Below are 71,130 nucleotides of genomic sequence, written 5' to 3'. Positions count from 1 at the left end.
GTGGGAGAATCAGTACCTCCAAGAAGTTAATAAAACATAGTTTAGAAGGAGAATTCCTTATTAAGTTAATGAGTATCCGGATTATATGCAGTAAAAGACATTAGAAGCTCCTAGAAAAACAGTAGAACCCATGGACTCCAAAAGGCCCTTTCGTGTTTTGAACTAAGCATGGAAAATTCACGTGGCTTGGTTTGTGGGACTGAGGATGTCGCCGACTCCTAGACAAGTCGGCAATTTTGTTGGGTTAGTGCGGCCTCACGAAGAGAAGAATGCTAATCGAGACAAAAACAAAGTAGAAACCTAGACAAGTCGGGTAATTTTATTGGGTTAGGGACTCAGGAAGATAAGAATGCCTATGGAGACAAAAAAAAAAAAAAAGTTGAAATCCCACGGCAAGCTTCTCCATCTTTTTGGATTTGATTTTCGATTACCCCTATCTTTTTTATTTTACTGCTTGCAGTTGCAGGGTCATAGGTAGGCCCGACCTCAAACCACAATCAGTCCAATGACCGTACCGAGACTTTCACGTGTGCACCACAATCCATATTTTCGAAAGAGATCTGCTGCAATAAAGCTTTTTTGAGTTCTCTACGTTGCAGGTGATGATCTTTAGGGTGTACTCTGTCCGAGCACTCTAGCCTGCCAGATGAATCCGCACATTAATTATTATATCATGTTTTTTCTTACCTTCTTTATTCTTTATTTTAAAAATAAAGTAAAATCTGAGAAGAGCGGTCAACATATATTACCCGCTCTTTTAGCAGTCGAGCAGTCGAGAGCTTTCCTGAATGTTAGTTTACTCTGTGAGAGGTGTCCATTTCCAGGCACAGTTGGGTCTGTGATTGGTGTTTGGTTTTTGAGTCGGAAAAAAAAAAAAAATCATGTTCGTTCGTCCTCTGTTCGAGGATGAAAAGACTTTCTACTCTCAACAAACGTACTTAATTATTTGGAGGTTCCTTTCCTGACGGACAATGGAAGTTCCCCAGTTTAACACCATCAAAGTTTAATGAACGATTGAGGGCCGCGTTATCTCTTTCACTGTTGATTAAATTGGCGGAAAACGAGATTTTAGAGTTGAATGACTTGGTCTTAAACTCTAACCAGAACAAGTAATTATAGAGGCGTAGTTGACATTGATCGGTTACCTAAGTCGCCAAAGCAACAGCATCAAATGTTTCAAAAAACCTGTTTTTCACGATATATACATATATGCATATTATTTTTAATTAAAATGAGAATCTTACCAAAGTAGTCAATGTTCATTATTTTTAAGGAAAACTGGGTTATAGACTTTACAGATCAAAACTGGGTTATAGACTTCACAGATCATGATTTTAACATGTTCTAACATTACTATATATTATAGTACAAGACTAAGCATATTGCTTTGGTGTGTTAGAATATAAAGTATATAATTGAAGTTCTCTCTCCCTATCAACTTAAGAAAATTGATGATTTAACATGATACAATAATTATATCAATAACTTATTCTCGTGACTATTACTTGACATGGAATTTAACCACTCGTATGTCTCAGAATAGACGTAAAAGTTGAGGATAATTTATTTTAAGATGATAAAGTTGGTTCAGTAGTCCTTTCTTGTGGCAGACTGCCAGACACTTTCAAAGCACATCAAAAGTGACAGTAACCCTACATATAACATGAAGGATATCCACAGATGATCTGTTGGATTTGTTGTTAGCGGTTACTACTTCAGGATGTTGTGCTGGAGTCTAGTAGACTTTGCCCAGTTGGTCTTAGATTTTAACTCATTATGTTCATAAATAATTGTGCTTTATTGCCGTATATATATTTTATTTCTCAATTAAAAGGGAAAGTGATTTAAAGTTTTACCTCTCTCGGATGAACACATGATTTGAACTTGGCTGGCCCATATATCTGTTTCACCCTTAATAATGATGAAGATTCACACAATAATTTGGGAGAATCTTTTAATGCCCTGGATGGATATATATAGCCGGCCGTAGTTACCATTACCAACTACGGTTTTTAACCCTTCTCAATACTCAGTTTTCATTGTTTTCTACCAGAAAATTGATGGACACATCTGCATGCTGGCTAGATTCGCCTAGATGATCATAAATCTTTCATATCTTTCCACTGTCCCTAATATCCCCCCATTTCCTCCTAACGTTACTATGATATTTATAATATATATGTGCCAGCTATAAAGTAAAGTTCTTGTTCTAGCAATTTGTTATGCCTAGTTGATACTATGACTCAAATGCAATACTGCATAGGGTTTTGTCAACACATGAGGCATTAATGCTGTCTAGTTCATAACTGTGTGCTTAATATGCTAGAAGGCTGATCTCCACATATTTGGAGATTTGGTTTCTAGAAGTAGCTAGGTTTGAGGTGAGCATATTAATATTCCGTAATATGCTCAGCTGGGGGAGTATATCAATGGAGAGAATGACGCAATTTCTCGGGTGAGACTAAATATCTGTTTGGAATAAAAAACTATATCTTGGAAAGCATGATATGAAGGAGCCTGGCGGTGATACCGTGGCTTTAAGCTGCAAGTGGGTATATGGTAGCCCCAACCTACGAGGCTATGTTGGCTAAAATCTTGCAAGTAGACTTCAGTTTTGTCTATTCAATCTGGAATATATAACACTCAATCCCCCGATATTGGAATGTAAGTAGCTAGCTAGGATTAGAATGTCTGAAACAGCAAACTTCAGTAGCAGGAAATGCATGGTATATGATTCCTTGAGATCTTGATAATATCGTACGTAGTAATAAAGTTTAATTGAAAATACTCATTCATGCACTAAAACTGTCTAGACACGTCTAAGCCTTGAGGAATAAATTCCACATTATAGGTAGACAAGGGATTTTGGGTATGTCTATAAGTAATAAGCATCTCTCTTATTAGATAAATTAGGACATAAATTTCTTTATTAGAATGATCTAGATATTATTTTTTTCAAAACAAGTAGTAAATATCACTAGGTATAGTGTGTGCAATAGTATTTGCATATATTCCTAGTGATACCTTCTCCGTTTATTCTATCATTAAAAGTTAAAAGGGTGAGCCGTGACACACATTGCTGCCGTCCACAGATTTTCATGTCATGTCGACAACTATATCGAACTTTGGGACTTCTTTAGCAAATAATGTTTCTAGTGATAAGTTATTCTTGATTAATTATACTATAGAAGGTCTGCAAACATGATTTATAGCCAAAGTGGCCCCCGGTTATCAAGTTGTCTCTAGGAGTCATGGTCATGAGATTCTGGCCACACACGCTAGTGGGGCTAGCACTGATCATTAGTTGAAAACTACTCGAGCAATTTTCCACGAATCTGTACGAAAAAATACAAAGAAAAGGAAAAAAGTGATGCTTTGAGATACACCCTCCTACCAATTTTTGGAATCCTTATCACCCAGTCTATCTCCAATAGAAAGTAATATCTATGGAATCCTCCACTCTCAGGACTTTTCTTCCACTGCTGGTCCTTCCATACTAGTGGGAGAAATCGAGTCACGTACTTGGACTACTCTTGATAGTCGGCCAAGAGTGTACGTGGTTCTGCTAATAAATCGTTTAGCTAGTTTCAAAGAGTATTATACATATTTTATCTTATTTTTGTTTTTAATCCAGATTAAACCTTTTTACCTGTTACTGACTAGGGACCTAGAATCTCCAACTTAATGGCCGGTGAGGGGAAAAGGTCCTCTAAGACTTGGCCGATTGGTCCTACATTGGCCGCAAAAGCATCATGCATGTTTACCTTTTTTGATGGAATCTTTGAACAAAGATCAGGGGGAACTTTGGAATTTTAATAGGGAGATTTAGGTGTTAGGAGGGGAAGGAACTTTAAACCAATGTCACTAGGGGAATATGCACATGGGAATTCCAATCTAGTGAGCGAAAACCACCTTTTACAAGGTCGGTAACCATTTGTTTGCATGCGCATCTGGATACGTTTCTTTAACATATATATGATTCTAAATGAAAGGGTTCAAACCATATAGAAGGCCTTCTAAGTTGATAATAAGTCTGTGGTCTACATAGGTTGGATAAGATATGAAGATATGATGCACTCATACGACAGGAACCATGCAAAATTTGGCAAAAAAAAAAAAGAAAAAAATAAATCGCAGATAAACATTTCATAGATTATCACCAATCATCAATATTCCACGTACATTTATAAGGCACCAATGATGTCCTTTTGTCTCACTATCGAAAAGATCATGAATTGGAACTATTAGGAAAGAACTTGGCTTGGGTTTGAGAAAGGAGAACTTCATTTCCAATAATTGAATTAGAATTTTGCCTGCACTCATTACTCACTCGTACAGTGATTATTGTGTTATGAGGATTCAGTTGGAACAGGCTAAGATATTGTGGGACATATATTCTCGTATCCTCACACTGATCGTGTCTTGTCATTCTCCTGAAAGGGCATTTCAAAGCACGTTACTTGTCTTTTTTTCTCCTTTGTGATTTGCTTGCGGTATAGTATCGTTAGCTAGACTCGTCTATCCGAGTCTTGGTTTCTGATGATTAGCCTAAGCAGGAGCACGGATCCATTGAACGTCCTTTTTCAAGTGGATGACCAGTAGCTAATTGCTACTTGCATGCGAAAACCTTCACATCGTAGACGTTGATTTCCTTTGGATCTACTTTTAGTAATAACAGCACTTGATTTTTGCGTGCCTAGCAATCCTTTTGATATACTTCTGGCAATGATTCATGGTCGTTTTTCTTTGTGGCACATCTTACAATTGCATACCTTCTTACCAGCGGCGGAACCAGTAATTTCTTTCGAGCCGAGAGGTCAAATAAAGTTAAAATTATAATAAGATATTTTTTATTTTATTTCTATATAATTTTTTCTACAATATAGAACAATCAAATAGTAAGATTTAAAATAAAAATAAAATATATTTAATTCAATCTATGTCTTAAAAAAGTATATTATGTATTGAGAATAATATATCATTAAAACAATACAAAGATACTTATACAAATATATCAAACAAAATAAATACATTGTCTACAATTATAACTTACATTCTTTTAAATAAACAAAATCTTCGAGTATTGAATTTAAATCAAAATTCTTAACTATTTATCATTTTATATAAACAACTAAATTATTTGCCAGAAACTCATCTTCAATTTTATAAAGGGAGGCCAAGACAATTTTTTAGAGAGTGAACCAACACAAGATGAGATTAATATCATCCTATTAAATCATAAAAAAATAATATAATATATAAACTTTTTTTGGGGGGGGGGGGGGGGGGGCATGGCCCTTCATAGTCCCTCCACTGCTTCTTAGAGTGGCATACATAATCAAGTTAAGTGGATTGTACTTGGGTGTGATTTGGATATTAAAATGAAATGAAATGATTTTAAATAAAAGTTGAAAATTAAATAAAATATTGTTATAATATTATTTATTATTATTATTATTTTGAGATTCGAAATGGTTAATTATTTATTATATTTTATGTAAAAATTTAAAAAAATTATAATAATAAGATAAAATAAAATATTTTTACTATCTAAACAGAACCTTAATTTCATTTTTTTGTGCACTAGAAAAGTTTTATGTCCAAGAAAAAATCTCATCTTGTTTCATGGCCATCTTAGGCCGACAGAGCAATTAAAAAAAAACACACACACACACACACATATATATATATATATATATATATATATATATATATATATATATATATATTCAAGTGTCCGTGCTAAAAATGCAGTGGTCATTTTGCTCATCACCACAGCAATAACTTTTAGGAAAATAAGCAATGACCATAGAAGCAATTGGTACCAGTTGCAGCCAAGCGACCTGCCGCCCTACAATGCCAGTCATGTCAAGTCTAAGCAAGATCCTTGTGTTCTTGGACTTGTTATCCGGGAGAACCTAGCCTTTGGGCAGTAGGTGTGTTACAATCATAGGGGGTTTTGGACAGTAGCCGTGTTGGATTTAGACGGATCACATAGCAAGAATCTTTTTCTACGTGTCAAAATTCATAATCATCAACTCTTTAGACTCTTGCGACATGTCCTGTTTCTTGATTTGGATGTCAAATGTTTGTCCCTTCGGAGTTAAAAATAATTTACGAAGAATACAAGCCGACTCGAGCTAGAAATGTGATCATATATAAACCACAACTTTAGGCCTAGATAAACAATGTCGATTCAATAGGTTGAAGATAGCCCAATGATAGCCGAATGGGCCTAAGTTTACATGAAATAAGTTGTTGAATTCGGGATTGGGTCCAAATTCAAGCTTGGGAGCTGTACCCTAGGTCCAGACTGAGCCCGTTGAAAATACGTAAAGTGAAGCTTGTAGGCCAGTTAACTAGGCAAGGACGTGCCCGCTCTAAGATTCCATCGTTTTAGAGAAATTTTAGTGGCCCAATTCCCAATTTGCTCAAACTGCGTCCCCATGGTTCGAAGTTTTACCAAAAAGTATGGGAATCTTACGAGAGAGTGCGGTCCAGTCCGGTCTAATATAGTCGTTTTGTGGATCGGACAGAACTTATTTGATTTAGGATTTTTCTATCTTGAACTGGATCGAGCCGGTCTAGTCGGTCCGTTCAATTCACCCTGGACTATTTTTTATTTATTTATTTTTTAAATCCAATGACATATTGTTTAATACTTATATATTTAATACTATTAATCTATTAATATTAATATAACTATTAATACTATTAATCCGTTAATACTATTAATCTATTAATATATAGTAAATTAGTAATAGTTATTAACTTATTTACTATAACTAATAATACACTAGTACTAATACTATAACTAATAACTATATGTAATAATAGTAATACATGTGTAATATATTAGTATTACGATATCTCTTCAAACCACACACATTTATTAATACTCCATTTAATACTATATTAAATAATAGTAATACTCTTATTACTAATACTCTATATAGTTATATTAAATACTATATTATTAATATTCTATGTAGTTATACTGATTTAATAGTAACATATTACATATTAAGTTAACTATACTAATATTATTATAAATTTATACATATATGATATATTATAATTTATACTGTAACTCTTATAATATATTAATATATACTAGTACTATATATTATAGTTAATAGTTATACATTAAAGAATATAATAATACATTAATAATAAATATATAGTTATAAACTTATAATGATTTAGTTTTTATGAATTTATGATTAGTATAACTATATAATAGTATTAGTAATTTAGTATAGTTAATATTATATTAGTAATATTAGTTATGTTGAATTAGTCAATTAGTATAACTATATTCTACATTATTATTATTAATATAAATATTAGTATTGGTTATAACTATATAGCCTATATTAGAATTGAGTCTTACTATATAATAGACTAATAGTATTAGTAATACTGTATAAGTATATTGTATAGCTATTTATTAGTATTAATTATAGTGATTAGTATAACTATATAATAGTATTAATAGTAGACTAATAGTATAGTTATATATTAGTATTAGTTATACTGTTATAGTGATTTAGTATATTATAATTTATACCATAACTCTTATAATATGTTAATATATTAATATATACTAGTACTATATATTATAGTTATATATTAAATAATATAATAATACATTCATACTAAATATATATAGTTATACTTATAGTGATTTAGTTATTGACTTATTATGATTAATATAACTATATAACTTATAGTATAGTGATGATTGTATTAATTAAATATAAGTATAGTGATAATTAAATAATATTAATTATGGTGATAAGTATACTGTATAGCTATACGTATACATAGTATTAATTATAATGATTAGGATAACTTTATAAATTATATAATAGTATATTAGTATTAATAGTAGACTATTAGTATAGTTATATATTAGTATTAGTTATAGTGATTTAGTATAACTATATTAGTATAAATATAACTATAGTCTATATTAGAATATTATTATTTTTTATATCAAATATAATTATATAATTAATAATATACAACTATTATATAAATAATATTTTTTTAAAAAAATTCATTCAGTTTGGCCAATTCCGGGGTAAAATCGGTCATTTGAAAATTGAAATAGCCTATCTGGTTGATTTTTCCGATCCGGACTAGCCGATTCTCAGTCCTAGTGGGGATACACACTTTTAAGAACAGTAAAAGGATTAAGCCTCATCATGCAATGTAACGTTAATGGGCGGGACACTTTTAAGCAGCTTTTGGTTTTTCACATGGGCTTTTTGTTAACGGGTGGGACTTGAGTTCCAAATCATTTTGACCTGCTAATATTTTTGGTTACAACAAGTGTTATAATAAGTGGATTGGGCGTAATATTTTTAAGTGGGGTCAGTTTTAATTCATAATAGTTTAGAAACTTTATTTTTACAGAAAGTATTTAAGGGATTTAAATTATGTTATTAGTATTAATTTTTACAATTTAATTTCAGAAGTAAATACTAACTTGAACGCTTTAAATCTGATCAAGTCTATTTTTATTAAATGAGATTTTGTTGTTTACTTTAATAGATTTTGATATAATTATGTTAATAAAATATTAAGCTGGAAATGTATTTTACATGCGCTTAGTTTTAATTGAGTAAATATGTTAGCTATAAACTTTGTTTTATATAAATAATTTAGAGTTTAATAGTCAAGAAATTAAGTGGTCAATTAATTTGAAAAGTAATGATATTTAGGGTTACGAGAATCTTAAGAGTTTTAGAAAAAATAGGTTACTTTAGTATTTCAAGTTTAAATATCAAAATATCTGGTTAATTAGAAATTTAAATAAGTTACATATCTATTTAATAGATGACGATTGGTATTCATTTGGCACAATTGTGAAAAAATTTAGAAGAGTTAAAATTTAAATAAGCGAGATTCATATGCTATACTTTGCATAAAAAGAAAATAAACTGATGTTGATTTTATAAAAATATGCATGCTATGTTTTGAAAATAAATGTAAAAACAGTCTTAGTTACATATTCTGCATTACTCATGAAAGTTGTATTCCAAACTATGCAAAAAAGCGACTATGAAATCTAAGAATTGTGTATGTTATATAAAGATGCTATAAATCTGTTTTGATTATGTGAAAATGATATGAATCTATTCAATACTCAGTTTTGATATGATGTGGCATATGAAAATTTATTGACATGACACTAGGATTTTGTTTCTGATATAATGATTCTGATTCTGTTATATGGTCGATGCAAACATCTCTAATATGAGTGTATCCACTTTGAAAACAAAGTGGTTTTCCTGATCATTCATGTATGCATATTGTTGAATCCAAGATTTCAAGTTTTGTGTAATTATATATTTACACATGGATTTTGATGATAACAAATGAATTCAAAGAATGAAGAAGTCTCAAGCTCAAGTTATCTACACAATGGAGTCAAGCACATCAAAGAAACAAGCATGAGTAAGAAGGAAACAAGTTCACATTAAAATTATAGAGTAATGTTGTAAATCTCTTCAAAATTTGAAATTAGGATTAATGCTCAAAATTAATATTTTATCATAAAGCATTAAAATACATTTTCCACATGTGCATGAATATTTTTTGAAAATTAAATTTGAAAATTTTGAAAGATGATTGATTGTCATCTTTTGCATGTGCATGCCTTGATTAAAGGGTTGAACTTTGAAAATATTAAAGATGATTGATTGTCATCTTTCACATGTGCATGTTTTATTTGAATATTTTCAAAAGTGATTGATGCTTTTTTAGACTTATACAAAAGGTAGATGATTTTGTTTGAAAATTTTGAAAAGTAAAGTGTGCTCATTTTGTCATATACAAAAAGTAAAAGATTAGGTTTGAATTTTTTGAAAAGGAAAGTGTGCTCATTTTGTCATATGCCAAAAGTAAAAGATTAGGTTTAATTTTTTTGAAAAAGTGAATAATGTTGTCTTTGACAATTGAAAAAGAAGAACCTTTTATTTGAATTTTTTGAAAAAGTGAATGATATTGTCTTTGACATGTGAATCTTTTTTTGAATATGAAGTCTCATATGCCTATAAATAGATCATTTGAGAGTTTCACATTCACAACACCAAGAGCATACAACATTCATTCAAAACTTTATTTCTCTCTTCTCTAAGCATTGAGCCTTAATCCTTGTTCATTTTGAGAGATATAGTTTGCGCTGTATTGTTCTTATTTCACTCATTGAGGAGTATTTTCTGATAACCTACCCACTATCAGCTTTTGTATCAGAAAAAGGGTATGTATAACCCTTGTGCGTGTAGAAAGTATTCTACACGGGGAATAGTTGAATCACCACGTGTAAGGTGATTACAAGTGTAGAGGGTGTTCTACATGGATCATTTGTAGCGGTATTGTTCAAAGGTGTAATAGGTTTCTATCTCCACCTGAAAGAGGTTGAATAGTAAATTTGGGAATTCTCAAGGGGTAGCTTGAGGCGAGGACGTAGGCAGTGGGGCCGAACCTCGTTAACATACTGAGTTTGCTTCTCTCTTACCCTTACTCTTTATATTTATTGTTATTTCATATTTTGTTTATATTTTATATTATATATTTGATTTATAATTGTTATTTTATATTATATATTTGATTTATGACGGGAGACAAGATTAAGTTCTTTGATCTTAGATTTAAATAAGAATGACACGTGACATTTGGAGACAACTTAAAATGGAAGATCGTGGGAATATGTAAAATTGGTAATGAATCTTCTCTCATAATTGAAGATGTTCTACTTGTTGAAAGTCTAAAACATAATCTTTTGAGTATAAGTCAATTATGTGATAAAGGATTTACAGTTACTTTCAAAATGGATAAATGCATTATTTTGAATGATCATGATTGTAATATTTATTTTACTGTTTTTAGAAGTAACAATGTTTATACAATCAATTTTGAAGAAATTACCCCATAAGATGCAATTTGTTTTTCAGCTCAAAATGAAACTAGTTGGTTATGGCATAGAAGACTAGGTCATGCCAATATGGAACTTATTTCCAAACTTTCTAAAAATGATCTTGTGAGAGGTTTACCAAAAACATATTTTCTTAAAGACAAAATTTGTGATGCATGTCAATTTGGTAAACAAACAAAAACTTCTTTTAAAACTAAGAAACATATTTTCACTACTAGACCATTGCAACTGATACACATGGATCTTTTTGGACCAAATAGAGTTGCAAGTCTAGGAGGAAAATATTATGCATTTGTTATTGTTGATGATTTCTCTAGATATACTTGGATCATCTTTCTTGCTTATAAAGATGAGGCACATAATGCATTTACCAAGTTATGCAAGAGAATTCAAAATGAAAAGGGCTATACTATTTCAAGTATTCGAAGTGATAGGGGAAAAGAGTTTGTTAATAAAAATATTGAAACATTTTGTGATGAAAACGGTTTTGTGCATAATTTTTCTGCTCCTCGAACTCCTCAGCAAAATGGGGTAGTAGAGAGGAAAAATAGATCTCTTCAAGAGATGGCAAGAACAATGCTCAATGAGAACAACTTGCCTAGTTATTTTTGGGCCGAAGCGGTAAGTACTGCATGTTATGTTATAAATAGAGTTATGCTAAGGTCTAAGTTAGATAAAACCCCCTATGAGTTTTGGAATGAGAAAAAGTCCAACATTGGTTACTTTCATGTATTTGGATGCAAATGTTTTATTTTGAATGACAGATAATTTAGGCAAATTTGATGCAAAATCTGATGAAGGTATCTTTCTCGGGTATTCTACTAATAGTAAAGCTTATAGAGTATTCAATAAAAAGACTTTGACAGTACAAGAATCTATGCATGTAGTATTTGATGAATCTAATTCTTCACTCTCCAAGAAATCTATTGATGAAGAAACATGAGGTATAAATAATACGGAAAGTCTCAATTTCAATAAAGAGAAAACAATAGAGGAAGTTCAACATGGAGCCATCAGAAAAGATCATCAAAATTTAATACAAGATGCAACCAAACAGTAGAAATTTGTGAAAGATCATCCAGTGAAATAAATTTTGAGAGAACCTTCACAAGGTGTAAGTACTCGATCATCTCTTAGAAATATTTGTAATCATACTACTTTTCTATCTCAAATTGAACTCAAAAATATTAAAATTTTTTAGATTTTAATTTTACGAAACCAATGTGCAATAATTTTTACGACCTATTTACATACTATATTTTAAAAATATATATATTTATAAAATGATGATATATATTTATACAATTATTTTATATTTATTTGAACGCTTAATTATGTACAAAACTTCAAGAAAATAGAATACTAAACCAAATCCAAAAATCATTTGTACAGATATCATTTTTAAAAGACATACAATTAAGAATCATCTTTCAAAAGGAAAAGTCTCGAATCATTTTCAAAACGGGTAAGTTTCCTTTTTTCTCTTTTCGGTTCTCAATTTTTTGTTTGAAAAATAACTATTTTATGTTTTTCCTTCTTATAGAATTATGTTTACAAAATGCTAAATGATTTTCGCTTACTTTTTATTATATTTTTTATAATTACTATTTTTTTTTTGACAACTTTTATAATTACTATTTAATAAATTATCAATAATTTTTCACTATTATACACAAAATATTTGAAATCAAGTTACTACCTAAACGGAACAAGAGAGAAGACAACCATATATAATTCATTTTACAATTACACAACTGACCTCTTGTAATTATATTTTTTTTTAAATTAGGAATTTTTTTAAAATAACATGTACAAAATAATTATAAAAACTTAAAATAGACGTGCCCCAATCATTTTCCACCTAGTAATAGCTTGCTTGATTTGATCTAAGCTACGTTATAAAATTAAAGCTTTGTAATGGGACCTTTAGTAAATGAGCAAAGTGTAAAATTATAAATACACACAATCGCTTTAAAAAAAAATAAAATTTACGATTAAAAAATTAAATTTTTCATATAAATCTCCTATTAATTATTTATTATTTTTTTTAAAATAACTATACACCGCTTATACTCTAAATATAGTTTCTCGTACCAAAATTACAGTGCCAAAAGACATCCGACGATCCCTACCCCATTATAGCCTGGTCGCACGTGTTATCCCACAATCCAGGCCAGCAATAGATGCTTCTTGACCCCGACCTGCGAAAACCCCCAATACGAGAAAACGTTACAGAATCTGACATCGCAAATATCTTCTCCAGTTCTCCTCCAGAAACGCCAGTTGAACATTCCCAGCATGTCAAAACCCAATCTTTGACTTTTACGCAAGAACCGAATCGAAGATGCTTAATGGAGTCAAACTGTCTAGTATTTAATTCGCTTTGTTACATAAGAATTGAGCAAGATCAATATCCACACCCAGTTAAGTTGATTCAAAGTTTGGTGATTCGAATCTTAGGAAAATTCAGGGGAAACAACATAACTTGTGAAGGAAGACATATACTTCATTCGATTTCATTACTTTTTTTCCTTTTTTGGGTAAAGAACACGGGAACCATCGGTCAAAAAGGAGAGCACCAAACTGAAAGCAATAACATAACCACATTCTGATTCATAAACCAGATCCACTATCTAAAGAACCACTCAAAACAACACACAGCCCGAACTAAGCCTTAGCTTCTTAGCTCCTCCAGCTACCACCATCACCACCACCACCTCCTCTCGAGTACTTAGACCCACCGTCGCCGTACCCACGGTCGCGGCCACCACCATAGCCACCTCCGCCTCCACCACCATAGCCTCCGCCGCCACTACCGTAGCCTCCGCCGCCACGGCTATATCCACCGCCGCCTTCACGGCGTCCACCACCACCACCACCACCACCATAGCCTCCACCTCCGCGGCTGTAACCACCGCCTCCACCACCGCCGTTTCCACGGGTCTGCGCCTCGTTGACCGTAATGTTACGGCCGTCGAGGTTCTGACCGTTCATTCCCTCAATAGCGTCCCTCATGGACTTCTCATTGCTGAAGGTTACGAATCCGAAGCCCCTAGATCTACCTGTCTCCCGGTCGTTGATAATCTAAGAAACAAAAACAACCAGATCTAATCAGATCCACCGCATGTATGACGAATTAACCAATTACAATATACAGAAATCGATCGATCTTCGCCTTATTGTAACAAAGCGGAAGATGAACGTACCGATTCGTGTCAGTAATAAAAGAATCAGTTCATAGAGATAGTAACACAGAGAGAATCAAGTAACACAAACAGAGCAGATCAGATCATATTTGGATCGCAAAGCCGAATCGAGTCTGATCCGATATCTCTGCGACGTCAAACGGACCTTCGATTCGACGATATCGCCATAGGGAGAGAAAGCCCGCTCCAGGGACTGGTCGTCGGTGGCCCAGGCAAGCCCGCCGACGAAGCATCTGTATTCGACTTCTGCAGACGCCATAACAGATAATGAAACCCTAGGAAAGGGACGAGAAGGGAAATACAGAGAAAGAATAGGAGAGCACGAGAAATGAAGAGTGCCTGACCCTAGCATTATATAGATCCGTGGAGGTGTAACTAGGGTTAGTTTGGACCCTTTGCTCAATACGTTTACTAACTCTAGTTAAATCAAGAACGGTGATTGTGCTGGCGTGTTTGGTTACAGATACCAGTATGTTCGCAGTTGTATTACGAATGCGGAGTTGCCTATTCCAGTAAAAGGCAGGCAAGACAAAAATCAAACCTTCAAACAAAGTAGATCCACCGTTAAATAAATCAAATATGACTTCTATCATTTTATATAAAAACGTCTAGTCAGAATATCTCTATAGTGGAACTGAATTGAAATGAGATTAATTTAAATAAAAATTAAAAATTTAATAAAATGTTATTTTTTAATATTATTATTTTAAAATTGGATAAGATTAAATTATTTATTATATTTTATATAAAAATTTAAAAAATATATAATAATAAAATAAAATGAAACTGTTTCTGTATGGAACTAAGGGATTATAAACTTTCTCCGGTCTATTAATAATTTTGTAAACATGTTGATGTTATTATCCAAATACGGCAAAATAAATGTCTACTAAACAAGTAATAAGCACATATTTTTTTAAAAAAAATTTATAACTTAAAAAGTATATGTTTGTCACATCCTTAAATGACACATGTCAATTTTCAAATGGATTGGAAGAAATTTTCTTCAACTTAATTTGAAGTAAAACTGTGTCCACCCAAATAATAGAAGTCGGAATTTTAAAAATTATAAAAAAAAAAAAAAGGATATTTATCCTCAAATAGAAATGTTTAAATTTTTATGAGAGCCACCGTCCAAATTATAAATCTGTTCACAAAAGATTAAATTTTCAGCCACTTAACAAATTTTTAAATGATACGAAGATATTAACCTATCTCATATTTTTCGGACTATGAATTCTGAAATTCATGTAGCATTATTCTAAATAGCAACGACAATACAACAATCATAATAAAAAAGATTGAAAATAACTTTGTTTATTTGAGTTGAATTTAAATTTAAGCCCGACTTAATATTTAAATATATAACTGTTAAATCATTAAACATAATTTAATTCAATACCTATTTACACGTGGAATTCATAATTTTTTTTAACTCAACACTTCTTTACATGCGGGATCTATAACTTTTTTCAACTTATCATGAATATATCTAAACTCATTTTAACATCTGAACTCATTTTAAGTGAGTCTCACAAAATTCACTCAACCATTTCAACTTATTATTATTTATAAAAAATTTAACTCGTCTTAACTCAGCTTAACAACTAAATACAACCTAGATGATAATGCTTTTGAATATATCAATTATATATTTCACTCCATAAAATGATAATGACTATTTAACCACCATATAATAATTAGCATCCTCGTGTGTTATAGTGACTTCATGATAATTACAACGTCACAAGAGCTTAATCTAACTAGGAAGGGATAATATTCGTCAAATTTTTCAAAACTTTGCATTCCTTTACAATTTCAGCCTACGTTGAGATAGTGAAAAAGAATATTTTATTATTATTTATTATTTTATAATTATTTTTACATATTTTTTATCACTAATTATTATTATTATTATTGTATTATTTTTTATTACTATTTACAAAAATTCTGAAATCACTTGTTGTCCGAATGCCACCTTAGACTTGGAAGTACTGGAGAAAAAGAAATTTCCCTATCGGGGATTAGGACCGGATAATGGGAGCAAGAGGGCGTTAAGGATAGTATTGTATCTGTAACCAAACATGGGTTGGAGTAGGGTCAATGCAGTGCCGCAGCGGGCAATCTGTCGTGGACAAACCATAGTTAACAAAAAAAAAAAAAAAAAAAAAAAACGACCAAGAAGGTTAGGTAGGAGGGTCCACATCGGTCCCTTCCCGTGACTTTACTGAGTAGGACCCATATTTAGTATTTATTGTCCCTGAAAATATCTCACATAAATGGGCTAAAAATATCTGACGTCTGTAAGTACATGTCTGCCCCTCATACCTCAGGAATATTCTATCTAAGATACCCTTCGTTTGGGATGGGAACAATTACCACTTTTGGATTGTGATATGAATGGGCCGCCAGTAGAGATTAGTCATCGTGGGCTTGCTTCAGACGAATAAGAAATTATTGGTACTCTCGGACTTGTTTTGATGGGTAATGTTAGATATACCATGGGTGGTATAAATGTGGCGGATTTTTTTTATAAAAAAAATAAGATTTATTATTAAAAAAAATTAAATTTTGCATGTAATTTTTATATTTATTTATTTATTTCAAATGGTGTCTCTGTAGCCACCGCTGGAACTCCTGACAGTGCATTTCATCTTTTGTTTTCTCATGCATTTTTTTTAACAATTTTAATTTTTTTTAAATCACAATATTATTAAAAAGCACTTATTTAATCATTATGTAAAAAAAAAACACTCATTGAGAGCCTTCGGCGGAAGCAACCACATTTATCTTTTATAAAAGAAGTATGTTACATTTGTACACTCTATAATTACAAATATCATTTCTCTAATCCATATACAATATTCTCTCTCTATTTTTTCCTTGAAAAATTCATAATTTTTTAATTTTAAATATTTTATATAATTTAGAGAGATAGACATAATGTATGAAACTTATGATATTAAATGTTTCTTGTAGACAATATGCACACAATATGATATACAGTGAGATCCATATATTTAATTTGTATCTCTTTAAATGATAGAAAATAAATAAAAATCTGATGGGCCTGAATATTTGAGGCGACCGATCCAGTCCAGTCCAACAACAAGACTGCAAAGTCCATTTCAACGTGGCGTATCCGACGCCGGCTGTGGGTTTTTACAGGGGTTTTATCATTTTAGGGTTCGATTCGAAGTGAGACTCAGAAAGAAAAAGAGAGGGCCATGGCTACTTCCGTGGCTATTGGAAGGTCCTCGCGACTGTGTGCGTTGTGCAGAGCATCGAAGATTTCTTCGTTTTCTTCGGCGACGAGAAGATTTTCAGTGCCACTGCGTCCTTCCAATTTCGTCCCACTTCGGAATCCAATCTCCCCTCCTCTTCATCCAAGGTTCTACTCTTCTCTTGCATCTTCTTCTTCTTCTACCATCTCTTTCTCTGTGATCTGATGCTAATGTTTATTCCGATACGCTCTGAATTCGACTGGCTTTGAAAGGTTGGTCCGACGAGAGCTGAGCTCTCTACAACCCGTCCACTCCGCAATCGCTTCCGCCTGCCTGGTCTCCAAGCTCCCAAGCGAAGCCATCACCTCTACTGAAGGTATCTCGCTCCCTCTGTCTCTTTAAAGGCATTATGTTAATGTATATGCGTTTCGTATCTGGCAATTATCCTGTTACTAGTGAGCTCTTTGACTGCTCTGCAACTTTTTTTTGGTGGTGAGCATTGTCTACAATCCGGTAATGATAGAACTTGATTGATGTATCAGCACATACTATAGGATGGTGTTCAATGACAGTGCTTTAACGAAGTCATTCAGAAGACAATTATGATACTTAATAATATTAATCCTTCAAGAGGATCAGTAATTTATCATAAACGTAATTAGTTGCAATAAGCATCTATCTTGCTAAGTAGCTGTACTTTGTCAATTAACTTTTGGGTGGCAGCGGCTAAATAATTATATGGAAATCAAGGGTCGTTCCTCATAATTTCAGCTGCCATGGCAATATAGCATCTGTAGGCAAGTTAGTGTTCATTGTTTTTACATCTCCATTTATCTCATTTAGAGATCCAAAGTCGAGCTTCTATGGATGTGAGGGAAATAAAAGAAAGTGTTAATATCTAATGAAACCTTAAGAAGGAAGCCAGTTCAATTTTCTTTTGCTGTTGTCCTTATACACTCCAAGAGCCGGACAGCATTGGGTTTTAGAAGTCCGATGAGGGAAGAAAAGTTCTCAAATAACACCTTGATCGTCAAATCCTTCTTCATCAAATCTCAAAGTGAATATGGCACAATGCCACGTTTCAGTGATCTACAGAGACACCCCGGGGCCCATATGCTGAAGGAAGAACTGCATATGGCCCTCACGAAAAATAGTAGATTGTTACATTAAGGACCTCCAAGGGTGGTGGCTTGATGGTTCTTGGGTTACTTCCAAGTGGTTTGACATGTACCAAGTTCTAGGTTCCAATCCAAATATGGATTCACTACCTAGATTGAGAGAGTGCCTGCGGCTTCCCGCCATCTAGCCCCCTCTTGTCCAGTTTCCAATGGGTAGGGTGCTTCATCGTCTTTTTTATTTTTCTTTGTTTAGGGGCCATAAAAAAAATGTGGATTGAATTATAATTTATCGCTGTGTAACATTGCTTGGAAAAGAGCAAAGATGAAAAGAGTGGGAACTAGGAACTAACAGATAAAATCTTTGCGTGGTAAAAAATAAAAAAAAAGGGGTAGTCATTTCTTCCTTGTTCCCTCTCCCTCTCCCTCTCCCCCTCTAATGGGAAAAGGGATATGTAGCATTAAGTAAAGATTGAAATATTTTACTTTTAGGTTCGTAAAAAGAGTATTGATTGTTGCCATTAGAAGCAAATTTGTAACATTTGTTTTCTTCCCTGTCTTGATGACAGGTAGATTTGTGAACTATCTCAGTCCCATCTAGTACTGAGCGGATGGCGAGATCAGGAGTTTGTTCTGACTTTTATCATTGGCTGATCGGTTCTTTTCCAGAGTTGGAGTTTCGGTCTTCCAGGCTTAATTGCCGAACATTCTTTTTAACGTTTTTTTACTAAATAGCAAACATGGAGCTGTTTCCTGAAATTCTCCCCACTTTGCTAAATGATAAATCTGGTACAACTTCGATGAATGCATCTGTGTTTTTCCCTGTCGCTTTCAATTATAACGTCATTAAATCATTTGAGGGAATAAATGACTCTGTGAGATAAATCCCTTTTGTAAAACGATGTCTCTCTTGCAAGTGCAGTTTTGGGAAAGGAATTATTAATTCGCATTTAGGTTTTTTCAAGAAACTAAAGTTTGAAATTGCTCATTCTGGAAGACGCCAAGATGCTGTTCCCTTGTTTTGCTCTCTCTCTCTCTCTCTCTCTCTGTGCAGCACTTTTCAGAGAATCAAAGGTGTACAGTCATTAGCTTATTAAAATAGTTATGTTAATAAAGCCCGTTTCCAACTGTTGGATTCCAGATATTTGATAGGTCTCAGCCCAATTTCAACTGGATTGCTGGCTATGGGCCATTGGTCACCACAATTTTGTCAATAAAAAAATAAAAAATAAAAACACATTTGGTTTGATGGGAAATCAATCTCTCTCTCTCTCACACACACACTTATGTCTCTATCCTTATTATCCTTAAGCTTGCTCGCTTGATCAGATGTCTAATCTCGTCAAAGTCAAATAAAACTGTAGGGCAGGTTTGGTAAGTGGGATTGGATACAAAATTTTTATTTTGTTTTATTTCATCTCATGATTACATTTTTTAAAAATTTTTTACATAAAATATAATATAATAAATAATTTAATTTTTTAAAATCTCAATGATAAAATTATAAAATAATATTTTAAACTTTCATATAAAATAAAAAATTATCATCTTATTATTTAAACCTATCCGTTTTTGCCATTAAGGAAAAGTCATATAATCACGTGCGTATTTGTAAGTATTTATTTGATAAATTTATTCATAAGGGTAGTCAGAACGATTGCAACAGTACAGCAGAAAGAAGGGGGGGGATTAGCGACTTTCCAAGGGTTTGCATCATCTGCAAATTTGACCAGGTATGATAACAAGAAGATTACATCTTTTTAGAATGCATCTCAAACATGGAGGCGCCTCACTGTTATCTTCCTTTGTTGACAAACAACTCTATACATGTATTCATTATTCAACATAGCAAGCCATCCATATATACCTTTTCCCACCATTATTATTATTATTTTATATAGCATTGTAGAAAATATTATTTTTATTACTATTGATGTTATTGAAATGTATATCTTATCTTACCAGTTCGATTTTTATGATAAATGGTGTTTTGATTATAATATAAATAAATAAAAAAACAAGTGTTGGTATGAGTCTGAATTCTTTTCATTTCAGCATTATACTCATATTGAATCAACCTTTTTGCAATAAATTATATGGCTCAAACTACTTGGATTTGTAAAGATCTGTATGGAATACTTTTTCAAGGGACATAAAATTCACACAAATGAGAAACCATTTCCTGGTTGATTAATTAATTTTAGTCTACTCTAAAATAGGTTTTTAAACTCGGCTGCCAAATGGAGAATTTCTTCTCTCTCTCTCTCTCTCTCTCTCTCTCTCTCTCTCTCTCTCTCTCTCTCTCTCTCTCTCTCTCTCTCTCAAATAAATACATACTTCTTGAATTATTCTTAATACTTGACTAGACGGTACATGGAGATCCATTCAGAAATTTGATTTCCATAAGCAAGCTAAAAAGAATTCTTTCTTAAAAAATAAGCAAGCTAACAAGAAATTTTATAAAAATAAATTTATTAATAGACTTTGATTAAAGTTTTATCTTAGTTGTATTGTGTCATACGACATCTACCCACGACAATACTAATGATTCATGCCAGCTTTGCAGGCCTTCTACGCCAATGCATTCATTGATCCATAACTAGCTCGTGGTTATTACTATTTGTATCAGTGGTTGTCTCTTTGTCCTCTCGATCATGCTTGTTGAATGAAGTAATTCACACGTAACTATGACACTTCGTAGTTAAGGAATACCGGATTTAAGTACGTGAAATGTATAAATACAATATAATTATTTTTAAAAAATTAATTTTTATTTTATATAAATTTAGTATTTATTTATTTATTTTTTAATAATTGCATGATACTTGTATATTTACGATTTTAAATCTAATTTTTCTTTCCATAATTGGTTTCCAATAATTATATTAGCCTGCATCACTATTTTCCATCTTGCGGTCACACAACCTTTTGAATTATATCATAATAATAAAAGTAGCAAGGCCCAATTCCTCATAAATATAAAATTAATAAAAGATGCTATTAAGACCAAAAGCAGTAAACGCTTATTTGAGATTGTAGTGAGAGGTTTAAAAAGTGTGGTAAAACGGATTAAAATACTTAAATGATAAAATTTGTTTATTTGGTAGTTTTACATCAAAATACTTTTAAATCAAGAAAAAATAGAAAATTACATTTTAACAAAAGTATCAAAGTGATGTTTTTAGGAGAAGCACTTTAGAAAAAATAGTTTTTATTTTACTGTGCTATGTATATTATAAAATGACCCTCATCATTTTAATACAATAACAATTTTGTCCATCTATATTTGTTATTATTCTCGTATAATCTACTCAAGATTTTGTCTATCAATATTTTTCATTATTCTCCTATCACTCATGTATCGTTGAAGAGATTTTCTTTTTCATTATAATCAATGAAAAATCTATAAGGCTATTTTTGTTATTATTTTATTATAATATTTGATTTTTATCAAGTATACGCCTTTTTATGTCATTTCTATCTCAAAAAATATTTTTATAATTTTTTTACAAATAAATCTAATATGTTTGAAAGTGTTTTAGACATACGGATCATAAATAATAAATAGTTTTGTAATAGTAAAGCTTATTACGTTAAGCTCTAAGCTATAAACATTAAGTTAAAAGTAATATTTTTCACTATAATCTAAAACATGTACTAAATCATAGATCCCTCCTCTATTTGGAGCCCTTTGGCCCCTGAATTATTTGCGGTGGTTAGTGTCTTTTATGATCATGGATCAGCTTTTATGCTATTGAAAATAGTGTTATCTTATTCAAGCAAGGAGGGTAAGAACAACATACATCTCTTATAATATTGTACTTTGATGTCTTTCCCACTTTTCAAAAATTATTTTAATTAGACCTTTACTTGCAATTGCTTCTGTCTCTTATTTGTACAATTTTATAATATCTTATTCCAAATTGCGGTTTTAAAGATAATTGTTAAAAAAACAAATTAATATATAATCGACCTAAAAAAATTTAAAAATCACTTTTTAATAATAAATCTTGTGTTTTTTTTTTTAATAAACAATACTCAAACACATTAAAATTATAGCTAACATTGAAAAAAAAAAATTGTTTGGAGGCAGTTGGGCAGCCGAATCTTTTTCAAAGCACACCACGTATTTTCCGCCGTCCAATTAAGAGAAAACTAGCAAAAAATATAAAAATTTAACACAGAACAATAATGATTAAAATTTGTATAATTATTTGATATGAGGTGGCAGCCGACAATGCAGTCGACATTCAGAGAGAGAGAGAGAGAGAGAGAGAGAGAGAGAGGATCGGAGTGGTAAACATAGGCCACGCTACGATCCGCAGCAAGTGGTGGTTGACTGTCTTATTTAATAATTTAGGGAAAAAAAAAAAATTTGAAGAAATGTACCTCCGACGGATACAGAAGGGCCAGATTCCAGAAGGACTCGGTCCACTTCATCCACGTCCACTTCATATAACGCGTTTTTCATTTTACTATTTTCCAATCACTATTCAAACCATACAAATTAAAAAACAGACAAAATGTCAAGCTCCATTTGAATTTGAGTTAGACAAAATTTGAAAGAAAAATCAACAATACCCAAAATTTTTAAATTTATTTTTAAAAAATTAAAAGATAATCTAAAAATAATAAAAAAAATGTCATATCTACCGTAATAGATTAAAAATAAGATAGGAACATGGTTTGTATTATTATTCCAGTTGAAAATATTTTAACTTCTCTTAAATTTAATTATTTTTAATCATGTATATTATTATATTATATGACATGTTTTAACTGACTCTATATATTTATTACTTAAATACGCAATCACTTGAAATATGTTAAAGAGTGACAAATGTGAATAAAAGCATCAATTACCATAAAGAACTTCTTGCTAGTATTTTTTAAAGTAGTTGCATTTTTTCCCAATCTCTGAAAATGAAATATTAGGATATTGTTTTGCAATCATAAATATTTTTAGATACTTTGAAACAAATGGGAAACATAAACACGTGGCAACAGTAGTGCCCACTTATTATGTCGTGACCTTTTTTATTAATGTAGTTCATGTTATTTCTTAACGTTGTTGGAACCTTCAACCGGGGGGGAGGGGGGGGGGAATGCATTGTTACAGGCACAAACACAGTGTTTTGAGTCTTGACCGCTAAATGCAGTTGACTCTCCTCCACCACAATCCTCTTCTGTTCACTTCGGAGACACCTAGGAAGATTTTTCGTAAATATATTTTTGAATAATTTCATAAAGTTTTTTCAGAAGAACCAAATCTTAGATGTTATTAGATCTTTTTGCCTGCTTTTAGTATGGTAATTATCTTGTCAGAACTTCCAAATATAGACATAGATTTCTCGTTTGGCACATGCATATGCATATTAATACAAATGAGTGTATTCCACATACGCATATTAATATAAATGAGTATTTTTGTCTTTCTTTAAATATTTTTTATATTTTTAATCATTAAAATAATAATAAATGTACTAATAATTACTTTCTCAATTATTAAAAACAAGAAAGAAAGAAAGAAAGCGGCCGAACCAGGACCACATTAATCAAGCCAACTTTCTGTCTTTTTGAACTCTCTGTACACAGCGGCTGTAATTTTATTTATTTTTTAATGTTCGAGAAAAATGATGGTCAATTTTATAAAATATTTTATAACACACGAACAAAGTCGTGCACTAATTTATATATCAATATTGATTCATTCATATTTATAATTTAAATTAATATTATTTTAATAAAATTTACTTTTTAATCAATTATATTATATTAATATACATATTAATATATAATTATATTTACAATTAAATTTTTCTTTTTATAAAATTAATACAGCAGAGAAATTCAGAACCTCGCTTGCATGTTACTCTCAGATGGGGGGGGGGGGGGGGGGACACATAATTGTGCTTGCAGAGAAGCATAATTTATATTGACACTAGCAGTGTTTTGGCAGTGACGAGAATCATTCATACTTCAGTGAATCAGATTTTAAAATTTTTGTTCCATATTCGACCAATTTTAATATTTTTTACACTGGCAGTATTTCACATATATAAGTTTTGTACATTTATTTAAAAAAAATATTTTTTTAATAATAAATCTTAATTTTTCCAATATTATATCTAATATTCCAATATGTATTTTATCGTATATGATATTTTGGTCAAGCTAGATGGGGCAAGAACTAACAACTATAAAGTTTATGGAAAAATATAGTTACAAGAATAATTATGCATTAATCTGTACACTAATATAATGTGATTGATCAAAAAGTAGATTTTATTGAAAATAATATTAATTTAAATTTTAAGTATGAATGAATCAGTATTAATACACAAATTAGTACGTGACTGTACTTATATATAGCAAAACTCAAAATTTATTTATTGTAATAAGAAGTACTAAATTCACATATGCTGAGGATGCTTACGGTGATTTTTTAATTTAATAATTAAGAAAATAAATTTTTAATAATATTGTAAATTTTTTAAAAAAATATTAAAAAATACATTATTATTAACTGTCTTGGATCCCTGTCTATGACTCTATAGAGCCACCATGCCGAATTAAGGTGAATGAAAAGACAGGTCTGCGGACCCATCTGTTTTCAAGTTGAGCGTCAAAACTCAAAGCTGTCAAAATCGAAGAACAGTGTTTGGTAACGGTAGGGAACCTAATATTTCTGGTTCTCCGTTCTCCCTCTGGTCAAAGAGCCTCACGGTGCAAATCTATTTCCCATCTGCTTGCGAAGCGTTTGGTGGTTGGCACCATCAGGAAGCCACAGACATGGTTAAATGCCGAAAGGAAGAAGAAAGCATGAAATTCTAAAATTTTCTAAAAAAGAATAAAGAAAAAACTAGAATATACTGCACGTACGGCTTGCCATTATATCACACGAAGAGATTGTTGTTTTCATTCTATCTTTTTATTGTTTTCAATAGTAAAATTTAAGTAGTTTATTTTAATACATTTTAATTTAATTGATCATTTTACGTGGCTCATGCTAAAATAATAAGAATAATGATAAATTTATTACTTTCTACTAATCTCTTTATTATTATTTTTTAATTATTATTATTATTTTTACTTATTAGTTAAGAAAGTGATTATTAGTGAAATTATATATTTTTTAAATTTTTTTCTTAATGATTAATAATGTTAAAAAAATACTTTAAATTAATAAATTTCGAATACACTATAAAGTAATAAAGAGGTGGTAAGAAGTAGTAAGTCTATCATTATGTAAATAACTGTGTAAAATGTATCATTTCATAAGATTAAGAATGACAAATTTAGAATGAAAATTAATATCAATCTTACAAAATATAAAACCCTAATAATAATAATTTAAACTTTGCATTTCAAAAAGGTATAGTTTTGTGAAAAGAGGAAAAGGATCGTTCTTTCTTCTTGGTTAATTAATATAGGAAAAAGTCATATTTAAGGGACTTTGGTCTTATTCGCAGCACTCAACAGTCCAAATGAATGAAACCAGGTCTTATAATTGAATAGATATTGCAAAGCCAGCTCAATACCATGAACCAGCTCCACATATCATTTAATTCTCTATACAGACAATGGATATAAATGTCGTTCTCATAAATTCATATCTGAAAACGGCACCCATATCTTATTCATTATTACGATTTAATTTGGAGTTGTAAAGATGTTCATAAATTCATTGGACACAAAGCACACAAATGATCAATTATTCTGTTCATAGTTCGTGTTTATATACGCTACTGTATGATCCATTATAATTAAAATATACATATATAATTGTTATGCTAGCTGACATGGTAAGTTTTTGAATGAGGGATATGTTCAATGTATTAATAAATAAGCTCGCAATTAGATTTTTTTCACAGTTATTCACTATGAAGGATATGAGAAATCTACTTCACACATTTCTTCTACCTTAATGCCAATTACGTTATGAGTGGGATTAATTGAATAGTGTTAGATATTGTTGTTGGATTTGTCAGTTTGATACGATGACTTGACTAGACATGGATATATTATGGTTATTTTTTTTTTTTTTTTGTGGATTTTCAAGAAGGCTTGAATGATGGAGCGCAAGCTTGTATTGATATGGGGTTCCAATGGTAGAGCTTTTTTTTCTTTTTTTTTGGACATTGTTTGTGGTAAGAAAAAGTGTAAGCAGAAAATTCATTTGACGTTTGCAAGATAGGTGATTCTAAGAAAATTCAGGTAGAGAGTTTGCTTAAACCTCATTCAACATGTAGCTCGAGCAATAATCAAATAGAGATATCGTTTGAGGCATGCTCGTCATTCTACTCAAGCAAATAATATATAAAAGTAAAAATTAGAATTTCTATTACATGACACTGTAAACATATACTTAATGAACAATTTAATATATCCTAAGTGTTTTGAACATTGAAATTTCACATCAAAGTATATTTTATAATTTCTCAACATAATAAAATCCTTTACAGTTATGTAGACGAAAGCATGTTGTTGAACAACGTTAATTTTGTATTGTGTGATCGATTTGCTTATATTTACTTTCATTTGTTTGCCATGGTTGTTGTTTCCACAACATATGTTATTTCATGGTTTGATAAAAGCTAGATATATTTATGGTTGTTTCGTTAAAAAAAAATACACTAAACCTTGAAAAAATTGTTTATGGTCAATAATTAAGACAGTCAAGAAACACTCTTTTTTATTTTAAAAAATATATATTATATTCTAATAAATACTATTTACAAAATTAGAAATAAAATAACAACAATGATAAAGTTGGTGACTATAAGCACTTAAGAGATAACATAAAAACTTATATTACAACACTCAATTGCCTTGTATATTCAAGAGACATATAGCAACGATTAAAGGAATAATATGGCCATGTATTTCAATATTACAATGGGATTTATTATAATCATTATTATGTCTTGGACTCCTCTCTCTCTCTCTCTCTCTCTCTCACGCAATACATGATTATATTAACCATATTTACGCACACAATCTTAGTTATTACACATTTTATTTTTTAAAATAAATAAATAAATAATTTTTAAATATAATTGTTCAATCTAACTTATTAATTTTTCTCTTAAAAAAGGTGGATTGAATTGAGGTATATCTCACCGGAATTACTTAATAGGATCATGCGAGCGGGCTACAGGTGTTTACTGTTGCGAGTATCACTAGTTATAATTTTTTTTAACATTTTTTATTATGAAAAAATATATATAATTTTATTAATAATCATTTTTTAATTATTAAATAAAAAAATTAAATTACCTAAACAATATGATTGAACTAAGTTTAGGATACTCGACTGGCATTTTCCTTCATAATAACCCGTCCGAGTCCTTCCCTAGGAATCAGATACGGAAAGTATAGGTGAAAATGACAGGCTTTCATTCGCTTTGCAAATTACAGTGTAGAAATATAAAAAAGTCATCTTTAGAACTTTATTAAGCCGTTGAGAGAGAAAATAGTTTCCTTCCTCCCTCCCTCCAAAAAACAGAGACAGAGAGAGAGAAGAAAAACTAAAGCTAAAAAAAAAAAACCCCTTTCTAATTAGCGGTAGAGTTGGATTGGGCGGAATAACGGGGGTCAAACCACTGATGGCACACACCCGGCAGCGGACCTGGTTCTGGTTTTCTTGCAGTGCCTGACACTCAGACTCAGCCCAATCATCTAGCCAGCGGTCCAGCCCCTGCCTCGCGCTCGTCGATCACTTTAACTCTGCAGCTCAGACTTCATCTCTTCATAGAATCATAAACAAAATAATTTCTCTAATCTCTGTCGTTTTTTTTTTTTTGGTGTTTGGGGGGGGGGGGGGGGGGGGATTTGTGGCTCTTTGTTCTACATTAGAGCAATAGAGTTCGAGAGTCCAAAGCTGTTCCTGAATCTTGACCAGACCAGGCTTCTGTTTTTAGCCAACTTTCTCTCTCTAAATTATTGTTCATTTGTTCTTATTCTATTTCCCATTTTTATAGAGTTTTCTCTCTCTTCCCGATCTCCTTTCCAACGCCTCTCTTTTGTCAACCGAAGAAACTGCACAGTTCACAGGGTAGGTAGAGAAAGAAAGAGACAGAAAGACTGAGAGGGAGAGAGAGCTACAAAGCAGAGAGAAGGGGAAAGATAAGAGAGGCCAAAGTTTGAGGTAAGTGTTTTTGTTTTTTCTCCTTTTTAGAGAGAGAGGGAGCGAGAAAGACTAAGAATGCGTTTTGGTTTATTTGGTATCTTTGCTTGTGATTCTTATAGTCAAGGATACATACACTTGTTGAACATGCATATGTGTGTGAGAGTGAGAGAGATGGGTAAGTTTGGATCTTTGGGTTAGTATTCATAAGCCATGGTTGATCGGCGAAGCATAGTATCGTTTGGATTATTGTTATTGTTGCTATTCGAGTCCACATTAGAACAAACCGAGCCTCTGAGTTCACACACTGAGCGAGCTGCTCTGCTTGAACTCAGATCGTCGTTAGGGTTAAGAAGCAAGGACTGGCCCCGAAAGGTCGACCCTTGCTCGGGCTGGCGCGGTGTGACATGCCAGAATGGTAGAGTCATTGGGTTGAACATTTCTGGTTTTCGAAGAACCCGGCTTGGTAGGCAAAATCCACAGTTTGCTGTTAATGCCTTGGTCAATTTGACGCTCTTGTCGTCCTTTAATGCTTCGAATTTCTGGCTCCCCGGGCCGATTCCAGATTGGTTTGGGTTTCGAATGGCGGCCCTCCAAGTACTTGATCTTCGTTCTTGTTCTGTTAATGGTGATCTACCTTCGAGTCTTGGAAATTTGACCAACTTAACTAGTCTGTACCTATCTAAGAATAACCTCACTGGGCAAATTCCTGTTTCTTTGGGTCAATTGTTACGCCTCTCTGTTCTTGATATTTGGGGGAATTTTCTTATTGGATCGATTCCTGCGCCCATCGCATCTTTAGGAAATCTTTCATTTCTTGATATGTCTTCGAATCACTTATCTGGGTCGATTCCCCCAGGCATTGGGACCCTAGTGAAGCTTCAGTATTTGAATCTTTCTAGCAATAATTTGTCATCTTTGATTCCTCCTCAATTAGGGGACCTTCAAAACTTGGTTGACCTTGACCTCAGCTTCAATACTTTGTCCGGGTCGTTGCCTATGGCTCTGAGAGGGTTGAGGAATTTGCAAAATATGATAATTGGGAAAAATTTTCTTGGTGGATTGTTGCCAGATGATTTGTTTGCTACCTTAACGCAGTTGCAGTCAATAGTTCTGAGACACAATGGTTTTACCGGTGGTCTTCCTGACTTCCTGTGGTCAATGCCTGATTTGCTTTTACTTGATATCTCTAACAACAATTTCACTGGCATGCTGCCCAATTCTAGTTCGAACACGAATGCCATTGCTTCTATACTCAACATTTCTCAAAATATGTTCTATGGAGGTCTTACGCCTTCACTGAGAAGATTCAGTATCATTGATCTGTCTGGAAATTACTTTGAAGGCAGTGTTCCAGACTATGCACGTACTAATGCATCTCTTGACAACAACTGCCTCCAAAATGCGTCAAGCCAAAGGACTTTGGTAGAATGCTCATCATTCTATGCAGAGAAGGGTCTGACTTTCGATAATTTTGGACGTCCAAATTCCACACAACCTCCTGCAGCAGGAAATTCGGGAAAGAGCAATAGAAAGACAATCATATTGGCCGCAGTTTTCGGGGGACTTGGTTTTGTGCTTTTGGTCACGTTCTTCGTATTTCTGCTATTATGCACCCGTAAGAGGGGTGCTACAAATCAAAGAGGGGTTGGTGTGGGGCCAGTTCCTCCCGAGGGGAGTGAACCACCTCCTGGATTGGTGATTAACTTTTCTAGTCTAGGAGACAAATTTACATATCAGCAACTGCTTCAAGCTACAGGTGAATTCAGTGAAACAAGCCTCATCAAACATGGCCATTCAGGCGATCTCTTCCGGGGTGTTTTGGAGAATGGGATAAATGTGGTCATCAAAAGGATCGATCTTCGCACAATTAAAAAGGAAACGTACCTTTCGGAATTGGATTTCTTTAGTAAAACTTCACATGCAAGATTGGTTCCCTTTTTTGGACACTGCCTAGAGAATGAGCAGGAGAAGTTCCTGGTTTACAAGTATATGCCGAATGGAGATTTGTCCAATTCCTTGTACAGGAAAAGCAATTCAGAGGATGATGGTTTACAGTCATTGGATTGGATAACAAGACTGAAAATTGCAACAGGAGCTGCGGAGGGTCTATGTTATCTGCATCATGAATGTACTCCTCCGCTTGTGCACAGGTATTTCAAGACTCTTGTTACATTTCATTCTTTCCGTCCCGTTATTCTTTTATGTTTGTCTGTACGATTAGAATATCATATCTCATGTCCACCTGTAATTCTCAAGCAAATTTGACATGCATTTAAATTTTGTTGAAAGTCAGTGGCTATCTGGTGGCATGCTAATAAATGATGTACCCTAATATGAAAATACAGCTAACTAGTTTTCCAGTAGGACAGTTCCTTTCTATTGGGCGAAGTAGTGACATAGCTTTCTTTTGGTTATTGAAGAGATGTTCAAGCAAGCAGTATACTTCTTGATGATAAGTTTGAGGTGCGGCTAGGAAGCCTGAGTGAGGTCATTGCTCAGGAAGGGGATACTCATCAAAACAGAATAACCAGATTGCTGCGGTTGCCACAGTAAGTAGTCTATTGATTGATCCATATGTTGATAGTTGATACATTTTCGAGACTTTTGCTATACCTGGATGGGCTTTGTTGCACCTCCTCCTCCCCTTGCATGAATGAGGTGGAGGTTGAAATCATGGGTCTAATATCAACCAGGTGTGCATGGAAATGAGATTAAAAGAACCTTAGATATGAATGCCATATAAATTCTTATTTACTCACTTGTTAAGGTTCTTATTGTGTTTTACTTTCTACATTCTGTTGGCCACTAATGGGAAAGCAGCCTGTAGTTTCTTCTGTATCCGTTGGACCATTATGTGTGGGTTCTTTTTTACTTTCTTTAATAGTGTTTTCTTTTGTCTTTAAAATGCAATTACGACATACCTCATGAACCTTTTTTTTTCACCTATTCACTTGATGAAGGGTTAATGTAAAGAAATGGTGTCAACAATGCTTGTTGCGGAAAAGCAGTGACATGCTTACTACTTATCAATAATAATAAAAAAAAAGCAGTGACATGCTTACTACTTATCAATAAAAAAGAAAAAAGAAAAAAAAAGAAAAGCAGTGACATGCTTACTAATGAAAAGTATAATTTTTATTTTGATATGACACCATAAATGCACTTGTATATATTAGACATATATACACCTGCATTTAGGCATTCCATATCAAAAAAATATATTAGACGTTGTATAGTTGCTGTACTGCTTGCTTATTATGTACTAAGTCATACCCCCTTATTATCAGCCTTCAACTTTGATGTAGATTTTTTGCATTGATGATGGCTATATTAAATAATAAAAAAAAAACAATTTCATGATATTTTCCTCTTCATTATGTGCAGGTCATCGGACCATGGTGCTTCTGGTAAGTACATTTTTAATTGTACCCTCATATCAAGTCTCTAGATCAGTTTTGCTTCCTAGTTTGCTTCATAGATTTTTATCTATTTGAGTAGGAATAGCCATTTGCTTATATCCTCCGTATAACCTTTTATCCAGCTTATGTTATTTAATGCTTTGAACTATTCAATCCTTGGACGTGGAGCATAAATCATATTCCTTGCATCATAGATGATGATCCTTGCTGTCTAAAAAATTTAACCATTCATGTTTATATTCAAAGTTTACTAGTCCTGGTCATTTCAACTGGAGTAATACTCTTGACATAGCATTAGGTTCAAGAACTTGGATATCCTTCACCAATAAGTGTATAAGTGTTTACACGGGCTTTGTTTGTAAGAGCGAAAACACGTCTCATGATCAAGTGGTAGTTGGTTGGTCATCAAAATCTTGAGAGGTTGGGTGGTCTATGCTTGTCTTTGTTTGATCGAGGTCATTGGATATTTTAAATTGAATCAAGCAATCGATGAATCTTAATTGATTCAAGATGAGTCAATTTTTTTTATAGGTAACTTCCTAGCTCACAGTTTCTTTAATTGTTTGATTCTGAAGACTTTTTTTTTTCTTTTTTCTTTCCCCTTTAAGCTTAAAAGTTTAAGACTTACATTTGCTGGAGTGCTTTATGTCATTTAGATTACCCCTGCAGCTGAGTACTAATTTTTTTTTTATTTCTTGAATGTCTAGGTTCACTGACAGCAATATGCTCCTATGATGTTTACTGTTTTGGCAAGGTCTTACTTGAGCTAGTAACCGGTAAACTTGGAATCAGTGCCACTAGTGATTCCCAAATTAAGGAATGGTTAGACAGTACACTACCATACATCAGTATAAATGATAAGGAACTTGTGACAAAAATTGTGGATCCATCCTTGATCATAGATGAGGATCTATTAGAGGAAGTTTGGGCCATGGCTGTTGTTGCCAGGTCTTGCCTAAATCCAAAGCCTTCAAGACGACCCCAAATGATATACATCCTTAGGGCTTTGGAAAATCCTTTGAAGGTAGTCAGGGAAGAAAATTCCAGCTCTGCAAGGCTTAGAGCTACCTCTTCCAGAAGGTCTTGGAATGCTGCTGCTCTGTTTGGTAGCTGGCGCCATAGCTCATCTGATGTTACAATAATTCCAGCAACCTCAACTCATAGAGCAGAAGGAACGAGTAGCTTGAAACATTCGGGAACCACGAGGTCGCAAGGCAGTGACCAACATGGTGGGGGTGAACTCTCATCCTCGCACAGACATTCCAAGGAGATATTCCCCGAACCATCTGTTGTTATAGAAAGATCAGATCAGGAATAGGACATCGGAGGAACGAGTGGTCTTGATTCTTTGTCAATAATACAGCAGGCTTCCCATTTGAGTGCTTGTTTGCTGGTACCCTGCATGCCTTTCTTGTCGTGGAGATAAGTGGGATCTCGAGCCTGTCTATGGAGACTGATACATTCATGAAAATTATCATCTTCAGAGGGTGAATTTATCTAGTGGATGGGTCTGGAAAGAAAGAATTTTCAAAGGAGGGTTTAATGGGTGCCAATGTTAAATAGGATTCTTTTATGTTCTGACAGCATGGTTCTTCTTGGATGGAACAAGCTACAATTTTTAGCTGGACTTGATTTTTTTTTATTTTTTTGGTCCTCTCGTGGGATGTAAATTGTAATTGTCAAAGATTAGATTCGAATCGGATTCGTACTTTGGTGCAAAATGAGGGAAGGACGAAGGAAAATGGAAAAGACAGAAGAAAGGTTATACTTAGTTTTCATTTATTTTTGGGGCTATACTACTAATTTGAAATAATAGTTCTTATAACATTTTAATTTAGAGAAAATTGTTTACCATGGCAGCTACGGTTAAAATCTCAGCTCAAGTCCTCAATTGAATTAAAAAATTAAAAAAAAAAAAAAAAAAAAAAACATCGTTCTGCAGTTTTTGGTTATGCTAGAATATTTGGTTCTTGGGAGTAGAAACAAGAAGGGAAGGAAAGCAAATTGGATTGGATGAATGTAAATAATGGCTTCGTAAAGTATATATATCAATCTCTAATCATTTATTAAACTTAAGATTAATCGCAATTAACCAAAAAAAAAAAAAACTGGGAAATAAAAGAGAAGGTCCCACCGAGATTTGAACTCGGGTTACTGGATTCAGAGTCCAATGTCCTGACCACTAGACCATGGGACCTTGTTGTTTCAATATATTTTATTTGATAAATTAAAACAATAGTTTACGTATTCTCTCAATTTTCCACTTCCTCTCTATCATAATGGATTATTCCAGCACTTGAGCTACAGAATCAGCGTATAGGTAGAACCACTCAAGAAATTAGAATGCTGTATTGTCCACCCCACCCTCACTACCCTTCGCTCCCTCCATATCCTAACTCTACCACCATCTCCTCCTCTCTCAACCATTCCAACGAAGACCGTCTTCTCCTCCGCAGGCACAACTCCAAATCCACCGTCCTTCTCCTCCGCCACCTCTCCCCTTCCCAAGACCCCTCTCCCGAGCCACCTCCCCAATACCGACACCAGGACCACTCTATTCCTGAACGGCAAGAAGATGACCAATCCCAGCTTCTACAACTCTCTCTCGCAAGCAAGCGCACCCCACAGTTCCCCGGCTCCATCTACGTCCAGTCCCCCAGCGACCCCGATGTTCATACTTCTCTGCCGCCTCTGCGGACCCTATTGCAAGGCGAGGCTGGCGGTGAGGAGGAAGACGACCACAAGGTTATAGCTCGGGCCCTAGAGATTCGCCGCAAGGTCACCGCTGAGATTTTCAAGGAAGCCATGCGAAAGGGCAAGTTTGGAATCACTTACACGACCAATTTGACTAATAGGCTCGCTGCTTTCATTGATTATGTCATGGTCGAGGCCGCGGCCATGAAGCGCTTGCCTGAGTTCTCCGAATCCACATTCAACTTCCGGGCCAAAACCGTCATTCAGGACTCTAACGTAGTGCCCCTTATAAGGTAGGAAGGAAAAAGAGATAAACTGGTTACATTTTGTTGTAGTTCTGGTTTACTCCGGCGTCGAACCGGCCTTTTTTCATTTTATTTTATTTTATTTTTAAACGGTATTGCAGCCTAAATTTATTGAGTTTTTCGTACTTCATGAATGGGCTATCTAGCTTATTTTGTTTGCGACGAAGTTATATATATGTTTCGATTTGATACACCAAGTTGTCATTTTGGTTGGATTGAAGCTGGTGATTCGATGTGAAAGGAGGAGTTTAAAAGGCTTATTTTGCTGATTGTGTTTCCTGAATTGTCTACAGGTGGTTAAAACATAATTCAGTGTCGTATCCGAAAATCGGGAAGCTGATTTCGATGTCAAGGGGGAAGATTGAGTCCATAAGACGTGTAGTTGAGTGGTTGAAGTCGATTCATGTCAAGGGGGAATTTCTTGGGGTTACGCTCACCAAAGCCGGCGAGAATCTTTTGGAGCTCAGCAATGATGAATTGGAAGAGATCGTTGATTATCTAGAGAGCAATGGAGTTAGGAGGGTTTGGATGGGTTATGTCGTGAGCCGGTGTCCCCAGTTGTTGTCTTACAGCATGGAAGAATTGCGATCACGTGTCCAGTTATTCTTGGATATGGGTATGAATGACAAGGATTTTGGAACGATGGTCTTCGATTATCCCAGGGTACTTGGCTACTATACCATGGAAGAGATGACTGAAAAGGTATACGAGTCCCTCTATGCCCATTCATGATTTTTGAGTCTCTTTGCCTCTGTGCTAACCAATTTGTATAGACCTTGAGTGAGACCCTGCTCATGTTTTCCAGGTTCGTTATCTAAAGGAATTTGGACTTTGTACTGAGGAGGTTGGCAAATTACTAGCATTTAAACCATATTTGATGGGCTGTGGCATTGAAGAAAGATGGAAGCCTCTTGTTAAATATCTGTACTACCACGGGATTTCCCGTGATGGTATGAAGAGAATGCTTATGGTTAAGCCAATAATTTTCTGTGTAGATTTGGAGGCGACCATTGTGCCAAAGGTATGTCCCTTGCTAGTTATATTGTGCATGTGTTTCGACATTGTTGTAAATAACATATTATTACATGGGTCGACTTCTGCAAACTAGTAGAATTCTTTTGTTTGGAATTCCTCTTAATAATTCTGGTCACATTCTTTGAGACTTTCTCTCCTTATATTAATTTACCAGTAATTATTCTTGACATACATGCTCAATGAATTCTTTGAAGAATGAAGCAGATACATTTTATATCAGATTATGTTGCCGTTCACAAACTAAATTGTAAACTGATATTCACTTTTCTTTCATCGTGAAGGTGCAATTTTTTAAGGACATAGGCATTCGAGGTGATGCAATTGGCAACATGCTTGTAAAGTTTCCTTCATTACTAACATACAGTCTCCACAAGAAGATCCGACCTGTGGTTTGTTTCTTTCTCTCCCCCCCCAAAAAAAAAAAAAAGCTAAGAAAAAAAAAAATGAAAATCAGACGAAATAAAGAAGATTGGGACCTTTTCTCACTTTTCACTATTAATGCTTGCATGAAAATGCTAGTTGGTTATATTTGTTTCTGCTGTCTTATAATACCTGTCCAGGACAATTATATATAATATCAACCTCTCATGATCTACTGAGTAACTTCAATTCGAGTATAATTCAGGTCATTTTCTTGATGACTAACGCTGGGGTCAGTGAGAAGGATATTGGGAAGGTTATAGCTCTGGCACCAGAACTCTTGGGTTGCAGCATAGTGAAAAAGCTCGAGGGTAATGTGAAATATTTTCTGTCACTTGGCATACATGCTCGACAACTGGGTGAGATGATTGCTGATTTTCCCATGCTACTCCGGTACAACATAGATGTCCTCCGTCCCAAGTATCGTTACTTGAGGAGAACTATGATCCGCCCTCTGCAAGATCTCATTGAGTTTCCCAGGTAACAGAGAGAACTGTGTTGACCTTGAGTTAATTTTAAAACCCTGCCTATGTTTCTTCGTGCTGTTTCTTAAAATTAGTTGGATTATCAATCATGTTCAATGTCAAGCAAATGACCTTCCATAATTGGATGAAAATTCAGAAAAGATCCTGGTTTGGCTCAGAAACATGGCACAGCATTTTTTCGATTCGACAAGTTTATTGTATTTCAAGCTTTTGGGCGACAGAATCAAGTGTTGGTTCTAGTTTTTGCTTTGTTTTTTAATTTTTTTCTTACTACCTGTGATCATTTTTGCTTTATGTTATAATGAAATTTCTGCAGGTTTTTTAGCTATTCTCTTGATGGCCGAATAATTCCAAGGCACAAGATTTTGGTGGAGAAGCAGATAAACTTAAAGCTGCGCTACATGTTGGCTAGCACTGATGAAGAGTTTGAGAAAAAGGTTGAAGCTATTGTAGAGAAGCGTAGAAGGTTTGAAGCTGGTCTTATCTATGGCGATCTCTCAGCTTCCCAGGCAACCGACGATCCTGCAGAGAATGTTAACACCTCTGTGGTAGTGAGGCAAGAGAGTAATTATGAAACTCAATCCATCTAAGGGCGATGGCATGCTAATAATTTGTGTTTTGAGGTCAAAACCAGCGGATCCCAGAATGTTGGGTGTTCTTGGAAGGTAATAGACGCGTGCTTCAGGAATGCAGAATGACATGCATTCTGCGATAAAAATTGGCAAACCCTTTGAGAGCGAGAGAGAGATGCATTCACGGAAACACGACGGTAGTCTTCTTGCGAAAGGAAAAACAACTTCCTTTACGAGGATGAGACTCCAGTCCTGCGAACCGTATATAGTCACGACTCACGACTCCTTTATGCAGGTCAGCACTCTACCCGAGGTTCAAGCTCCATCACAGCTCGTGTTATCTTCCGTAGTGGCAGCGCCATGTTTCTGCAGACGCCCCTTTGGCATTTCCTTTACTTTGATGTTAGAAAAGAAGAAATGGTAGTGCAATTAACATAGTTCTTCTCCTATTTTTAACATCAAATCGATAACTAGGGTTTGAATTTTATATCTGACCACGTACCGCGTAGATATACCAATGCAGAAGAACGCGAATTAATTAATAATCAAATGTGGTTTGCTCCTTTCAGATGTCTTCTCCATGGCCAATAATAAAAAAGGATAACAGTTGGTATCTCACTGCCCTCTGGCTTGTACCATTCACCGAAAATTTAAGTGTTACTAAAATGAAGAAAATATAATATCTTTTCCGTATCGAATCCAAGTACCTTAAATAAGATCAACGAAAATATGAAAGTGCGAAAATATAAAAGTGGTCAAGTTTGGAACCGCAAGATGGCTCCCCGTGTAAGCTAAAATTTAGAAGTATTTCCTTGCTGGAGATCTTTTATTTTTATTTTTAATAATTTGGCTTTCGAGAAAAAAGTGATGGGTTAGAATAATAATTTCTGTTTATAATTAGAAGCACCGGCGGGGGGGGGGGGGGGGGGGGGGGGGGGGGGGGGGGGGGGGGGGGGGTGTAAAATAGAATAATAGGCAAAATAATGTGGAAAAAAAGGGGACTCTATACAGGGGCGATATGCTCTCCTACAGTGTCAGGTGCCTAAACATAATCATAGCCTTCAACTAATTACACCACTTGGTGTGTAAAGTCAACAAATAATTAAAAGGGGCGTTGATATGAATCTAATCAAGCAAATAATTATTATAAGGGGATGAAAAACAAGTGTTTCCCCCTAAATTTAGCTAATAATATCGATCCAATGTTTTCAGAAAAGCAAGGGATATAAATAAAAGGAAAACTTTTGCAATAGAAATACAAAAGCACCCCTCCCTCTCAATCAACTCCTAGACGACATATAGGATTTGTCTTGATGAGACCAAGATCCACCTGCAAAAAAACATGAGACAAAAATGAATGAACTAAATTCATGATTGGACAAAATCCCACCATTAGCTAGAAGACAGCAAGAGCATAAAGTAATTATTACCTTGTGCCCAAACAGGTCCCTGATGTTATTGATGCCATAAAGGATCATAGTCGGTCTGGTTTTAAAAGAGGAAAAAGAATCTGTCAAATTTTAGCATTGTCTAAAAGAAAGCTTGTATTAGACTTTCCCTTTCCTATTGAAATCTATTCAACTCTTTGTTCTCTCTCTTGAACTAACAACAAATTTATCTTACCTTTCAAGGGAAAGACCCCAGGCAATAACACGAACATCTTCTGGTAATCCCATAGGAAGCAACATCTCAGGTCTAAACATTCCAGAATTTCCAACCTCTACCCATTTTCCAAAGCCTTCATGATAACTGATAGCATAAAGGATAATACATGAAATTTCTCAAAGCCAAAGTCAAAACAGCCTTGCTAGGTAAACTAATATAATTCAGTACCTGAAAATCTCCATGCTAGGTTCTGTATATGGGTTATAAGCAGGCTTGAAACGCAGCTTGGACATGCCTGAAAACAAGAGACGGGATTAAAAATGTCAAAACTTTTTTTATTATAGTACTGCCTCAAACATACAATTCCCTCATTAATAATTAATTCTCCATGCCACTATAGCAATAGTTTATACACAACAAAACCATCAAGCTTCATTATAGAAGAAATGCAAGTGCTAACTTCTTTGATGAAGTGCACTAAATGAATTTTCAGCAAATGTTCGCATATTACCCAGACGAGAGAAGAAGTCGTGCAGGACTCCTATTAAGTCACCAAGAGTAAGTCCTTTATCGCATATCAGACCTGAAACCAAATAGGTCATAAATTAATGAAAATCAGAATATCATAATTTCCATTAGGTTTTAAATCTAGTTACCACTAACACAGCAACCGAGTCCAGACTGAGTTCCAGCAGTGCTAACAATGAACAGAGCCTGTTCATCAGGTCAACATGAAAAGCAACTAGCGCTTAGCCTGGAGGTTTGCAACTTGAGTGGGAAAAAAAAAAATTTTGATTGGTAAACAAGATTTTATTGATCATAAGAATACGCAAGAGCCCAAGTATACAAGACATATACAAGAGCAAATGCCTAAGTGTGCTAGGCAACTAGAGAGAAAAAATTAACCCACCAGAGAATACCAGCTAAGCCTAGCATTATGTAAATAGCCACAAATAATCCAGCCAAACCTGAAACTGGAATGTTTGGTGTGCCAATTCAAGGATCCAGATGTTAAATACAAAAATGATCACCTACAAACCCTCAATCCAAGCTAGAGTACTATGACAGGCTGAACAGAACACAGGCTGTTCGCCCCCTTTTTGATGAATATGATAATGTCAAGTTCTTTTCAGAATAAGGTGATAGCCAACTTGTGATCGGTAAAGTTGGGTGGTACTCGACCTAACTTGAGAATATTAGTATACCTACCATTTTTTGCAAGGTAGGTAACCCAGTATAACCCGAAAATAAAAACACGTGTTTGGCTTCAATCGGACATTTGACGAATGGTGACAGTTACAGGATCTAGAATAGTCACATCATATACCAATGCTTTGAACTAACAAAAGTACAATGACAGACTCCCGACATAATAAATATTATACTACCAGTGAACATCCAAGGACATTCTAATCCCAATATTTCTTTATTGTGGAGGATTTGATGTGAAAGAAATGGGTGTAGCTTTGAGGAGGGTGAAAAAAGGGTGTTGCAGCTCAAGTCATCGTTCCTCAAAACCCTCTTTCATTGGATAGTGGTCCAAAACAGTGTTCATTTTCTATTTCTTCTTTTAAGATTAACTCGCACTTTCCCCTTTTCCTAGCTGGTTGGATCTCCTGTATAATGAATTGGGGTAATACCCTTTCTTCAAATTAATAAATTTTTTATCCTACTAACAAAAAAATAATGTATATTGATGTGTAGATTACACAATCATATATTTAATAGCTTGTCAATACCTTCTATCTGGTGGAACTCAGCAAGATGAGTTCGATCTACTGCTTCATTTCTGAAAACACGATCAATAGAGAAGTATCTTTTGGGAGTAAACGGTTTCTGCATATATAATCAGTAGAGGAAAAAAAATTATGAACAGTTTATTGGATTTCATTTAATTTGACTGTACGTTTTTTTTAATCGGTAATTTGACTGTACTAATTTATAACCTTATAATCCAACTCTCATATATTAACAAAGAAAAAGGAGGTAGACTCAGGAATACAGAGGAGCCCAGGCTCTAGGGACTATAATTTTACATGCTGAAGCAAATTACCAACGCTAATAAGGTAACGACCGCCCAAAGGCTGTGTTTCACCAGGAAAAAAAAAAAAAAACACAACTGAAAAGACTACTAAAATATTTCTCACTATTTTTTTTTCAATTTCCCAGTTTGTTTGCACTGAGCTGAATAATAAAGGTACTGACAATCTGCATTCTCAACAATTTGCATCATAGAATGTCCCGAGTCAAATTGTAAGCCCAAAACTCTCTGTTTGTGTCTTTACAGGAAAAAAATCTGTACTTCGAAAGAAAATCCAGAAAGCCATTTTCCTTTGTCACCCACTATCTAGAACTTTCTTTTTAAGATTGTCAAGAAATTCCTATACCCAAAAAGGATAAAAACTATTTTGCAGAATTTCTGTTTGCCTTGATTTTCCTCAAGATGAATACAGCCTAAGGCATTATAAATAAGGATACCAGCTTAAAAAAAATAAATAGCATATTAGAAGAAGACAATTCCCCCTCCCTCTCCCTCCCTCCCTCCCTCCCTCTTAAAACTTATCTTAAGTGACAATAGTTTACGATTGAAATGAAATAGTAAATTGAACGGACAAATTAAAACAGTACAGCACCTGGGCGAGCAAGTAAAGCATCCTGGTTGAAATGGCGGTTGTGTGTGTTCGCAGAAGGTTTTTGATTGCTTCATCTCTGTTCCAATCATATTCATATCTGCAAGGGAGGATAATGATGGAGTGAATTATGAAGAGACATCCAAAACAAATAACTGAATAAATATGAAAGAAAATGTCATACCCTCTGGACCCATAACCACCAGACTCATGAACACGCTTCACCCGCTCAACATAATCTTCAGGTAGTTCCTTTGTGATGGCAGGAACTATATGTGAATGACAAGTAAATATCAGAAGGAAAAAGGATGGAGCAGGTCAAGCAATCAAGTGACACAAACCTTTCATGTAGAATGTATCATGTGAATCACGGGCAGGGTGTTGTTGAGGCTGGAACAGCGCATCAAAGTTCCAGAAGCTGCAAGTGAAACAGAAACAGGAAATAAGAGTGTGCTGCAAAACTGGACTCTTAAAGCAGAGGGATGCAATAATATTTTCATTTTTAAGAAGAAATCTTTATTAAACAGAGGGATGCAATAATAGAAGCCAAAAGAAGAAAACATAATAAAAGATTTGGAAATATGTCAAAATTTTCCCCCAGAAGTATAAAATAAAAAAATTATGAGTCGGTATCCATATTAGTAATCTAAGTTCATTGCTCTACGAAGCACTAAATGCATTGGAGCTTTCTAAATAAGACCAGCTGTTTAAAACACAAACACTAGAATCAAATATATATTGGGTCTTCTGACATTAGGAAAAGAATATTTCTAACAGTTTATGAAGGCTTCTCAAAATTCTGTTCAAATAAAAATTGTTCTTTACATTTAAGAAAGCATCATAGAGCAATTAATGCTCTCTATTCACTATGTTGTATAGAATACATTTGAATATCTTTTCTGACAAAGCATCCACTTAGGGATCCGGATCTCATTAGATAAAAGTAAAACTGTGGAACCTCCTATCACAAGTGAAAATAAATCGTTAAACATAGAAATAAGCTAATTTTCCAAGAAAAGAAGGAAAGAAAAGCCACCTGCTCTCAACAAATCTGTCTGTAGGCATCTCCTCAAACCTGCAGCAAGGAGCAAACAGAACAAACAAAAATTATCAAACTTGAAAACAGGTATGATGCCAAAACACAAATGTGCAGGATGTTACAAAGCTCACATCTTACCCCATCTGAAGAAAAATCATCCTAAGTTGATGTCGAACCTGCAAATTGGGAGCCACGCAGAAGCATTATCATATTAACAATAACAATAGGGACCTCAATGTCCAAAACTATATCAAAGTTTATATGGCATTCACAAGAATCAAGTCCAAGTAAAGGCTTCAGTCAACCAAGAGAGGTCCAGAACTAACCAGTTTTTCTTTGACAATTAAAATTTCATTAAAGAGTGCAAAGGTGCACTCCAAGTACACATAATAGATCCAGATCTAAGCTAACTATGATGCACAGATACTTCAAAAGTTATGAGACATTCATGTATGATAAATATCTGAGACATGTACAGCTAGGAGACAATAAGTGTGTCCAATAAATGTAAATTAACTAAAATTGCTGGTACAGGAAATTGCTGGGACATGTTTGAAGTTACAATAAATTCATTTTTCTGATGTTATTTTAAAGAGTTAATGCTAGATACAAGTCGGGCATGGAAGACTCGTGCAAGCCATTTGAAAAAAATGTGGGGCCCACCATAAAAAGTGGGTTTTTTTTTTTTTTTATTGGCACCAACGTCCAGAAACAGCATCCCAACTAATCCCAAGGTGTACAGGCCCTCAGCAGGGAATTTTCACAAGCACACCTCGGGTAATTCAAGAGAAAATCCCTCAATCTGATGGCCCCTAGAGATTTTTGAACCCAAGGGGATTTGAACCTTAGTCCTCGTTTGGTTACACAATTCAGATGTGATGAGATGTTTTGTTGAAAGTTGAATAAAATATTATTATAATATAATTTTTTAATATTAGTTTTGTTTTGAGATTTGAAAAAGTAAAATTGTTTATTATATTTTATGCAGAGATTTGAAAAAGTTGTAATGATGAGATAAGATGAGATAGTTTAGGTTTGGGTAAATAAACGAGGCCTTAGACCTAGGGGGAGCATACCCCCAAGCCCAAGGCCTTTACCCCTTGAGCCACCCTAGGGGTTATAAAAAGGTGGGTCCCCACTTTTTTTAAAGGGTTTGCACATTCTAGGCCTGCAAAGATCATTTTCCTATTTGAAAATAGTCTAAGGTCAAAGTTGAAATGAAAAAAAGAAAAAAGAAGAAAAAGGATCTAAAAAGGGGTTCTTGGTTTTCTTTTTCTAAGAAGAGATGATTAATTTGTGACATTGATGGCATTTTGAGGATGTTTATGAATCATAAACATGGTAGTCATATTGTGGGGATATGAATGTGCTCCTTTGATATCTATCATCGCTTCTGAATTACTCACAGAAGTCGTTTCAAGCCTCGATGCTTGTTATTTATCTCTTAAACCAAAGATCGATTTATATCTATAATTAGCATGTCCCTGCTGCATCTTATTCAAATTTTTCAAGAGTTGCCATATTCTTTAAACATGGTAGATTGTAGTGTTGATTCATACAACATAATATTATGTCCTCTCAATAAGTTTTACATCTCTTTAAACTTCTTGGTGCTTGTTACTTATCTTTTGAACCAAATGAATAACTAAGTATCCTTTTTTTTTTTTTTTTATGACGGGAACCAACTCACGGCAGAGCCCTAAATTTATAAAAAGAGGTCCTAATCTGTATCCATACTGCATCAAGAATTTCTGTTGCACCAAGGGATCATTTTGCACACTGATGACATTACTCACTGATTTTGCATATTTTTGTTCTCTCAAGTTCTGTTATATGGTTACATGAAAATTGCCGGAGTTGCTTCTCAGGACATATTTACTGTGATCAGTTTGGTACTCATTATAAATTGAATAAAAGAAAGAGGGGATGTATACAAAAAGAAAAGCATATTCTTACCTTGTTCAGTGGATGAAGATGACCACCTTCAATAGGCTGACCTTTTGCATTGAAGTTATACTCTTTGAACTCTAAGTTCTTCCATTCACCACTAAGTAACACAAAACCACACAAGATGTCCAAGATAAGATTATCATAACAACTGTTTGCCAGTATATATATTTTGTAGTGCTCGTATCATCTATAGAGTATACATGATTAGCCTGTGCATAAGACAAAATGAAACATCCATAAGAACAATTTCAAACTGAGGTTTTTTTGCATTTCTGCTAAGAAGTTGGAAATAGTGTATTTTTAAAGGAAAAAAGGGATATCAAGCATGACTTGCCAGCACTAGCAACAAAGATGCATCTGACTTTTATATGCCAAAGTAATGAAACAACGTCTTGTTTGCCACTTCAAAGTCACACTTCAAAGTCACATCTATTTCCTTAAAAAAGAAAAAAAAAAAACATAAGTTATACCTCTGAAGCATCTCACGAGTCAAATCAGCAGCAAATTTCTTTCTTTGTGGAGCATATTCAGGACCCTTTCTCACTGAGTATCCATTCCATGTCCTGCACAGAAGTAGTTAAAAATTAGAAACACGATTTATTAAATGGAGTACCAAAGAAACAATTTTGAGTTTTTTTTTTTTTTGGGGGGGGGGGGGCAAGAGCCCAAATAAAGATACGATTAGACACATAAGAAAAAATGATTATTACTGTGTAGCAATAAGCTTTCTTCCTTTGAGAACCTTGATATCATCTTGGTTAATAACCTGGAATCACAGAAAGTGAAAATCTTCTGATGAGTGTTTTTCCAAAAAAGCAAAAAAGATAATGAATAAGAACCATCATATTACTTATCAAAAAATATAAGAACCATCATATTATACAGAGGGAAAGGAAATTGAGGACCCGACAACTCTTTGGGATGGAATTTTTTTTTATTTTATAATTTAAAATGGCGTATTGGTAACAGAGTGAAATTGTTAGGGACATCAGGTCGGGTAGAAAGGCAACATTTATTTTGGTGTCCTAGTCCCATACCCAAGGAGCCTAAGCTGACATGGAAAATTATCACCAAGGGAACTAGTAATAGTTCAGAGGGAAGGATTTTTTTTAATTTTTTGGGGGCCAGGGGGAGAGAGAGAGAGAGAGAGAGAGAGAGAGATTAAAAATTCCAAAAATCTATCCCATCAAAACCTCCCATCAGCCATCTTTCTACAAAATCTCTGAAATGGTGGTTCAATTCCACCACAATCAAAGTGCTACAAAATGCACGCACTGCAATACCATCTTTACTTAATGTTACACCAATGCCACTCTCACTTTTAACCAAGTCCCCCCTACATGAAAGGCTTCATAATACACCCCACCCCACTAACAAAAAAAAAACACACACACACACACAAACACAAATACCCCATTCGTACATTGCCAAACTATCATCTCAATAATTGACTGGCCTTTTCAACTTATCAGAAGAAAATTAAATACCTGAAGCCTTTTCCATCACCATTACTACTCATTAAATGATTTTTGTTTTTTTTTTTTTTTTTTTTTTTTTTTTTTGGGGGGGGGGGGGGGGGGGGGGGGGGGGTGTGTGTGGAGAAGAAGAAATGTGATAATATACTAAGTACAAGAAATAAAGGCACAAACCAATTAACACGAGATGCACAAATTATATCAATGATAGAAAATTCACTGCATTTCTTATGCACCTTTCCACCTTCTATCTGTAGAAGCAAATCTTTGACCGTATCATCCACATGCTGGACCTACAACACATAAAACCTTATAGTGATTTTATATATCTAAGTAAAAACCTTACGGTGATTCTTATCTAGAAAACAGTAAAATAATGTGCAGCATGACTGAGTAACAACAGAATACAAGACTGAGCATCTTAAATAAACAAGCTTCCCTGGTCCTATATTTGAAAACGAAACTTTCAAGCTTATATAACAAAAGGAAGCCAAAAGTCCACCATCGACGAACCCTTTTTTTATCAGTAAACCATATACTCAATAACCTCCACTATCAGAGAAATTGTTCGGCCATGAAGTACACATTGAATGTATTTATGACTATTCCAAGTTCACATAATTTGTCCACAAACAACAATACCAATCTAGGTTATGTAAGTTACCTCTACCCTTTCCTCAGATACAAGCATGATAATTATGCACATAAGTAAGGTCATAAAAATGAAAACAAGGAGATTTGGGCATGATAAGGTTGTATACTAGTGCATCTTTATTAGACCTCAACATGTCAGTGAATTATGATTAGCAGCTTTATAACAAAAATATGTAGCCGCACGTTGGCCACAAAGCGAACCATTCTTTCGCCATTTACTTATCAAAAAAACAAAAAATCAATTGAAGAAATAGTGGAAAGGGTACAAAAGGTCAACACGGAAACCCTAAAAAATGACATTATATAATACGAGATAAAAACAAAATTAAAAAAGGAACTTGCAGCTTTTGTATTATAGTCACCAGTTCTGGACTTCATAAAAATCTAGCATATTTAAGTAACTCAAAAACTCTGTGTATGATACCTTTCTGGATACTAGTTGCTTTCCCATCTCCACCCACTTATTCTTTGCCGCTTGGGCACGACCTATCTTGAAAAGCAGCGGGTCAAGCTTTTTCTGCATCCAAAAATCAGTTTCAAGAGACGAATAACTAACAGTCGCAATATGAATCTTCACAAACACAAATTTTTTTAATAAGTAAAGACTAGACCCAAGATTGATTAGAAACACAACTTGCTATAAATTAGAAAAAAAAATATTGACGAAAGTGGCGTGGAGTTCACACTCCACGCACTGGATATCCCCCTTTTAAACTTCATTAAAATGAATTAATCGCTACATTATGCCTATGAATTCAGTGCTCTGACGAAAGAGCAGATGTCATAATAAACTTTACAATTTCCGAAGCACTTTTCAGTATAAGAGAACAGTACTCACTTGCAACTCTTCCAATGGGATACCCTCTGGAGGTATTGCCAAGAACAGTTGCACTTCAGGTGATCCTGAGGCAGCATACGTCTTCCCCTCATCAGTTAGCACCCACGTCTCTCTCTTTATGTCCTGTATGATTCCCAAGACACAGAAGCAGGGAAAATTGATTAACATCCTCTAAACTCCATGGGAGATTTTGAAGCTGATAATGTGAGACTACACCAAATAACACGGGTCAAGCATCTGAAAGGGCGTGATTCCACAAAACATCTATAGATTCTATACAACAGAATGACCAGACCGAATCATCCGGCTATTCATGAGATTTTAGTTCTATGCATCAAAATTAAAATACGATGAGTAGCGAAAAGCAGAAGAGATAGTGATGAAGAAGAGAGTGGAAAGGAGGAGAACTAGAACCTGAGCATCAACGTATCTGAAGCCGTGGAGGCTCTTGACGACGTTGACGACGTCGTCGTGATTGAGTCCATGTTGGGCTGCGAACTCTCCCGAGTCTGCAATTTCTTGGTTCTTCGCCAGATACCCGAGAATCGCTTCCTCCGCCATTCCTACCCCACAACTCCCCAGCGTTTCTGGTAGGCTCTCTTAACCTATATAATCGGGAAACTTATTCCCTTCTCTCTATTCTCAAAGCACCATGGAGGAAAGACGACTGCCGATTGGTTATGTGCGTAAATCGTGCGGATGAAAGGTAGGGCAAATTCCTAAATGGGCCCGGCCCGGTTTTTGTTTTGAATTAAGCTACGGCCACCGAGCAAATGTCCCGAGGCTTCGTCCCGACTAACGTGGCTTCGGCCACGTGACACCTTTAATAATAAATAACCAAGGCGTGCTGAAATTTCAAAAAATAAGAGAAGAAAGTCAGAAGCCAGTGGAAACTGAAGCCGAAACATAAGGGAGGAGAAAATGAAAAATTCTATATGCAGTCATTTTTACGAATTTTTTTGTGCACTTTAGTGATATGATTGGTTGTGTATTAAAAAAAAATTAATCCAGCCAATTATATCAGTGGAGTGCACAAAAAGTGTAAAAAAATAACTGTATATAACATTACTTGAAGAAAATTGAGAAACCAAGAAACCTAACGCCGAAACTTAAAAAGCCTCGTTCAGTCGTTGGTTAGAGTTGTTCGGCACTCTGTCTTTCATTCTCTCTCTCTCGATTTATCTAAATAAGCTAGTTATTTGTGGTTAGTGCGTGACTGGTGTCTACGAATGGTTCGGTCCGGTGAAGGATCTTCGAGCAAAGTTGTCATGCTCCCCCCCCTCTCTCTCTCTCTTATCTCTCATATTTTAAATAAAGCCACGTGGCATGCCACATCAGTCGAGATAAGGTATTAGTGGATGGGTTCTTCTATGGGTAGTGAAGTTGGTGCACACCCTGCACACCCGTTGACATGGAAGGGCATTTTTGTAAATTGAAAAAAAAAACAAAACAAGCAATTTGCACTTAAGGGAAAGGAAAAATATAGTTGTAAGCATCATTGTATACTAATATGTAAATTAATGTGATGTGATTGGTTAAAAAGTAGATTTTATTGAAAACAATATTAATTTAAATTTTAAGTATGAATGAATCAGTATTGGTATACATATTAGTACGCGACTGTGCTTGTATATAGCAAAACTCTAAGGAAAAACAAGCAATCTTTGAACGTTTCTGCACGTCTCTCTCGCCCCTAATAACGATTTCCAGTTCCGAATATTTTTGAATCTCTCCCTCTTGTCCTACAAATTAAAACCATTTCCAAATAAAATCCAAAATAAAACCATAGAAAACTAAAAATGCCAACCTTGAATAGTCTCCATTGCAAAAAATTACAATGCGGAGGGTTTAAGTAGGGATTTAGAAGTGAAAAATTAGGAGATAACAAAAGGTCGAAGAAATAAAGTTCCTTTTTTGATGCGGGGGTGGAAGGCTCATCGGCTCTCTGCTAGATGAAAATTGCTCTTTTGAAAGCAATTTTGTTTCTGCACAAAATAGCTCTCTTTTTTGTCAATTAGATGATGCGTTTGAATAAAAGAATTTTCTATAAATGGATGTTATTGCTTGGGTGATGTACTCATACATCGTTGATGAAGCTTCAAGTATAGTTTTTAGAAGAGTATTCTTGGAAGTGCAGAGAAAGAGAAAAAGTAACAGGGATTCTTTATTCCTTTAATAGGCCTGTTTTGCATGTTTTCACTTTCTTTTGTCCATTTTTTTAAAACAATTTCATTGTGTTACCGTGGGAATCCGAGGGGGGACGAAGTTGGTGGTGTAGTGGTGCAGTGTCTAATCTTCGAAGGCGTGCGGTGTCTGTACGAGAGTGTCTGATCTTCACTTTCTTTTGTCCTTTATTTAATTTGTTGCTTAGAAATTGGAGGGGAGGGCCATGGGACGAAGGAGGGAATGGAGAAGAATGAGAAGGGCTGGGGAAAAAGGAAAAAGGAGAAGGGTGAAACACATCGTTTTTATTTGGTCTTCAATTTCATCTCCCACCAAAAATAATCTGCACCGTTTCATTAAATCCATTCCATATCAGCACGGGGTGCGCAAGGGGTGCCCAAATATGACTGCGAATAGAGTTTTCCTTAGTGGATTTGGTTGTGCATTTACTCTTTTGTTTTATTAATCAAATTTCACCTCTCACTTATATTAGAAAAGAGTAATGAATTAGATACAGTCATTTTTATGTATTTTTTTTATATATTTTATTAATATAATTTGCTGTATTTAATTTTTTTTAACACACAATTAATTAAAAAATAAGTTTGAGAAAAAAGATTTCTACAAATGTCATTTTATAAGTTTTGCAATTACGTTTTCATCATCTTCGAATATGTCATTAAAAAATTTTTAAAAAAATATTTATTATTTTTTATATTTATTTAATTATTTGATATCGATATAGAAAATTAACAGACGCACAAACCATAAACAACAGGAAATTTTCAAACAAACATAGTTTTTTAAAAAAAGTGATACTTTTTTATTTTGTAAGAATGACATAGAAGAACAACATTTTCATTTTTTAAATAACGAGACAGTGAATTGTGAAAATGTATGGAAGAGGAGACTTTAAGGGCAACACTTACATAGAAAAATAAAGGTTGTAGAATACTATGTGAAAATTGAATTTGACTACTCTGTTGTAAATAGGGCTTAGTGAGGACAAGTGTCATTAGGCTCCTGCTGATGTTCAATGTTTTCTTTTCTTCTAATAATGTCCTCGGTCCTCATAATAACAAGTTAACAACCATTTTTGTGAGGATATTTGGATTTTGGAGGTCTAAGCCCCTTCGAGTTGCGATTTTTGGTTGGAAAACGTTTTTGGATAAATTCTCACCATAACCTAAAGAAAAGACACATCGCAGAATCAAGAAATTTAGGAAGTAATATTACTTTAAAAAAAAAATACCTCCAAAACTCGCATGATGGCGTTGCCTAACTATATACAGTGCGTCCACCAAGGGATGAACGAACCTACATAACATCTTCCATTTGGATATAAAGCACTTTTTTTTCCTTTTATTAAATCAAACTTTATTCAAAGGAAGAGAGTCGTATCAATCTATCTTCAACGCAAGCCAAGTAGAGCTGCTTTTGCTTTCAGTCATAAGAGGTTCTCTTGGGAATTTATCCGAGGAATCTAAAACACATAGCAATGTCAAGAATCTAGTTCATCTGAATATGATTCCCCGTGTTCACTTTTTCTTTTCCATGCTTGTCGAGAAAGATTTAACAAATGTCAGAATTTTATAGAAGGGGTCAAATATCCCTTCACGAGTGACTCCCCAAGAAGTATATGATGCTATCATAGTCACATTCATATCAAGGACGCCAATCCTTGGCCTATCCTCTTTATCATTTCCGCTCCAAAAAAAACCTTTAATCCCTTGCATTAGAATGTATTTAACCAAAGAGAAGAATGCAAACCAAGGATATTAGACATTAAATTCAAGACCCATGTATAGAGGTCTATTTATTGTTCACTTCGTTTAAAAGTAAAGATGATGCACCAGCCAGGGAGAAAACATCGGATGGAACATTCAGCGATAGAGGCTTTCAGACCTAAGGTTCTCCGCAATCTCAGTTTCCCAACGGTCCCCATTCTCAAGCAGCTTCTCTTTGTCATACAGAAGTTCCTGCACCAATGGAGGAATATCAGAATCATTTTAATTCACTTAGCATTAACTGCCTATGATTCAGCAAAAATTATGCATACTAACCTCGTGAGTTTCCGTTGCAAACTCAAAGTTGGGTCCTTCAACAATGGCATCTACAGGGCACGCCTCTTGGCAGAATCCACAATAGATACACTTTGTCATGTCAATATCATACCTAGTAGTCCTACGGCTACCATCTTCTCGTTCCTCCGCTTCAATGGTGATTGCTTGTGCAGGACATATCTAATAAATGACAATAGTCTTCTGAGGTTAAAATGCCACACACAGCTGCCAAGCCACATTAAATTCAATATAATACCAACCTGACCATTAGTTGGATTACACTGTAATGGCTAGATTAGAAATGCATCATTAAAGAAATTTAAACGTAAACTCAAACATTGAATTGATCTAGGTTGCTAAGGATTAGTTAATGACACCCACTCACCATAATCCTAGAAAAAAATTTGAGGGCTTAACAATAAAATATATCAGTCACGCAAAACAAAAAAAAAAAATTACAGATAATTCATGTTATTAAAATCTACTGAAAGTGAGAGAAATTGGCATCTCTTATATTTCAGGTAGGTTAAATAAAATTTATCAAAGTCTGGAGTGGATTAACATCATAATATCTCTATTAATCAGGAAAATGCACGCTTACAGAAAAATGTATCAGGCAAATACACATCTAGGAGATACCTCAGCAAATTGTAATGATTTGAACAAGTTTTTGGATGTAGTCAGAAAAATAAATCAGCACGCAAGCATAAAGATGTCATTGATCATATCTATATCTCCAACTTCTCGAGTTCTCAATCTAAGGAAGCATGTACATTCTGAGATCTCGGGTGCAACTTAGTATGTATATCATAACTATGTCAAAAACTTTGAATGAGACAGAGGTGTCAAAACTGGCAGAAAATCCACAAAAGTCTTTGAATACCAATTGAATAGTAATTTGCAACCGAAGGACTCAGCTCTAAGCGCTTTCCAAGATAAACAGGCTAGCACTGCCCATTGCCAGCACAGGAAAGTCAGGAATCCATTACCCACAAACTCAGAGTAATTCAGCCAGTGGCCAAAAATTACAAGAATTTTTTGGCAGTTAGGCTGATGGAGATGAAATCATGCAATCCCATATACCACTTCTTCAAGTTTTGGTTCAAAAAGCAGTGACTTAACTTAGATTAGTTACTAAGATAATACAGAACTCTTACTGCCTCACAGAGTTTGCATGCAATGCAACGTTCCTCTCCAGTTGGGTATCGACGAAGGGCATGTTCACCACGAAAACGAGGGCTCAAAGGGCCCTTCTCAAATGGATAATTGATCTGCATGATAAAATTTACGGAATTTAATATCATAGCATATGCAATCCAAGCTGGAAGATGGGTATAGGAAGACACTTACAGTAACTTTTTTATCAAAGAAGTATTTGAGTGTCAGCATCAGACCCCGAACCATTTCAGTGAGAAATAATGTGTTTATGCTTCTTTCAAAAACTGCAACCACTCAGAAAGCATCAGTAACTATTCCTTGGCCATTGTGGAAAAATTAGTTAAAACAATAGAGATCATAAACTTTTCCAATAAGTACTCTATGTACCAGAACTCCAGTCCTTTGACATCTCCTTTGCAAGCTCCTCTCTTTCTTCATCCTCTGTGGTTGGGGTAGTAGATACATGTAAGAACCATAAAAACCAAAGTACATATTTTATGCTTATGGCAACAGATGAAGCTCCCTCAAACAAGACAGCAGGAAAAGTACAAATAATAAAGCCGTTTACTGAGGTTTGCAAACAGGATTTGTGCTGGTTATTTATTCCAGGGGAAAAAAATTCTCTCTTTTATCCCCTTTTACAGGAAAGTTTTTTTAAAATTGACGACCAAAACAAAAACCCCAAAAAATAATCTTCTATACTATCTGAAGTCTGAACTGGCTACAGCATAAAGGTTAAAAACTACAAAACAATAAATCATGACCACAGTTTTCAAGCCTGCAATGTGACCCATATGAGGTTATCCATATCATATAGCTTACATATTTAGCTTTGAACTCATCCTTGATACAATTCTCCTGGATTTTCTCTTCAAAATATCTAAATATATACCTAAATCATATATATGACTTGAAGAGCAAAGCAAACCTTTTCTGGTGCTGTATGGGTGAGAACTGAACCGCATCCTATAGTTGTGCAAACCCAGCAATGCTTGTCCAGGAACAGCCTAACCAATGGAGGATTAGAGGAAACACACATTAGACAATGTAAATCCAACATCTCGTAGTACTTATGACCTGGATGTTGTGAAAATTATGAGAGCATTGATATACGACAGAAATAGGATTCTCATCTGCGAAACTTTGTTTTGATAAGTTCATCTACGAAACTGAATATCAAAGAAGTAACCAAACTTCTTTAAATCAAAATAACAAAAGCTATCTTAAAGCTTCAATCGAGAGTTCAGAACATTTTCCAACACAATTTGGGACTAAGTTATCTGAATTCATACTATCCTATATAGCTCCTCAACATAACAGTTAAATGTCTACACCATTTTCCTTTCTATAATCTTATTATTTTTGTTGTAGTTTAAACAACCTTTAGCATATCAGAGAATATAGCAAGCTCGGTCCACTAATGGAACATCAGCTCAAAGTGTGGCACTGCAAATTTTCATAAATGTCTCTCAATATCCACCTCCTTATAGCAAAAGCTTTGGACACTGTCATTTATTGACGGGGACCCATCATACCATAATGATCTTGTTGCTAGACTAATGAGATTTAGAGGCTTTAGCTTCTCCCTCTTTGGACTGTTTCATACCAAGGCTTGCCCATAGGGAACTGAGACAACCTTCTTAAAAGAAACTCGTCACTCAGAGTCCCAGAAAAATAATGAGATTTAAACAATGACCTATCAAATCAAAATCTACAGCATCAAACCAAAATATTAGGAAAAAATATCACTCATTGATTTCCCATAAAAATTTATATAAAAAAAATATATAGTATAAAATTATAATCCGTGCTTCAGGTTTTGCACTGCATGCAATTATTAAATCACAACAAAAATGAACAAATTCAATAGTTCAAATCAACAGCACTAAGCTCCTGGTTAAAAAATGAGAAACCGGTAAAAGTAGACATCCCGTTATTCTCGGTAGAAGGAGGGTTTTGATTCAGCGTAAGCTAAGCAATCGATGGGATGAAATTGAAACTTCTAGATTGATCTGAATTTGAAATTTTTTCAGCTACCAAACAGAGCACGAAAGGTGAACGAAAATGGCTAGGGCAGAAAAGTTCTTACAAGCTGTCGAGCGCGAAGAGCCTGAAGAGATTTGCGAGCTAAGATTGCGGCCATTGCGGAGAAATATCCAAGTCGAATAGCTTCTGCTTCGTCTGCAGGTCGCCCGCGAATGGAATTGGAGGAGGGAGGAACACCCAACTGACGGCTAATGAACAATGTATTAAAAGCGAGGAGATTGGAATCGTTGAGGCCAGTTTGTAGCAGATGCCACATCATGCCAGAGCCGGTTCCTAAAACGCACCGTCTGGGAAAGACGGTACGTTTCTTTTACACAGCAAATACGGTGCGTTCTGTCTTAGAAATCCGTCGCGACAAAACTTTATAATGTCAGCTTGTTTATTACGGGTGTAAAGTCGCGGCTATAAATACCTAGTAAGTAATATGCCTCTGTTAGCGTGTCGGCTTATTTGGTTGTTGTCTTTACAAATTACAACTTCGTCTTATTAACTTTCAGTAACGCCTCTTGGGTTCTATGCACAAAGATCGATAGGGTCATGTATTCAAGGTTTTAATCCCTAAAAGATCGATTCAAAATGTCATACTTTCGTGAAGTTTTCAAAAAAGAGTTTCGTTATATATAGTTATTTTTATATATTTTTTATATATTTTATTGATACTAGGTGAAAGCAACGTGCAATGCACGTTTGCTTAGTTTATATGTAATTTTTTTTGTTAAGAATTAATTTTTTATTAATAAAGATGTAATATTTTTGATTAATTAAATAACTAATGATGTAATTTTTATATAATTGATAAATAATTAAACATTGTGATATATTAAAAAAGAAGAGCATTAATAGAATCCATAACATGATCCTATAAATAAACATCACTCATAGTTTTATGAAAGCTGTTTGAGATCATTTTGATTCTAACATGACGATCCAGCATTTTCTTCATCTTCCACCGCTTCAATAGAGAGCACATTAAATTGCCTATATTTTTTCTCCTTAAGTTTCTCTGGATCTGCATAGACTTGAATATTCCAATTTTTTTTTTATAATTTATCTGCAATGCATTTAACATACGGTCGATTTTCTTACAAAATAAATTTTGAATAGCTTTACATAATTAATAAAAAAAAAACATAATTTTTTTTGTAATTAATTCATTATAACAAAACTCAACTTTTGAAGAAAAATTAAAGAGATACCTCTCCAACATGTTCCATCAATTCATCTACTGAACAACCAAGTGTATCTTTCCAGTATTATCGTCCAGTTCAACATATGTCCTAACACTTTAAATGCATTGAATATATTAATTTCAATTTAAATGGTGTTAAATTATAAATTAAATAAGACATAAATTTTAAATTAAAATTATAAGATACATACCGTGGTTTGCAGACCCCTTGACTTTTGCTATACATACCAACGAAGCTTTCATTGTATTTATATCAAGTTCCTTTATTATAGCTAACACATGACATGTAATAAAATACTTGGATAAAGTCAATAACATTTATCTTCGTCTTTATCTAAAATTTTACTTTCTACATTAAATTATAATCAATTTTTAGAATGAATGTTTGTGTAAATATTTTAATTTATTATTAATAAAATAATATTTACTAATAAAATAATATTTACCGTCATGGATTGTAAACACTTAATCAACTCTGCAATATCAACTCTAAAATATTATTTATTTAAGAGAAATTATAATATAAATACTATTATTTATTTTATTTATTTATATTATTATTTATTTCACATGTTAGCCGCGTGAAACACTTATCAAGGAAAGAGTACTAATATGACACTAAATAAGTATTACCACTTCAATACAATAAAAAGTAAAAGCTAAGCTAGTCCCTAAACATGACACGTACGTACAATAATTTGTTCAAAAGTTTATAGTGAGTTGGCAAAAAGCTAGCCATTGGATGAACCTTCTTGACAGGTGTTTTGCATATACTTTAATGCAAGTAGTTATATGGGAACGGATCGGCAGACTCACGCTGGGCCTTGTTCCTTGGACAAACCTCAAGTTTTGCTATTCCTGTGCCCTACAAACTTGCCTTCTGAAATCTCCAGTTACATTCTTAATTCTCCGACAACTCCTTTCGAAAATTTTAAATCTTCCCCCTAAACCTCCAATCCTTCCCGATCACCCTCCTCTGAATTCTAGCCGTATCTCACCTAGGGTTTAGATCCCTTTTTCCCTCCTAAATCTAGAGTTCCGTTGTTTACTTCCCCCATTTTTCCCTGCTTTCTGATGTAATCTAGTTTTTTTTTTTTTTTTTTAAATATCGTTCTTACTACCATTAGTTATATGGTCTATTATTGATTTATAGATTTTAGTTCAATCTATGGTTTCGAATATTGATCCTGAAAGTTGTAATTTTGGCTTCGACGAGTTTTGGGGGAGGATTTCTTTAACTGGAGTTATGTTTTTTGTCCCCAAAATCGTTGTTTTTGTAGAAAACTTGGCTTTGAAGGCTTTAGGGATAGGGTCATCGAAAACACTTTTGCCCAGTTCGGTGCTAGAAATAGAGAATACAGTGCTTTATCGCCAAAGTGGTGCTTAGATCTAAAGCTCATCCGGTTGTAATGGAAAATTTCTTGTATATCCAGTGTAATGTCTATCTATGAAGCCAAATCTGGATTTCCTGAGGGTAATATTCAAGGATTAATGGTGTTTCAGTCTTCTCCATTAAAGACTTGGTTAACCAATCCTCTTCATTCTTGTTTTACATGCAATCTGCAAGCTTTATTGGTTGAGCAGAGCTATGTGCCATTGATGAACCGACGAGAAATTCAGTATCATTAGCAGTCACACTGGGAAAAGTTTTGAATGTCACGTTCGGAACCAAACAATGAGAATTTCAAAGATGCAGGTAGGATTTTGAATCATGATAATGTTCCGTTACATTTATTTTGAATTGGTTTATCATTGCCAGTGCCTATTGGTTCTTAAAGTCCTATGCAAGTTTTGTCCCTCATTTAGTATTTGGGTTGACGTGTTATTAATATTATCTTTATTACCATTTTAATTTTGGTTTGGATTTCTTAATTCTATTTTCCTTTTCTAAATGGAAAAGGTCAACGTACTGTTGGTGGAGGAGGGTGTGGTTTGAGCCTGCATTTGTTGTTATAAATGGGTGAATGCTTGTTGTGATGTAATGAGGAAAGGTTAGATTGCTAGGTTGGTTTGATGTATTCAGAAATGGGAATAGATGCAAGATGTTTGATAAAATGCTTAAATGAGTTGATTTGGTTAGAATGCTACGTAAAAAACCACTTGACACCTGACCGGCTCTAAGTGCTCCTCTTGATGAAAAGAAGGGTGGGGATTTCTTTAATATTTATCGATGCTTACCAGCTGGAAACTAACTTTATTAACATCTTGCCAGCTAAGGAAACTGACACTTGCATTCTTCCATTAGTGTATTTGATATTTGAAAATCAAAAAGATTTCTTGTGTTTTTCGTTCGTCTGACCGTGGTTTGTGTGTTTTGTCTTTTATATCCTTCTGTTTTCAGTTTTGTGTACGTTTATGTGCAGATATTTTAGTCTTTATCCTGTGATTTGACGTTGTATCAGAGATATTTTTCCCAAATAATTTTAGACCACACAATCTCTCGTTCTCGACTTCCTCTCCCTCTCAACTCAGACCCCTTCTTTTCTCTCTCCCTCTACGTGACCCTAGATTTCTCCAGAAGCTGTGAGACCCAGCCCCAACGCCTCTCTCTCCCTCTGTTTCCATCATCTTGGCCTCAACCTCTGCAATTTCCAGCTAGATCTACTGCTTCTCATCTCGATCTCCTCCACTTCGCTTTAGAAATAGTAGTTTCGGTATATCTCTCTCTCTCTCTCTCTCTCTCTCTCTCTCTCTCTATCTAAAAAACTTTTGATAGTTTTTTCTCCAGTTTAATGCATTTGTGTTTGCATTGTTTGAATCTATGCCTAATTATAATATACCAATTAGAATGTAAAAGCAAAAAAAAGGTGGATTTGGTAAATAATATTGTTGATAATAGTACTGTGTTTGTTTTATATTGATTTCAATTCTAATTACCCATGAGTTGCTTTATGCCTCAATTCTGAAAAACAACATCAATGCTGTTGTTTTGTACTCTGTTTTTTGTTATAGGTTTTTCTAATAAGTTTTATGAATTTCTACATAAATATGTTTAGATGTTTCATATTATAATTTTTGTATGAACTGAAGGATCTATACAACTTTTTATGCTCAAGTCAGATTGCAGTTTGTGTTTATTAAAAATTTATGGGTTTTATTTTTTTGGTTTGCATGTTATTATTTTTATTGGTGGCTTTGACCCGTGCAGTGAAGGCTTTTCCTAAGGATGACCCAACCAAGCCCTTGTTTTTTTCTCATCTTTTCTCTGTTTATGGTTTCTTGCGGTTTTTAAGCATCCCCTTGTTTTTTAGCCCATTTTCTTTGGATGATTTTGTGGGTTAGCTTAATTGTTGTGTTCCAAACACATTGTTGGATGTTGTTCATGTTGCTTTGATGCGTGCATTGAGGCACCATCTTGAGACACTCTCATAGGATGGCTTGCAGTTTCATTCATCATAAAACTTAGAGATTATTAAAAGGCAGTAATCTAGTAGCATAAAACTTAGAGATGATGTAATGCATAGATAGATTATATATAATATAAACACAAAAAAGGTAGTAAAACTGACCTTTTTAATATACCTTCAAACCTTTGCACCACTGCACTGTTTCACCACACCTGATTTCATAGAGAGGGAGCATGGATAAGTTTTCTGAATTCAGTTTTGTTATAGGTTTTTTAATAAGTTTTATGAATTCTATGATTTCATGGTATCAGTTAGTTCATTTCTTAGAAATATGAAAAAACATATGTAATGCATGGATAGACTTGTACTATAAACACACAAAAGAAAGTTACTCACTTTTCAATCTTCCTTCAAACCAAGAAAACCGTAGCACCAATGCACTGAAAGTAATAGAAGGTATCAATCACTTTCCAAATGTTAGCACCATTGCACTGAAAGTAATAGAAGGGTTTTCTTAAACCCCTTTCAATGGCTATTGGGTTCCACGAAATGTCTCTTGGTATTCAGACTTTGAATATGACTGCTGTACTGCTTGGCCATTCGGCTGCCTCATCAAGTGATTGAAAATTATTAATTTCTCCCTGCCTACACACATGGACATAAAAGGTAACTTATTACAAATTATAAGTTATACTGTATATTATAAAAACTTATTATAAATTTCTATTACATTTGATTAAAATCTGCCTCCACAGATTTTGAACTTATATTTTCTCTCTGGTTGCAGCTTCTATTCCAATGCAATAGCTGGCACACGTACAGAAGGGGAAAAATAAGAAGAAATGGGACTGTAGTCTTTCAAAATTGTAACTTATTATAATGTTTTGTCATTATAATTTACAGGAAAAGACAATAGTATCCCTGCCTAATTAATTTGGCACTATTTTTCTTCAAAAATTTGAGTTATTATATGAATGGAATTCAAACAGGCAACACATTTGGCCACTAACGGGGTATAATTATAATTTGGCACTGTTTTCCTTCAAGATTCTAAATTATTATTTAATGGATTTGAAATAGACAACATAAATGGCCATAAAAACGATAGCTTAACAGCTATTTAACGGGAACAACAAAACTAACGGGAAAACAAGATTTTCCGTCCAAAACAATAAATTCCGTTTTATACACACTTTTTATATATAGAAGATAATTAGTTAAAATAATTATTTTATATTAAAAATAAGTGATGCAACTAATCATATTAATAAAATATATAAAAAAATACACAAAAATGAGTATATATATAATTTTTATTTCTTAAATTATATCATCAAGTTTGAATACGATTTTTCTTTCAAAGCAAAAAATAAGTGGATACATTAATCCAAGGACTAACAATTACATAACTTCCATGTCCTCAAACATGCATAGGAGCATGTCTAGCTAGGACATGAGCAGTACCATTGCTCCAAATATTGTAAGTACACTAATTATTAGGTCTTATTTAGATTCAGAAAATATTTCATCTCATCTCATCATTATAACATTTAGAAATTTTTATACAAAATATAATAAACAATTCAACTTTTTCAAATCTAAAAATAATAATAATATTAAAAAAAAATATTTCTAATAATATTTTATTCAACTTTCATCTTTTATCTAAAATTATCTTATTTCATTTTTAAATCCAAACTAGCACCGTCAACCTTTATTAAATGATATTCTTACATTGGGAGAAAAGAAAAAATGGAAATGAATTGTGCATGATGTAAGAATTTGCACAACCTCTGATGAATCATTGATGGATGTATAAATGCTTAATGAAAAAATATAAGTACACTAATCAATTTGAAGGGACCATCCCAACCGAAGGGCCCTGGAACGTATAAGAAGATCCATTGTATAATAAAAACCAAGAAGCCCAGAGGTTATAGAAAGATAGTCAGGAAGAGTTTGAAGAGAAATGTGTATGGCACCACCTTTAACGGAAGGATAAAAATAGCAGGAAGTGACGCAATTATTCAAAATCCTAAGTGGTGATCCGTTTTGATAAATCTTGAATGAGATATGTACAACAAACGAGCTTATATATACATGTAATTTTTTATAATTAAGGATAACTCGAATACAATGACATCTTAACTAACTTAAGCATCGGAGTGTTTGCAAGAGAAGCCCCCTCAGGTTTCATCAATGAATTATGGCCGCACAGTGAAAAATTAGAAGTGAGACATGTCCCTAACATTTGGTGCCGTCTATGGGATCGGGTGATTCAGCGTGGTTCTCACATGCCAATTGTAGCACGCTCAGTAGCGAGCCGAACGATGGATGTCGTACCGTCATTTATGGAAGCGCGACTAACAGTAGCAGAGGAAAAATTGAAACAAGCTCTATAGGCCATGGGAATCTTACAAAAAGAAAACGACGACTTAAAAAAGAAGAACGCCAATTCCCATAATGTCGATGTGTTCGCTCATAGTGAGCAAAGAGAAGAGGAGGCCCATTGTAGGGTCGAAAAGCATACTGAACGAGCAAAGAAAGAAAGAATGCATGATGAATTGAAGGAGCTGGCGGGATTTAAGTCAGTTAGGGACGTGTTTAGGGTCAGCTCGCCACGCTGACCCTAAACACTAAATGCAAACCTTAGCAGCTTATGGTGCCATGTAAAAAGGGCGCGTAAGTTCTCAGACCACGCCGACCCTAAACACTAAACGCAAGCTTTAGCAGCTTGTGGTGCCATATAAAAAGGGCGCGTAGGTCCTCACACCACGCCAACCCCGCCTTAGTAGCTTGTGGTGCTGTAAAAAAGGCGTGTAGGTCCTCAGACCACGCTGACTCTAAATACCAAACGCAAGCCTTAGCAGTTTGTGGTGCTATGTAAAAAGGGCGAGTAGGTTCTCAAACCACGCTGACCCTAAACACCAAAAGCAAGCCTTAGCAGTTTATGGTGCCATGAAAAAAGGGCGAGAAAAGTTAGGGACTGCTTGACCCTAAACACCAAAAACAAGCCTTAGCAGCTTGTGGTGCCATGTAAAAAGGGCGTGTAGGTCCTCAGACCATGCCGACCCTAAATACCAAAAGCAAGTCTTAGCAGCTTGTGGTGCCATGAAAAAATGACGCGTAGGTCCTCAGACCACGTCGACCCTAAATACAAAAAACAAGCCTTAGCAGCTTGTGGTGCCATGAAAAAATGGTGCGTAAGTCTTCAGACCACGACGACCTTAAACACAAAAAGTAAGCCTTAGCAGCTTGTAGTTCCATGAAAAAAGACAAGAACTAAAAGGACGCAGTAGCCTGAGCATTTAACAAAGCAAATTGAAATTCATTGCTATAAATGTACAAGATACAAAAACACAAGAAAGCTATCCATAGTTAAAGACACAAGGGGCAAAAACGGTAAAAGGGCATTGTTAGGCGGGAACGCACCGGGTATGTTTATAAAAGCGTCAGGCATCTCTTTCCGACCAAACTCATCAATCTCGCTGCGGACAATTTCCTCAGGATAAAATAATTCCTGGTCAAGAATCTAAAAGTTGGTGGCAGGATCAACCAGGAGACGATTCCTTAGCCTCAGAATACCGCGACCATGCCCATAAGTAAAGGCATGTTCCCTTAAATCAGGGACGTGGGCCAACTGGGCGCGGAGCTGTACGACCTCCCCCTAAGCTGTAGTTAGCTCCCCATCTTTTCGGATAGACTCCGCTGACTGACTCTAAGAGCCAAATTCACCTCTCGAAGATTCTCCTTGAAGGACATGCAGCTGTCTTGAGAACGGGTTAGGTCTCCACGAAGAGAGGACAGTACTTCATCACGGGCAGCAAGCTTGGAGTTCAAACAAGAGCTCTCAGCCTTAAAGTTCTCATAAGCCTCTGAAAGTCGCAGCCTGGCTAAGTCCCTCTTAGAACGGAGAATGGACAAGGCAAAGTCATCTTTAACCTTGGCCGCATTTGCTAGACAGGCAGCTCGTGCGGCTCCAAGAGTTCAGCCTCACGCATCTTGAGATCGCCTTGCAAGGAATGGGAATAACCCTTAGATTGCTCCAACAGGATCTTCAGCTCCTCCCTCTCCTTAGCCAAGGCTGCCAATTCAACTCTGTCAACTCACCATCTCTCGGAAGCACGTTTGGCTATGTAGCATAATTGGAGACGCTCTTTAACCTCCTCCTCAAGGCGGGAACGATCAACTACTATCCACGCGACCAAGTCATTAGCCTTGCACAAAGAAAAGCAACTAATATGAAGATAGACTAAGATACGAACGGGGCATATGCAAAACGGAACAAAAGGCATAATACTTCAGAGAGCCAACTTCTCAAACGAGTAGCCATCTGAGCGATAGCCTTAGCATGGGAGTTAACATCTGTTGAAGAATCATCACCGCTAGCATCCCCTCTCACGATCTCGCCAGGGTCTGGGAGGGGTGCCTCCCCAGGCCGTACGGACGATGCCATCGTCCTTCCTGATAAATCAACCAAGTGTAAAGGAGGCAGAGGAGGTGGTGGGTGAGCCAGGTCAGGTTCACGGAGACGGCTGTCTTCCCTCAAGAAATTCACCAACTTCTCCTCAAAGAAGGAGTCAGTATCCCTGCCAAAAGAGGAGGTGTGAAGAGAAGGGAGAGAGAGTCCCCCGCTACCAATTGGTGAAGAGGTATTTCCTGTGATGCCCCCAAATTCCGTTTGAGATCGAACGGACATTTGAAGCGTCGAGACATGCAACATAAGGTTACTTGCCCTCGTTCATGACATATAAGATGCAATGTTCCTAACATGCATCTAACAATATGCAATATTCGCAGCGGATAAATTTTTTTTCTTTAGCAATACTATGCACCAAATTGAAAATATCTCAAATGGTTAAAACATACTTTATACATAAAAACCTATTGAACAACTAAGATCACAACACTAGTCCAAAATAGTTATGATCCAAAAGTACTGGAGATGCAACTCCATCGTACAAGTAGTAATTTAACTACTATATTAACATTAACGACGCACCGTCGTTCAGTCGACTGTGTCTAGTTGATCAGCTCCTGATCCTCCTTCAGGTCCTGTAACAAGATCTACCATTCGGGGGGAATGGTAGTTGGGACTACCACAGTGAGATTTGATTACAAATCTCAGTAAGTTAACAAAAAACTTTCACACATACTAATGATGCATGGATGACAGTAAAAGTATAAATGCATAATTAAATTCATAAGTAATTAAAGCATAACTTAGCGTATAACATAGCATAATTGACATAACTTAAATTGAAACATGAACTGAACTTGACTTGACATGAACTTGATCTGAAACTTGACTTAGTATGAATTTATTCTGAAACTTGAATTAACATGAAAAATACATACTCCACAGTTGTTGTGACCCCATGTATTCTACGTGTAAATACATACTCCACAGTTGTTGTGGCCCCATGTATTCTACGCAAACTTGACTTAACATGAAAAATACATATTCCACAGTTGTTGTGGCCCCATGTATTCTACGTGTAAATACATACTCCACAGTTGTTGTGGCCCCATGTATTCTACACATCACAATGCAGTTAAGTACATACTCCACAGTTGTTGTGGCCCCATGTATTCTACACAAACTGAATGTACTCAAGATGAAACGTGACTGGAATACGAAAGGACTGGAGCCCTGACGTAACATAACGTGATTTGAACATAACTTGAAATACATGACCAACTTGAGATAGAAACATTTCGTAACATGGCATAACATATAATAGACAACATATTTAACATGACATACTTGACATACATGTAATAGATGACATACTTAGCATGACGTACTTGTAAGGTACAATAATACATGACAGAATATATTATGTAACAGATAAAAAATTGATGACAGAATAAATTCTGTATAATAGACAATTACGTGATAACTTGGCATGGCATGACATATATGATAACACACATACATACACTGTAGTTCCTTGCACACATACACAGTAGACTGCTAGTAAGTTAAAAGCTAACTTACCTCGATCTCCGCGTTTCTTATAAAACCTTAAGCGGGATCACGAGGAACTGTAATTAGTGATTCTAAAAGTTAGCACTAAATCACTAATAAATTGAAATATGGAAAATACTAACTTAAAGAGTAAAATTTCTATTTTACTCTCTGCATGTAGGAAAATGATCGTTTTACCCATAACTTAAGGATTTTGCATACTAACTCCAAAAGTCACCAAAATTTACATGTCTCATGTAAATTTTATCCTCAATTCATATATCAATTTAGAAAAATTTAAAACTAATCACAACTATTAAAACTCCATAGGGCCGAAATTCTCATATGCTATTTCTATTGATTTTTGTTTCCAACTTATTTTGATCAACCTTTTGATCTATGACTTATAAATATGTGATCTTCAAACCAAACCATCACATGGTTTAAAAAGATGTCCTAAAACATATATAAGCTTCTAATTCAAGATCATATGGTTAAAAATTAACCAAAATATAAATTTAGCCAAGAACATTCACACTTTGGCTTATTTGAATATCTCTTTACATAAAATTTCATATCTTTGAAACTAACATCAAATATATTCAAAATAATAATATAACATATATATAAGATGCTTAGGATCCTCCAATAAAATTATCAAAGTCATTGGAATAGGTTTAGACCACCAAAGAGTTAAACTTTCTCAAAACAGAAACTGTTTTTCCTCTTCCAGTTTCTAAGTTTCTAAATCTAAGAAAATATTTCATCAAAACATTTAATCATGCAAAAATCCTCAACCAATAGTCATATATACATGTTAAAAATACTCTATAAAAATTTCGGATCAATATTTATCCATTAGCTTGGTCAAAAACTCCAAACTATAACATATTCTCCAGTTTATCTCCCAGAATGACTTTTCTATAGTTTACATAATATTTGACTGACCAAATGATCTTCAAATGGGACAAATAAGATATCCATGTAAACTAGACTCAAAAAAGAACAACTTATATGAAGGAGACTTTATGATAAAACACTTACAAAAGCTTCGAAATGGGCGTGCAAAAGAACTCCTAAAAGTTGTCCGAGAGAAAGTATTTGATATTCTTTTAAAGGAACGTGTAAATGAAGATAAGTTCATGGGTGATGGCTGGAGATGCTTATTGGACGAGATAAGAAAGATGATAAGGCTGGAGTTGAGAGTTGAGTGTAGTTTTCTCCTACCCAAAATATCTATAAAAGATTATCTCAAAATATTCTATCCAATAGTATCTACAAAAATCAGTTTAAGATATTTTCCAAATGTGGAGTAGACTTGGAAGAGTAAGGTGGCTAAAATCTTTCCATGTGTATTTTAAATCTCTATTCTTAAGATATTTTCCAAATGTGTATTTTGCTTAGATGTCATGATCTCACACCTTGATTTCCTTCACAATTCCATCTAATGGTTTCTCTTTGTACCAAGTATCTAATACTATTCATTATGTGTGGTTAAGATCTTGCCAAGTGTTCAAATAAAATTTTGTTAACCTAATTTGGACATTTCACATTGTGATTTTGAAAACACTGTGCTTAGTTGTTTACCGAGGTTACTATTCACTCCAAAAATAAATGTAATAAACTTAGTACTGAAAAATCCTAAATATTCAATTAAGTCTAGTGGTGTAGACTATAATATATTCTGACACTTCTAACTATCTCAAATAATTAAAATCGCATTTCTGGCACCATAGTGAGTGATAACACTAACTATGTTGACAGGCTAAAACCTATGCGATTAGTGGATTCGTGAAAGCTTATAGAGTCTTCACGAGATTCCTAAAGTCAATAGAAATTTCACAATTGAATTTCTAGCGGGCTGTTACATTTCCCCTAGAGATGGTATCTGGCAAAATTTCTGGGGAAGTGGTGCGTAAACCAACCTCGGCGCCTACTTCAGTCGGGCGTGGAGGAACACTCCTTGTTGCACCTTCCGCCCCATCTGAAGGTGAGGCGTCCTGTGTTTCCATGCGGCCACTTATGGGCAGAACAGTGGCCGCCTCAATATGAGCAACGGTGGAAGGAGGGGGTGAGCAAGCTCCCGCCATGGTGACCGAGTCAAGATTAAAGGCTGCGACCACTTTTGCGCCCAACTCGATTTGACTCACCCGCCCCTCCAGCACAGGAAACTCAAATGCAGGGGCAAGAGTCGTGATAGGCTCTTGCGTCCTAGGCACAACTTGGAGGGAGGCGGCCAAGTCAAAAAGGGCCAGGTCGGCCAAACCCCCCACGTCCATCAGGTTACAAGAACGTGGCGACGATGGGGAGGGAAAAGGCGAGGAAGGTTTAGTGGTATTAGGCGGGGTAGAACTCTGGCTGTGACTTTCCCCTGAGGATACGACGAGGACCCTCAGTTAGGGTGACGGAGGCTCGAGGGCGGCCAATTGCGTAGACTCCTGAGGAGGGGTGTCCTCCCGCAACACCAGGGCTTGGACGTCCCCTGAGGATGCCAGGGTCTCCTTTTGAAGAGAAGAAGGCAGGGAGGGATCTCCAAAACGAGCTTTCTTTCGGTGACCGCCTGCCTCATTCTTCTTCTTGCTCCTCTTTTCCCTCTTTTCGACAGACTCTTCCTTCCCTCCCTCGTTCTTTTTCTTGCTCCTTTTTTCCCCTCTTTTCGGTGGCCTTCTTCTTCTCCCCCTCTTCCGAACGAATCTTCCTCTTGGAAGGCTCAAACCTCGAATTTTCCTTAGTAGGCTTCGCCGTAGGAGGATGAATAGTAGCTGAGATCATGAAGTCACGCCCTTGAAAAAAGACCGGTTGGGAGATTTCAATATGGGTGGAGGTTAGCAAGAGGTTAGTCCAAAGCGCATCAGGATTAGCTTTGGCCCAAGAACGAACTATCTCGATTCGAGCCAGCTCGCTACACGATAGAGGCTCCATTCTAAGCCACAGTTTCTTTTCGTCGGGAAGAGGGCGCCAACTTGATTTGACTGGGAAGTCATGGAAAACGTCTTCCGTGCCAGGGTATTCTCAACCTTGACCAGAGATTAAAAAAAAAAAGTTGGAGGTCCATGCCTTGGCATTAGAGTGACGAGTCTCAAACCGGACCAACGCTTGCTCATTGTCTTTCTTGCAGAAGCTAAGAACATTGCCCTTAGCAGCTTCCCTCAAGTTATAGAATGCGAAAAATTCCCGACCAGTCAGGTCAGGATAAGGGTCCCCAAGAGGTTTCAAAACCATGTAAAATACGATATAGGCGCAAAGGTACACCCTCAGTGTGAAAAGGTGTAATTGAGCAGGAGCTATGTTGAGGAGGTCCAAAATGTCATGGAGAGGGTGGCAGAAGGAGAGCCTCAACCCATTTCGCATAAGAGAAACAGTAATAGCCACTCGAGTAGCAAAACCCTCGTCGTCACAACATTTAGATTCAGGAACTCCCAAAATAACGATTTCAGGAATACGAAAGTCTTCCCGAATCTTGGTGAAATGTTTCTCTCGGATGGCTGAGGGTCATCGATATCCAGCAAAAACCGTGCCCTCAAGGACCTTGAATGGGTTTTCAGAAACCTCGCATTCACTGTAGGGAGCCATTAAAATCGGTGGGAAGAAGGTAGCAAGAAAGATCAAGATAAACAAAGAGCAAAAATGAGAGTGTAAGGGCAGAAAGTGTAACAAGGGAAGGAACAAAAGACAACAGAAAAATGAAGTATTTGAATGATAGCAAAATGCGAAGTCCCAACGGATAGAAAAAAGTAAGGTAACTCTACACTGAAGAAGAAGACTAACCGGCGCAAGAAAACTATATATCTTCTCTGCCACAACAACTGGAAATGATAGGGAGTCCTCGATTCTTTAAAATAATAATAATAAAATCTTTTTGAAAACGAAATAGTATAAAGTGACAAGAAAAATCACGGGCCCGAAGACACCAAACCTAGGTGATTTGGACCCATGTCCGTGTCAACTTATTTTCCAAGCACCCAGGCCCATGCTCACACCCATCACTTTCGCAACGACAAGTTTGATCAAAAGTGAATTCCGTCTGCAGAAGGCGAATGGAATTAGTAGGGTAACTGGCGGGACCATCTCAACCGAAGGGCCCTAGAACGTATAAGAAGGCCCATGATATAATAAAAACCAAGAAACCTAGAGGATGGTCCAGAATTCATAGAGAGATAATCAAGAAGAGCTTGAAGAGGGATGTGCATGGCACCACCTTTAACGGAATGATAAAAACAGTAGGAAGTGACACGATTATTCAAAATCCTAAGTGGTGATCCGTTCCGATAAATTCTGAATGAGATATGTACAATAAACGAGCTATATATACATATAATCTTTGATAATTAAGGATAACTCGAATATAATGACTTCTTAACTGACTTAAACATCGGAGTGTTTACATGAGAAACTCCCTCAGATTTCATCAGTGAATTATAACCGCACAGTAAAAAATTAGAAGTGATACACGTCCCTAACATAATCTAATGAAATAATATAGTTGCAAGGTGGGTAAAAAGAATTGATAAAAGGACATCAACTGCATCTTAGGGAAAGAAACGACAGTCAATGCCATATTAAGTATACAAAACGATGGGATGGCATAGCTTCTGAGATCGAATTGTATGAACTGGATGTTCTAAAGTCGAAACTCGGCATTTACATTTTTAGGTCTAGACTGAAAAAGTTTTTTCTTAGATTATCTGAGATACTTTTGTAAAAAATTATTTACTGAAAGATGGAATACTTTCGAGATTAGTGAAGACTTTATTCTAGACACCGTTTAAAAAAATTATATATAAATAATGTTAAATATAATTATAGGATTAATAAGTCTCGTGTACTCTATTTAAAAAGAGTAAGTCTATCATTAAAAAAACAACATTTTTTATATTAGTCTCATATTCATCTATTTTTTTCAAATGGAGTGTGCGACTTCTCCACCTTAAAATTATAAATATTATTTTTTTAAAAATAAAATAATAAACCATTAAGTATTTTATAACTCTATTTAAAATAAAAGATTATTATATAAATTTAAAATTATTTTTTAATAAAGTGATAGAATTTCAATAGTAATCTGAACTCTGAAGTGATTAGTAAAAGAGTTTATCATTATCCTTTAAAAAATATATATCTATACTAATATATAAAGTGCGAATCGCTTAAGAACAGTATTTTCGTCTAACATTTTTATTTCCAATTTTGCCCTTAGTTTTATTTGACAATTACGGTTATTTGCATTCTACTTTTATTCTACCGATAGTTCTTTTGGTCTTTCTCCATTCCCACCAACTGATTTAGCTTTTCCTGTTTTATTTCCAGTTTTGCCCCTTAATTTTATTGTCCAGTTTGTTGTCTTTGGTGTCGTTTTGATTCGCCGACTTGATTTTAATGTCTTTTTACAGTTAAAACTTATCACTTTGTCTGATAAAATGCAATCGGATTGAAATTTAAATGTCAATATT

The 71,130-nt window shown here is 34.8% G+C and overlaps 6 protein-coding genes and 1 non-coding gene across 7 annotated transcripts; 3 read left to right on the top strand and 4 right to left on the bottom strand.

Moving 5' to 3' along the window:
- Window positions 1-13,430: 13,430 nt before the first annotated feature.
- On the bottom strand, window positions 13,431-14,489 carry LOC122311157 (glycine-rich RNA-binding protein-like). Its single transcript, XM_043125591.1, has 2 exons — window positions 14,297-14,489; window positions 13,431-14,029 (listed from the first exon to the last, which is right to left on the bottom strand). Exons 1-2 carry the CDS (start codon window positions 14,408-14,410, stop codon window positions 13,628-13,630), a joined length of 516 nt encoding a protein of 171 aa, XP_042981525.1. The 5' UTR covers window positions 14,411-14,489; the 3' UTR covers window positions 13,431-13,627.
- Window positions 14,490-17,317: 2,828 nt separating this feature from the next.
- Window positions 17,318-19,494, top strand: LOC122309900. Its single transcript, XM_043123669.1, has 3 exons — window positions 17,318-17,542; window positions 17,648-17,751; window positions 19,060-19,494. Exons 1-3 carry the CDS (start codon window positions 17,379-17,381, stop codon window positions 19,089-19,091), a joined length of 300 nt encoding a protein of 99 aa, XP_042979603.1. The 5' UTR covers window positions 17,318-17,378; the 3' UTR covers window positions 19,092-19,494.
- Window positions 19,495-27,929: 8,435 nt separating this feature from the next.
- On the top strand, window positions 27,930-33,823 carry LOC122309898 (probable LRR receptor-like serine/threonine-protein kinase At2g16250). The gene is made up of 4 exons (XM_043123667.1): window positions 27,930-30,772; window positions 31,043-31,171; window positions 32,007-32,029; window positions 32,749-33,823. Exons 1-4 carry the CDS (start codon window positions 28,833-28,835, stop codon window positions 33,357-33,359), a joined length of 2,703 nt encoding a protein of 900 aa, XP_042979601.1. The 5' UTR covers window positions 27,930-28,832; the 3' UTR covers window positions 33,360-33,823.
- Window positions 33,824-34,166: 343 nt separating this feature from the next.
- Window positions 34,167-34,238, bottom strand: TRNAQ-CUG. Its single transcript has one exon. It is a non-coding gene; the product is annotated as a tRNA-Gln (tRNA).
- Window positions 34,239-34,337: 99 nt separating this feature from the next.
- LOC122309899 (transcription termination factor MTERF2, chloroplastic) lies at window positions 34,338-38,039 on the top strand. The gene is made up of 6 exons (XM_043123668.1): window positions 34,338-35,028; window positions 35,334-35,742; window positions 35,846-36,061; window positions 36,357-36,464; window positions 36,701-36,975; window positions 37,297-38,039. Exons 1-6 carry the CDS (start codon window positions 34,385-34,387, stop codon window positions 37,568-37,570), a joined length of 1,926 nt encoding a protein of 641 aa, XP_042979602.1. The 5' UTR covers window positions 34,338-34,384; the 3' UTR covers window positions 37,571-38,039.
- Window positions 38,040-38,538: 499 nt separating this feature from the next.
- Window positions 38,539-48,434, bottom strand: LOC122309896 (phenylalanine--tRNA ligase alpha subunit, cytoplasmic). The gene is made up of 18 exons (XM_043123666.1): window positions 48,158-48,434; window positions 47,744-47,866; window positions 47,330-47,422; window positions 46,488-46,544; window positions 45,487-45,542; window positions 45,247-45,339; window positions 44,783-44,873; window positions 42,965-43,002; window positions 42,824-42,862; window positions 42,129-42,205; window positions 41,972-42,056; window positions 41,791-41,887; window positions 40,897-40,993; window positions 39,669-39,740; window positions 39,386-39,452; window positions 39,176-39,301; window positions 38,983-39,037; window positions 38,539-38,882 (listed from the first exon to the last, which is right to left on the bottom strand). Exons 1-18 carry the CDS (start codon window positions 48,302-48,304, stop codon window positions 38,829-38,831), a joined length of 1,467 nt encoding a protein of 488 aa, XP_042979600.1. The 5' UTR covers window positions 48,305-48,434; the 3' UTR covers window positions 38,539-38,828.
- A 3,131-nt stretch (window positions 48,435-51,565) lies between these two features.
- Window positions 51,566-55,447, bottom strand: LOC122311597 (NADH dehydrogenase [ubiquinone] iron-sulfur protein 8-A, mitochondrial). Its single transcript, XM_043126202.1, has 7 exons — window positions 55,217-55,447; window positions 54,056-54,134; window positions 53,515-53,568; window positions 53,320-53,411; window positions 53,127-53,240; window positions 51,970-52,149; window positions 51,566-51,885 (listed from the first exon to the last, which is right to left on the bottom strand). Exons 1-7 carry the CDS (start codon window positions 55,430-55,432, stop codon window positions 51,790-51,792), a joined length of 831 nt encoding a protein of 276 aa, XP_042982136.1. The 5' UTR covers window positions 55,433-55,447; the 3' UTR covers window positions 51,566-51,789.
- Window positions 55,448-71,130: the final 15,683 nt, after the last annotated feature.

Source organism: Carya illinoinensis, chromosome 5 (genome assembly GCF_018687715.1).
Source record: "Carya illinoinensis cultivar Pawnee chromosome 5, C.illinoinensisPawnee_v1, whole genome shotgun sequence".
Taxonomy (NCBI): domain Eukaryota; kingdom Viridiplantae; phylum Streptophyta; class Magnoliopsida; order Fagales; family Juglandaceae; genus Carya; species Carya illinoinensis.
Note: the sequence above shows the minus strand (reverse complement) of the source record. Positions and strands in the feature narration are given on the sequence as shown.

What these genes read in the sequence shown, in the direction of transcription:
- LOC122309900 (XM_043123669.1), top strand. Translation starts at nt 17,379, where the DNA reads ATGGCTACTTCCGTGGCTATTGGAAGGTCCTCGCGACTGTGTGCGTTG. An exon ending in TCCCCTCCTCTTCATCCAAG is followed by an intron (nt 17,543 to 17,647) that starts GTTCTACTCTTC and finishes TGGCTTTGAAAG; the next exon opens with GTTGGTCCGACGAGAGCTGA. An exon ending in AGCCATCACCTCTACTGAAG is followed by an intron (nt 17,752 to 19,059) that starts GTATCTCGCTCC and finishes TCTTGATGACAG; the next exon opens with GTAGATTTGTGAACTATCTC.
- LOC122309898 (XM_043123667.1), top strand. Translation starts at nt 28,833, where the DNA reads ATGGTTGATCGGCGAAGCATAGTATCGTTTGGATTATTGTTATTGTTG. An exon ending in ACTCCTCCGCTTGTGCACAG is followed by an intron (nt 30,773 to 31,042) that starts GTATTTCAAGAC and finishes TGGTTATTGAAG; the next exon opens with AGATGTTCAAGCAAGCAGTA. An exon ending in AGATTGCTGCGGTTGCCACA is followed by an intron (nt 31,172 to 32,006) that starts GTAAGTAGTCTA and finishes CATTATGTGCAG; the next exon opens with GTCATCGGACCATGGTGCTT.
- LOC122311157 (XM_043125591.1), bottom strand. Translation starts at nt 14,410, where the DNA reads ATGGCGTCTGCAGAAGTCGAATACAGATGCTTCGTCGGCGGGCTTGCC. An exon ending in GCGATATCGTCGAATCGAAG is followed by an intron (nt 14,030 to 14,296) that starts GTCCGTTTGACG and finishes TTTGTTTCTTAG; the next exon opens with ATTATCAACGACCGGGAGAC.
- LOC122311597 (XM_043126202.1), bottom strand. Translation starts at nt 55,432, where the DNA reads ATGATGTGGCATCTGCTACAAACTGGCCTCAACGATTCCAATCTCCTC. An exon ending in GTCAAAGGACTGGAGTTCTG is followed by an intron (nt 53,412 to 53,514) that starts GTACATAGAGTA and finishes GAGTGGTTGCAG; the next exon opens with TTTTTGAAAGAAGCATAAAC. An exon ending in CATGCAAACTCTGTGAGGCA is followed by an intron (nt 52,150 to 53,126) that starts GTAAGAGTTCTG and finishes GTCATTTATTAG; the next exon opens with ATATGTCCTGCACAAGCAAT.
- LOC122309896 (XM_043123666.1), bottom strand. Translation starts at nt 48,304, where the DNA reads ATGGCGGAGGAAGCGATTCTCGGGTATCTGGCGAAGAACCAAGAAATT. An exon ending in TCAGATACGTTGATGCTCAG is followed by an intron (nt 47,867 to 48,157) that starts GTTCTAGTTCTC and finishes GGAATCATACAG; the next exon opens with GACATAAAGAGAGAGACGTG. An exon ending in GGGACCTGTTTGGGCACAAG is followed by an intron (nt 38,883 to 38,982) that starts GTAATAATTACT and finishes GTTTTTTTGCAG; the next exon opens with GTGGATCTTGGTCTCATCAA.
- LOC122309899 (XM_043123668.1), top strand. Translation starts at nt 34,385, where the DNA reads ATGCTGTATTGTCCACCCCACCCTCACTACCCTTCGCTCCCTCCATAT. An exon ending in AGGCGACCATTGTGCCAAAG is followed by an intron (nt 36,062 to 36,356) that starts GTATGTCCCTTG and finishes TTCATCGTGAAG; the next exon opens with GTGCAATTTTTTAAGGACAT. An exon ending in ACAAGAAGATCCGACCTGTG is followed by an intron (nt 36,465 to 36,700) that starts GTTTGTTTCTTT and finishes AGTATAATTCAG; the next exon opens with GTCATTTTCTTGATGACTAA.